Source organism: Thunnus thynnus, chromosome 15, assembly GCF_963924715.1.
Source record: "Thunnus thynnus chromosome 15, fThuThy2.1, whole genome shotgun sequence".
NCBI lineage: Eukaryota > Metazoa > Chordata > Actinopteri > Scombriformes > Scombridae > Thunnus > Thunnus thynnus.
Genome location: NC_089531.1, coordinates 23158268 through 23219215, shown reverse-complemented (window position 1 = coordinate 23219215; position 60948 = coordinate 23158268). Strand labels below are relative to the sequence as shown.

At 41.4% G+C, this 60948-nt stretch overlaps 2 protein-coding genes across 6 annotated transcripts; both read left to right on the top strand.

Annotated features, from left to right (window-relative positions):
• The first annotated feature begins 293 nt into the window (after nucleotides 1-293).
• On the top strand, nucleotides 294-13840 carry topaz1 (testis and ovary specific TOPAZ 1). 5 transcript variants are annotated; one of them, XM_067611420.1, is made up of 21 exons: nucleotides 295-829; nucleotides 3130-3264; nucleotides 3736-6016; nucleotides 6114-6163; nucleotides 6579-6679; nucleotides 6917-6963; nucleotides 7061-7128; nucleotides 7253-7311; nucleotides 7887-7973; nucleotides 8333-8390; nucleotides 8618-8769; nucleotides 8977-9069; nucleotides 9161-9276; nucleotides 9391-9460; nucleotides 9575-9746; nucleotides 9879-9979; nucleotides 10409-10574; nucleotides 11732-11884; nucleotides 12283-12486; nucleotides 12706-12892; nucleotides 12992-13840. In XM_067611420.1, the coding sequence occupies exons 1-21, from the start codon at nucleotides 478-480 to the stop codon at nucleotides 13188-13190; spliced, it is 4851 nt and encodes a 1616-aa protein (XP_067467521.1). In that variant the 5' UTR covers nucleotides 295-477; the 3' UTR covers nucleotides 13191-13840. The 5 variants fall into 5 exon arrangements, with proteins under 5 accessions (XP_067467519.1, XP_067467521.1, XP_067467520.1 ...); XM_067611422.1 differs by lacking the exon at nucleotides 295-829 and adding an exon at nucleotides 1298-1409; XM_067611421.1 differs by lacking the exon at nucleotides 295-829 and adding an exon at nucleotides 1416-1513.
• A 4571-nt stretch (nucleotides 13841-18411) lies between these two features.
• trim71 (tripartite motif containing 71, E3 ubiquitin protein ligase) lies at nucleotides 18412-52750 on the top strand. Its single transcript, XM_067611417.1, has 7 exons — nucleotides 18412-20279; nucleotides 35525-35692; nucleotides 40354-40488; nucleotides 44697-44939; nucleotides 45146-45643; nucleotides 46459-46599; nucleotides 46849-52750. Exons 1-7 carry the CDS (start codon nucleotides 19542-19544, stop codon nucleotides 47419-47421), a joined length of 2496 nt encoding a protein of 831 aa, XP_067467518.1. The 5' UTR covers nucleotides 18412-19541; the 3' UTR covers nucleotides 47422-52750.
• Nucleotides 52751-60948: the final 8198 nt, after the last annotated feature.

Here is a 60948-nt window from a genome sequence, read left to right as displayed (position 1 = left end):
TTCATTCTTTCATACACGTTTTTGTTTTCATTTCACCCACTTTCTGAAGAGATAAGTGGTATGAGAATGTGTTGTCTGTATTGCAATAATCTACAGTATAGACGGTGTATCATAGCATATAACCATAAATACCACAAACACCATTAACAAACAGTGAAACAATTGACATCCTATTCCCTTAATTAGCATGGTCAATCTGTGTTGGCTGGTTTAGATAGTAGGCTTATTATGCCATATTTTAAAATAAAGAATCAAATCAAATCAAATGCTTAATTGCGCTGGTAACACATTGCGCACGCGCGGTGAGGTCAACACGGTGCCAATGTCGACCTGTAGCTAATTAATCAGCTCCAGGGAAAGTTGAGTTAGGGTCGTCGTTTCGCATTGTAGTTTACGCTTCACCTGGTTTTTCAACAGCAGAAAGTTTAAGAGTGTATTGTTCTGTAACTGTCGGTAATCATTTTAAAAATTGTCAGCATGTTTCCATCTTCTCACAGAGTGAAACTCAACAGAGTCGCATTAAAAGACGTCGTTGGGCTAAAACTGGCGCCGCGACGGAGACGAGTCTCAAAGCCGTTGAATAACGTTACAGCTGACTCCAACAAACAAGAAGAAAAACATGTCGTTTCTGAAATAGTGTCAGTGAAGGACAATAGCAGCAATGAACCCGTCCAAACTTTTTTAACAGAACAAATGGCCCCAGAAAATGACCCAGACACGGCTAGTAGAGATGCTGGAGAGAAGAAGTGTGAGCCAAAGAGGAGAAATGATTTCCAGTCATGCAAAAGGAAAGATACGGAGTTAAAACAAGAGGGGCCGATCACTAGAGGCAAGTATCACCAGAGCAAACCAAACACCAGGAGCAAGACAAGGTTGGAGAGACTCAGACCCAGGTTTACTCGGTGCTTTTGCGATGATTCAGAAAGTGCATCAGTGAAACCGTCAGTGGTGCACCGCCGGGTAAAACCGAAGGGCAAAATCCCCAAAACGTCTGGTAAAATGTCCAGCGAGGCACCTTTGGCTGTGAACAACGCCACAAATAACCAAACTAAACCAAAATATGGTGCGGGAAAACCGTCTAGTAGGAGATGCAAACTGAGACGAGAGGATACTAATTGTAAAACTCGAGTGACCTTGGTTTCTAAAAGCCGCCGCGACAGAGGCAGAGAGGGACAGAGACAGATAGAGGGACAGAGTCAGAGCAGGGTGGAGGCCCAGTCAGCTGGCTGTGATCCTCAGCTTGCGGGACAAGTGCGGACCGGAACACGGTCAACACCCACCGGACTCTCAAGTAAGGCGCACTTTGCTGTATCATTTGCTTAAGGTTGGGTTAGTATTACCATCAGTACGCGTATGAAGTTGGTGACAGTGGGCCTCTGCAAACTTTTTTTTTAATTGAGGATTTTCAGGTACTTAAAAGCTTTTAGCTAACTTGCGTTTTTTGTGCCTAAGTTTGATGAAACGTGTGAGATGCTAAGCTAACAGCGCGGCTAAACTGTCTTTACTAACTACCGTAAGTACCTTTTTCAGTTAATAACGTGCAGTGCGATCTTAAAATTTATTTACAAGCACCATGTAAAATTGGCATTTACGACCCATTGATATATTTTGATGCAGAATTAAATATGTGGTAGCTAATGGCATTGGGTGCATCCCTTTTAGATCAGCTCACATGTGCCCTGCAGATCACCCCAGCCTGCTCAGGGCCCTTTGGAGGTTCCTACTTACTGTGTGCTTTTGAGGAGCTGCAGTGCTAGACATGAGGTTTGCAGGGACTCAGATAGACTGAGCTGGGTTTACTAATAGGATGAATTTGGTTGCTTAGTTAAAAAAAAAGCACAAAATGTGTGTGTGTGTGGGGGGGGGGGGGGGGGGGGGGGGGGGGGGAAGTTTACATATTTCCACTGGGATAGTGTAATCTTCTCTGCTTTCCAATTTTCCATTAGGATTCTGAAGTTGGCCTCTGATTCGGGGTTGAGGGGAAAGTTAAGGCAAACTTAAATATTTAGCGGCTGATTCTCAGGTTCCGCACGACTTACACTTGTGAAAAGTGTTAGACATCATAGCAAAAGCCACTGTTTAAACCCACTTTCAAATTTGTGAAACGTTTTATTTTGCTTATGTAAACAGAAAAAAGGCAATTTCACTGCTTTCACTGCCTAAACAGCGTTAAGGCTTTTGTTGTGATTTCTAACACATTTTCACAAGTATAAGTGGTGCAAAAATGGAGAATCAGCCGCTAAATATTTATGTCTCCCTTAACCCCAAATGTGAAGCTGCAAATTGGAAGCTAACTTCAGCATTGTTTCTTCATTAAACCCCTGCAGTGGGATATGGCACTGTTAAAAAATGGATTTAAAATGCTGTTTAATGGTATTGGGTAGACATTAGTGTTGCCCAGTTTGGGACTGTCACTGTATGGGAGATTGTCATGGATACTTCCATAGGAAAGTGGCTGTGCGCTGCTTTTTATCGAGATATGGAAGTTAAACAAAAGTGCATCTGCCAAACTAATCCTCATTAGTGAAACCTTCTCTCTGATAATACATAACGTGCTGTCTGAAAACACTTGAAATTAAGTATAAATCTCATCTTTGAGTGGCTTATAAATGCTCATTGTTGTTCCTTGTGGCTGATGGGGATAAAAACAACCACTAAGGCTGTGGTTCTCATCAACCATTGCAGTGGCTGTTTTCCAACTGCCAGGCTCAGGGGACAGTAATGAGCTGATTACAGCTTGGTGCATCAGAATGCCCCTGCCTGGACAAGCTACACAAAGGTGAAATTTATGCTTTATCAGAGTCTTTTTCAAATAATAGCCTATTTTTAGATTTTACAAGGGAAACGATTCCAGTGATGAAGATTTACTGGTTGGTTTGGCAAATGCATGTGTGGTTAACTTACCCACTCCCAATGAAGAGCAGTGCACAGCCCCTTTTCAAAACAAGTGCCTGGGACTGTCTCCCATGCAGTGAATGGGACAATCCATTACTGATGAACCAAAAAGTAAAACAAAACAACACATTACCATGGTAATAAGGTGTGTCCTTTTAGTGTTTAACAATTCCAAATGGCAAATTCTTACTGGAACTTTTGCACTATTTGACACGTTTTTGTTTCCATTTGCAGACATTGATCGAAAGGTGCATCCACGCCTCACTGGACTGGCTGGTTCAGATGAGGCTTTGAGAAGAGCTGTCAGAGCCTCTGGCTGTAGTCTCTGTGGTGACTGTAAATACATTTCCCCCCAGCAGAAGACATTGGGTAAGCAAGGGCAGAAAAGCAGTAGCCCAGGGGCAGAGCGGCCTATGTTCACTGTGACCCCTAAGAAGATTATTGTATGGATAGACCGGTATCCCAAGGTGACGCTTTGTGATGTAGCCCAAAACTATGATGCATCCAATCACGATTCAGGCATTGTGTTACCAGACGTGCTGAAGAACAAGGTTGTGCGTTGCTTCAAACGGGACATGAGAGCTGGATTTCAGTTTAGGCCCAGTTGTTTAGGGCACAGCAAACATGGAAATGATGAAAGTGCTCTGGCTAAAAATAGTGGGTTGTGTCCCAGGGTTAAGTCTGAGACGAGCATCTGTCAGCCTCAGAGTCTGACTGAAAACCAGTATCACCTGAAGGAACACACATATGCAGAGACATTATCCACTCATACCTCATGTCATTTCCTGAAGGGTTGGGCAAGTGAAGCCTCTGCAACTTGTTCTGCTTCTTCCTCGCTAGGTAAGCATACAAACAAGGGGGAGTGCAGGACTGGCATGTGGGACAGAGATGTTGAGGAGGACCCTGGGCCAGGATATGACCTCATGAGAGAAGAGATGCATAGAGACAAAAGAGTAAAACTTGGGAACAGCATTGAAGATGGCAGTTTACCCTTCACTTCAGACTTAGAAAGCGTTAGTTGTAATGACCCAGCAAAAACTAGAGACAAAGAGAAAACATGCTCTGGGATGTCTGCTGACAGCCAGTCATGTTTAGAACTTGCCATCAGGAGCTGCAGAGCCTTTGACTCAGCTGTGAAAGATTACTGTGTCCTCAAGAAACCTTGTGGTGAGATAGGCGACCTCAGAAAAACTGACGCAGCACATATGTCATCGGAGCGGTTCTGTCAAAAGACTGAATTGGACACAGATGAACTTGAGTCATTAACCTGCCAGAGAGTGAGGGTCTATTTCAGAAAACCAAATTTTTCTTGTGCACGCACATACATGTCCTGGCCCTTCTCTAACAGTGGTCAGACCCTTGCAGCACATGCTGGTACCACAGCCTGTCCAGCAGAGCCTATTGATCCATCCACTAGAGATAACACCCACTTTCCAATAAGTCAAAATCAGCCAGTTTCAACCAGCAACCGAACCAATGTCATGCTCCCAAATGCAGCTACAGTAAGCTCAACCAACCAGGTCTCTCATGGAAATGAAGAGAAAGGAGAAGATGGTGCAAGACATGGAAGAGAAGAAGATGGCGAAAGGGGGGAAGGACATGGTAATATGTCTTCACAGTCTTTGGCCGGCAAAAACATGGAGTTTGTACCTCTCTTTAGGAAAGAATCACTGGCCAGTCCTCTGACAGACATTGCTACACTTTCCACCCCTAGTCACCAATGGGAGCTTGGTACTGAAACAGTGTCAGCCCCATCTTTGCCTGCTAATGGACCTGAAACTGACAGCTCCATGTCTACCCCTTCCCCCTCAGAGCTTGGCCTGAGTGACTGGGAAACTGCCACTTTGTCCCCTATGTCATCTCGATTCCCACATGGTGGTTTGAGCAGCCTCTCGGTCACGCCATCCTCCCTCCCACCTTCATCTTTTCTGCTGAACAAAGTCAAAGGTGTTGAGTTGCCTGATGCACATTCTACATGCGCATCACCAACACCATCTTCCTCCTCACCCAAATATATTGTTAAAACGATAAAAGACCCATTGTTCTGCTGCGAAGACACCCGAATGACTTCATGCAGTTCTTCATCTAGCGCTCCTCCACACAACTCCGACTCCCTTCATTCATGTGATTCCTTCCTCCTCCTCCCTCAAGAGGAGCAAGAGAGTGATGGAGGCATTCTCACAAGCAGGAGCCCACCAAAACTTGAGCCTTATTATTATACGAGCCCCTGTAACCATGGTGTAGTTGGAAAAGAGAGATCACTGCACAATGTCTCCACTGAACAGTGCAGAGAAACTGACTTAAACATGTTGTTGCTTCCACCACTGCTCTCTCCTGTTACTTCACCACAGTGGCACTCACGGACAAGCTTCCTGTCGCAAAGACCATGCAGCTCCGACGAGGAGGAGGAGGAGGAGGAGGAGATGAGCAAAGACACCAACAGACAAAAAATGTTCCAAGGACATCACATGCCACAAATTGTGAATGGCAACAGTGAAAGCTGCAAGAATGATCTTGAACACGGTGTTGAATTCAAGGGAGTATCGTCACATTTCAAAACTCTTACTGATGATACTCAAAGGGTACTTCAGTCTTCTCCCAGCAGTGATGAAGATGTAGATGATGGTAATGAAGAGGAGAATCAGAATGAAACTGATCACGAAGATGATGAGGCACAGGGTAGCAGTAAATCAGAGCAAGTTCCCTCAGATCCTAAAATAAAGGAAAAGATTACCTCAGGTGTTCTGACAGAATCCCGCTCTTCTCCCAGCAGTGAAGAAGATGATGGCGGAGCCTTCAATGGTGAGGGACAGCCACGTTCTGCTAGAGAAGAGGGATCAAGTGTATCTGAAATAGCAGGCGGTGAAAGGCATAAAACTAAAGCAGAGGCAGCTGGTGACACTCAGTCCTACATTTTGGATGAGTTCACAGCTTATGAACAAGATATCCTACTTGTGAATGTGATCCAGGATGACCCAGAGCTGTTTGACAAGCTGCCCCAGAAAAGTGTGCTGAAACTGGGTCCCACAAGGGTTAGTGAGGTCCCTAAAATCAGACCTACTGGAGTGGTGAAAATGCTGTTGCCAAGGACGAATGAAGCATCAGTGAAGTCTGAACAAAGGTAAGGGTTCATATTTGATAGCATCTCTCCTTACAGTCAAAGAAATTATGTGTAATCTTTTGTAAATGAAAGTTCTGTTATGTTATTTGTGTTTCAGATTGACGGCAATAAATATAGATTTTCACCGCATCAGTCCTGACATCAAAGGTATGCCCAGTGTACCAGTCAGAATTTTTAAAGTGATGTTTGAGATTAGTTGATGCTTCAAATCCTGTGAGCCAGTGGCTGACCAGACAAAAATGAACAGCCAAGAGCCATAATGCGAATTAGTATAAGCGACAACACAACATGCAAAAAGTTATAATCATCTACAATAGAAGCAGACATCTTTTGTATATTTTTGATGCTGAATTGTACTCTGACCTCATCTTTGATTGACAGAACTCAGAAAATATCCATGCATCAATACCACAACAAATATTAAACTCATATGTAAAAAAAAAAAAAAAAGTGTCCTTTGAACAATGAAATATATCTTGCTTTGAATTTGCTTCATGCAACATATTTTATCCAAAGATCGTCATGTAATTTTATTGTATGTATTTTTATGTGTCTTTTACAGAGGAGAGTGAAAGCCGGCCCTGGAGACCTCAGTGTAGCAGCACCCCTTTCAAAATGCAAAGCAACTCGTGGCCCGCCACAGAGAAGCAAACCAAAACCATGGTAATGTAGTAACACTGCGTTGTGATATATAGTGGTTCACACTTCCCAGAACTATCTTTCAGCACTTTACTGCAAGGCACCAGGCTTGGAAACAGCATAACTTCTCTGCATTTGTAGAGAAACAAAGCATTTACAGGGTCTCTCTTGCATCAAAGCTCTCTTGACAAAAACAGTTTCAGTTACTATATCAAGAGGTACGCTGTATAATGTTAAATCTGTCTTGTTTTTTTTGAACAGGGTCAATGTGATGCCAACAACAATCATGTAAATGGAGGGCCACAAAGGTACCTGTTTTTACACATTTCACGATGAAAACATTCTTGTACCCAATCAGATCTTCCAGTGTTGTGATAATTACTCTGTTTACGTCCTTCTTAATAGGAACCAGCCCATCCAGACAGTGAACTCCACACTTAATCACATCCCTCCATTCATGACTGTAAGAAATGGTGAGAAAATGAAAACAGCATAGATAATGACTTAAGTTTTAACTGGTGTCACTTGGTTTTCTAAAGTGGAGTAAACATCTTGAACAGTTGCTTATAAGTGCTCTGTTGGATGCTCTTCACACAGGGCCATGGACCACAACCCCAACAAACATGACAGAATTTAGGCGCCAGAAATCCAACACTGTAAGTATTCAATTAAATGAAGAACAGTCACTGTCTTCCCTCAAAGCAAATGCCTCATTTATTAACATGTTTACGGGCTTTAGCTAAGATTTTCCACTACTTATCCTAAAGAATCTGACCAAACCTAATAAGATATAGACAAAATATATATGTACAATTCATGCTAGTACAGAATTATTGTTGAAAAGGTTTGTGCATTAAAAAAAAAAAATTTAACTTTAAACAAGAAAGCAATATAATTGAATGTCCTTTATTCCTGATGTGATTGATTGCACTACTTTTCCAATGTGAGACTTGGATTTTCCCAATTAAAAACAACAACAAAAAATATAATTAGGACAAGAAAGTATGCAAGTCTGCTTTAGGATATATGTAACAATTAAAATGAATATAAATGACATTAATCACCTTCTATTTCTCAGTCATATAGTTTAACCTAATCAGTGTCCATAGACTAAAATTACCGATACTAGTTGTAACTTTGGATAGATTCAAACAACAGTAACAGTAACAGTAACATGATGTTGACTGTAAGGTAAATGAGTAATGCAGCATCTCCTCCTCTCAACCTTCAGTATTGCAGGCAGTACTTCAGTGAATCACTGTCCTGCGGGTTCAAGATGTGTCGATTCCAGCATGTACCTGTAGAGGGAGATGAGAAGGTACGCTCACAGGGAAATTATGCTGTTTTCTTGACTTGGCAAGCAGTACGCTAAACTATGAATATGCTGGTGCACTGCACGGACCTGTACCTTTTCTTTCATCAAGTAAAGAAGATTAAGTAGACAATTAACATTTGAATATAAAAGTTAATGTAAGTTTATTTAATTTAGCAATTCACCTCAGGTCAGTCAGAAGTCATATTGAAAGCTGGTGCCTGTAAAGTTGAGTAATGCTTCATGCTAAAGCTCTCTGATTGGTGTTGATCACAGAGGCAACATCACCCTCTGCTGTGCCCGATCTGTAACTCCACACTTTATTTCAGAACTGTGGAGTCATTTCATTTTTTTTTCTCTTTCAGTTCTGTGTTGACACTGTGACACGGTTCTCGAAAAATCCAATGTGCCTCCAGAAAGCAGGTACGATTTCAATGTCTACAATTATTTAACCTCAAACAGACACAGTCCATACAGTGTGAATGTGTTTCTTCTAAGTGACACGTCTGTGTGAATGTCTTTATCTCTCTCAACTGATTGTCATTCTTAATCTTTTTACCTTTTTGCTACATCATCTGTCTGCTCTACGTCTCTCTCTCTCTCTCTCTCTCTCTACTTGGCTCTCCTGCCTGTTTCATTTTTATCTCCAGGAGCTGTGTTTACAGGCTACTACCAGAGCAACCCACCAGGAGTGTATTTCTCCATGCCAGTGCTTCTGTCACTCCTCTGGGCTCTACTCAAAGCTGGCATGGTGTCTGATGTCTTCTCAGTCCTCAGCGTCAGCTTGGCCCACAAGATAGTGGTCAGTCGGGTTTTCATCCATCTGTCAACAACAAAGTCATGGTGCAGTTACAGTACACCTTGTAGTCCAGTAGAAAGCAGGGCTTATTCTATTTTGCATGGCCAGAGAAGGACTGTAATGGTAAAACATTGGTTTGTATGAACAGCATGTTAACTTTTGGGCCTGAAAATAAATTCTGAACATTTATCCCTTTTCCTCTCTTGGTAGCCTGGCCATGAGTTCCTGCTAGCTCTTTTCAACTATGTAAGAGAAAAGGGTCTGGTGGGCTGTGTACCTGAACTCATGCAGCTCACATTCAAGGTATCTGGATTCCTACTCACTTAACTTACTGTATTGTAGCAGAATCTGAATGTTGTTTTGTGTATATAAATGTCTCCTCATGTATTGACAGATGGCCACTGCTGGACTAGTGCTGAGTTTGGATTGCTTTGACTGTGTAAAAAACACTCCTGAGTTCCAGCAGACAGTCCATCCAAACTCACCTGTTTCATTGTCTGGCAACCACAAGTGAGTGGAACATCACTTTTATACAAGTGGTTATTTACCCTCTCTTCTCTGTGTTTTTTTTTTTTTTTTGCCGTCAGTAGAAGCAGCTGCCTGACTCTATCTTTGTTATCAAAGGTTATCAGTGTCCACCAGTGCACCCTTTCCAGAGTACCTGAATTTGGCCCACGCCATTGTGGAGATAGAGGTTAGTTCTTTTCTTCGGTAGATTACTTTTGTCAGTTGATCCACAAGAATGAAATGGTTTTGTGTTTAATCTGTCGTTGCACTCAGGCCTGCTTTTATGCTTTGTGTCGGTCAGCTTTGTACGAAGCAAGAGGACTGGAGGCGGATGGGGGAGGTTTTCAAGTCCATTTGTCAATCCTGCCAACATCCCAACCAAGTGGAGCACATCAGCGGTCGAGTTGCAATAGCGCTCCTGTCTGAGAGTAAAGACAAGCTGTCACTGCCCTTTGCTGCCTTGGCTGAGACAGGTCCAAACTCCTTACTTCAGATAAAAATGATTTAACTGCATTGTTTCTAAATCATGGTTCTCTGTTAATATTATTTTGTGATTTTAAAAATTCATAATGATGCTTGAAGGTTTGATTACTCTCATTTTTTAGTGTGTCAGAGTGAAGGTGAGGACAGCCTGATCAGGAGTTTCTTAGGCAGAATTGGAGTCTCGCTTATGTTAAGATACCACAAAACACACCAGTGGGCCAGGGTAAATACAGTGTGTGTGTGTGTGTGTGTGTGTATGTGTGTGTGTTTCACATGCCTGTCTTCTGTCTAGATGTGTCTGTCTTCACTTAAGGAAACTAATGTAGCCAGCTATAATCTGTTACTCTGTGAATGAAAGTAGCCTCTGGAAACAGTTTCCTTGTGTTTTATCAACTTGACTTAAACAATTCAGACATTTCTCACGTTGTACAAAAACAAACAATTGAATTGTTACAATAATTGGACTTTTTGTGAGAAATGTAGAACCTTTGTGATATGATGGTAACACGTAAACACAGCAGCCACTCCCATCTTTGTTATCACTAAAAAGTTGTACAATTTAAGATATAATATTTTAAGCAATGTATCTGGTATTTAGGTGTGTGTGTGTGTGTGTGTGTGTGTGTGTGTGTGTGTGTGTGTGTAAATGTAGGGTCGGAAGGTGGTGGAGGTGCTGTCCTTGTCAAAGGTCAACTACTCGATGCTGAAGGGTTTGTTTGGGAATGAGGACGGCGCATCACGCTGCTACCTGGTTACTGTGGCTACTGAGCTCTTCCTCCTGAGTGGCAGCGTGGAGGGAGCTCTGAACACACTCCGAGGTAACCGCTGTTATCACTCATTTTAAGATATGTAACACTTATGTTTGATGATCAGAAACATCAAATGGCTGTCATATAAACCAGAGAAATTACATTTTAAACATAATTTAGAGTAACTAGTATGCTTGATGCTCTATGGGAAAAGAAAAAGGAGTGAAGCAATTTGTTTTTCATAAGATATTGTTATGGCATACTTGAAATACAGGCGAGTAGGCACATTTTTACTTCTGTGGACAGTAAACACCTCATTAAAAAAGGACTCTGGAGTTGGACACTGATGTGGCTCAATCACAGCTAGAAACATTGCTACAAATAAAGCTCTACTGATTTGAATGCCAATCAACAACCCCATATTATAGCCCCCATAGTTCTTTTTATTTATAGGACACCCTATAAATCATACATACTCAAGAGGGGGACTCCGGTCCAAGTCTGGACCAAATAACAATTTAATCTGGACTGGGAACAATATTTCACTGCAGCCTGACCTGGACTGCTTTTGAATGACACATCGCTATCACGTCAACCCACCTGTCTTTAATCAGCTGCTCGCTAGACGCTGACAGTTAGCAAGGTTGTAGTCGATGTTGGCGCTCTGGCTTGCTCAAAACTAGCCAATACTACTAAATAAAGGTTGACCATGAAAACTGTGCATTCAAGCATTAGTGGACTGGTCTTGTTCTTCATTCTGCCTGAAGCCATGCGTGATTTGCAATGAAACAGTGGCCATATTGAAGAGTGGTAACGTAAAACACCACTGCAACACCATACATGCCCATTTTGAACAAAACTATCCTGGAAACACAGAGGTAAGAACCACAAAATTGAACCAGTTGAAGTTGTCATATCACCTACATCAGCATAATTGTAAAATCAATTGATGAATACAGTAAAGAACTCATACCGCAGCAGACTTACTAATGAACACACCAGTGTGCTATTGATTGGACATGGAGACACAACAGAGGTGTCACTTCTCTCATTAATACAGAAATGCTGTTCATGTACAGAGTTTTGTACTGAAATATCATGTAATGCACCCTTAGTGGACATTTGATGCTGTGGAGATTTGGTTAGTGAACCTCTACTGCTAATAAATAATGCTTTAGGAATCTGTTCAATAAATTGTGTGTTTATTTATGCATCTGTTAATCCAGAAAACAAATGGTTCCTGAGTTCGTGCTTGTGGCCATGTGAGCCTGCTGATCTGGAGAGTAGAAGTCGTGTGCTGATGCGTCTGGCTGAGAAAACCTCTCACAGAGACACGCTGGAGGTCCTCCGTAATCTCCCTGGAATCAAAGAGCCAAATGGTGAGAAAACACAACCAGTTCTGTTCCCAGTTTTGTCACCTTTAGCCACTTAACTTCAGAACCAGAACTTAATTTTGTGAACAGCTGATACCCTGCATATTTCAGGGCATGGCTCTAGGGCTGGCAGTGTTGGTCTGTTGGTTGGTCAGTCTGTCCACCATTTTGGAAGAATAAATCAACAACTGTTTCATGGGTTTCCATGAAATTTTGTACAGACATTCACGATCCTATTGATAATGACCCCCCCCCCTTCCTCTAGTGCCACTATGAAATCGACATTTTTGTTTTTTAGTCAAATACCTCAGATATATTCATGCTGCTCAGATTCCCTGACTTTTCATCCTGTGCCACCAGTAGGTCAATTGTGTGTAATTGTGTGTATGTTTTGTTTTCCTCAGACCTGGTGGATATCTCCAGGTACAGTCCCCTGTTTAACTCTCACCTACAAGTGTGTATGGACAGACAGATACTTCCTGTAGCCTCAGACACAGTGGACTTCATGCTCTTGAAAAACCTGGCAGTTGACCAGGTGGTGCTGCAGATACTTTTACATAAACTGGGGAAACAAAACTTGTGGCTCCGCGCAAGAGAAGTCTTCAGACGTAAGTATCACCTTCTAATTTATCGGCTGCTCATCTTGGATCGTAAACACAATGCAGGAAAAAGCATCCGCACGTCGGGTGATAGATCCCTGACTTTATTGGACTTAAACAGCAACTTCATAAACACATTATCCAATAAAAATAAATGTCAAGTTATTCTAACACTGTAGTTGTTCCATCTATTGATTCAACGGCTTAATTAATGTGTACGTTCACCAGACTCTCTGAGTGTGGGGTACTACGCAGGTGTATCAGCTCCCCCTGGTTTCATGGCACTGATCGTCCCCTGTCGACTGGGGGAGGTTGAGCTGGCTCTCACCTTTGAAATGTTCATCACTGTCAATGCAACAGTCATTGTGCACCTTACAGAGACCACGACTTCCTGCCTCAGCATCACTCTGAAAAGGTAACGCGTGTGTGTGTGATGGGTATTTGTGTGTGAGAAAGCCCTCATTCCATTATGTGATCTGTATGTACATGATGGTCCTGCTTCCTCCTCTTCCAGGACTCAAAGCTGTGAGAGCGAGTACCTCTCTGCTGGTAGCCGCCTGCTCTCCGCAGCATGTATCCCTCAGCCCAAACTAATTGTTCACTACACAGCAGTTAACTCCTCACAGGAGCAAGTGTTCACACTTGACATTCCCTCTGCTCGACGCTGGCTCCGCCACAATCATTTGTGGGCCAATGAGGTGTGGACGCACTAGACCAAAGCGTTACTCCCCCCTATAGTCACCCTGAAACTGTTCATGTTCCAGAGACATCAGTTGACTCTGGGAAAACAACCAATGAAATCAGGAAAACGAACGCATGTGCATTTCTGTTGGCTTGTACGTTTGTAACACTCAATGGTGCTATTTCAATTTAGCTTTTGACTAAGAAGCAGAAAATCAGAAGATCACCACCAAAGACTGACGCCAGAACTTTACCCTGTTTGTTTTTTTTACAAATCTAATAATTTATCTTTGTTCAGATTTCTTTTAAAATATGTTAAAGGAGTTATTTTGTTAATTCCCTGTCGTTTCCAGAGGAGTTCTTTTAGCTAATTTGTCTTTCATTTATGTCACTCAGTGTTTATGTGATTTACTATTTTGAAAAAATAAAGTCTGTGGGGGAAGTCCAGCATATATTTGTAGGGTTGTTGTTGTTACAAATATTATAGATTTTGTTTACTTAATTGTAAATAACATCTGAGTGTAAATAGGTATATATTTATAATGGTGTTAAGTCTTTGACAGTATTATGTTACTGAATTATATTAGTGATTGTCAAAACCTCAACTGTTGCCAGTTCAAGAGCTGTGAATTTACATTTCCTTTGTATGACGTTTTTATAAAACCGCTGTTCTGCTCCAAAAGGTTTGGCTCTGTGTTGTTTCTTCATAGAAGGATGGTATGCATGTAATGCCGCCAGTTACTCCCCTGTAGTCTTAACCTTATTTCCCTGGTGTCCATGAGCATATACACACGTTTCAGGAAACTCAATATCACATTATAGTGTTCCCAGACAACTGACCATCTGGTAAGCGGTACAAATCATGAATCAGTTCCAGTGGCTTTTACCTTTTCCAGATATGTTTCTCTTAATATTGCAACCCTCTCCAGTCATATCCACCTGTCTGTTGGTTTTGGGGGATGTCATCATGAAAAAGTAACATCACTGCATATTTACTGCAGTTATCAGTGCCTGGAACTGATTTGAGAAGCTTGATTACTGGCTTATTAATCAAGGTTGAAGGGGTGAAGCATTTTGTCCTGCTGGATTTTAAGTATGACACCAATTGACCTGCTGGCCTGATGATGCATGACACTGAAAGGCCTGATAATTAAGACTGATATGGAAGTTACACACATCGCAGTTCCTGTTTGTTGGACAAAGGATGGACTTCTTAATGGTAAGTTTCTCTTGTTTTATGTTCAGCTGACCTGAAAGATCCCCTCTCTAGACTCTTAATGCAAATTACAATAGCTGCATGCACACAGACATTTTTTTCCCCCCTATTCCATAGAGCAAATCAGAAACAGCCTAAAAAATGTAATAACATCTACAGATACGGCTGCCATGACAGCTAAGAAACCACACGTCACTGGCCAGTGTTATCTGGTTTAAGGTCTATGCTCCCCAGTGCCTTTAAAGCTGGGAGAAAATGTGTTTGAAATAACTATATCCAAACACATCTTCACATAAAATCTGTCCTTTTTATTGGCACAAATGCATTTTCTCATTTCATCTATATTAAAGGTAAAGAGCTACATATGGCTGACATCATGCCCCTCACATATGTGTTTCAGTGCCTTGTGTATGTATTTTACAAGCCCAATATAAAGGTGTTACAGAGCAACCAAACCACCAGGGGGGAGTACTGGACTGTGCTGAGATGAATCAGCAGGCATGGTTCGTTGATATAGATGTCAGGCAAATTAATGAAATGTGGATAAAATTTAAAAGATGCTGGTGGAAGTAGAAGAAAATAGACCTCTGTCAAGACAGCTGTAATAGTGGACAGCTCCTGTTTAGCACTTTCTCACAATTTTATTCCAACAGCTGGAGCAGAGGATGATCTTTATCTAAGTCAAGCCATTTAACTTACTGTAGTGTCTATCCCATCATCTCACTTCTCAATTTCTTAACGTCATGATACTTTTCAACTTGAGGTCTATTTATATGGATCAGAAAGAGCTCCTTTGTCATTTATAAAATGGCGCAGCTGCTGCATTTGGGTTTCTCTGGCAGCAGTTAGGCCTAAAAGTTTGAGATGACCCAAGAAAAATGAGAGACAACTGTTTGAGACGTAGGGACTGTGGGATGATAGGGAGACAGATGGACTGAGGGATTGAATGATTGCACAGTTCATCACTTTCTACTGTTACCACCCTCCCCCACCCTCATTCAGCATTGCAATTAGTTGGAGCCTCCTGCAGCATACATTTAGCAAAACACTGCAGATCATCTGTTTTTCCTTCTATCGTCACAATCTGTGAGATGGTCCTGAGAGGCGAGCTGGGGGGCAAGTAAGAGTAAAAATAGGCCTGGTCGACCTTCACGTGGTCTAGATACATGAATGTCTGTTGAGATGTTATTTCATGTTAACATTGTCAAGGGGCCTGCACCATTCAGTCAGATGATATGCTGTAAATAATGGAAAATGACCATATTGGGCAAACCGGCGCCAAAGTGTGTGTCGTCCAGGGATAGAGATAATCCTAACACAGAACCATTTGTGTGATTTTTTTTTTTCTTCTCCTCAAAGCAGTGCTCTCTAAATCATATTCACCCCTGCCTGAAGGCTCAATAACCTTCACTACCCTCCAGACTTTAGCCTGTGTCATCTCAGAGCTGACATGTCATCTGACAATGACTTCTTCAGACTTGAAGAATAGTAATTAACACACTGATTTATCCGCTTGTGTGCGCAGTCTGCAGTGGCTTTATGAAAGGCCTTTGTGAAACAGAAGGCACCACAGGCTATTCCATCCGGAGGAGTGTTTTCTCACTTTGACGTATCAACATAACCTCTAGTGTGTTTGCAAGTCATCCATCCTTTTATCCGCCCCTTGCTTACTTTGATCACCTTGCGAGGTCACTGTAAATCAACCACCATCTCCCTCTCTGCCTGAGTCTCTGTTGTTCTTTCCTTTAACCGTGAGATAAATGGGGTAACACTTGTGACCTTATGTCAAATTAAGTTTGATAAGTGTCTCATATGATCTCACTTAGATAATTACCAAACCCCACAGCTTTGACCCTTCTTCTAATTCCTCTGCTGCACTAGTTGCTTTCTTGCAAACGCTTGTGTAACTTGTGTTTTTGTAGTTGACCTCGGCTTCGTCCTCATTAGTGTTTATGAGTTACAGCCCAAAGGTTATTCAAATTCCTTCAGCCCAGTATTTCAACTAAAGTTAGTGGACAGTCTTTAAAGCATGGGTGTTGAATAAATTAAAAAAACAAATTGATTGATTGAGAAAACAATCTGAACACAATGTTCATTTAGTAATTGTTCGGGACCTTTCAATCATACCACATGATTTTCATCAGGAGTTAGAGTTTGCCTAGTTGTCAAGAAGTTCAAATGTTTTCTTTGCACTTCAAAGACTTTTTGTCCATGTTGGCTTGGAAGCTGAAGTTCAGAGTTTATTCTTGACTTTAGAAATAGAAAGTGATTTAAAAAATCTCAGCATGAGATCCATTTAATAGCCGTTTTTCCTGATGAGATCTGTGTGTAAGAAGGAAAAGCCAAACTCTCCACAGCTGGAAAGAATGGATGAGTCTAAAAAAATGTATGTAAGATGGATGTATGTAACAGAGTCTGACTATATTATTTCCCTTAAGGAGAGCCTTTCATTTTAGTCACATAGGCATTAACAGGATGGATGTCAGATCGCTTTTGCATTGGTAAACAAGTCCAAAGGAAATTTCTGCCAAAGGCTGTAGTGATTCACAGCTCTTTCATTACTGCAACAGATATTATGAAAAAGACTACTGACAGGATATAGAGCACTTACTGTGGATGTGAGTACATATGACACACCACAATTAGGTGATTAGTCAGCCCTGTAAAATATGTTTCTAAATAAATGCTCTCTGCAAAGTGAGTCACCCATTTATTCATTTTCCTATTGTCAGCCAGCCAATGCAGACATGATGCTTCCCCAGATGTAAATAACACGAAGCGTGACACGTGCTAATGGTGTGGCCTAATCATATGCTTTCAAGATGTGAGACGATAAATACAGAGACAGATGCAACTTGTGGAGTGACATGGTGGAAAGATGTGTTGATGCAAAATTCATCCCTGCTTCATAACTTATTCATTCAAATGCTTGTTTTATAGGCCTCTGCTGGTGAATAATAACTTAAGAGCTTTTTGAGATGAGCAACAGATCGATACTCTTTCATATCCCAGGACTCTAACATGTCCATGAATACTTTACAACTCTCTGTTTCAGAAACCGCTATTTAAAACTCCACCATGATGCAAGTTGAGCATCAAATATGAGAAAAACATGGATGTTCATTATGTGTATTTCTACTTGCTGCTATTTTTGGTTTTCAGAGTTCAAGAAATCAGATGCATGCACAATGAATTTTGGTTTCCAAAACAAGTTTTAAAATGGCAAAAAAAAACCAAACTATTTTACAACAAACAAACAAAAAAAGAGCCAAGTATAATATCTGACTGACTGGATAGTTTATTGTGATCTTAATGCTTTAAATATATGTACATCTTGTTTGATGTTTGTATGTTGTATATTCCTACAGAGATTTATAGTTATTTATGCTGTAATATTCATATAGAGTCTGTCTGAAATGTCTCTCTTTTCACTGTTGAAAATTATTTTGCTGATGTCCAACAAGAAAGTTTAATTTCAGTGTGATTCAAGTTTGACAGTCAAGTTTCACTTTTTCCATGGCTATCCTGTCACCTCCAATGCAGATGAAAAAATATGGAACATTCCTGGAACAATATCTTTATCATTTTATCCGTTACTTAACACCACAGCTTACAAATTAAGAAAACAGGCCTACTCTGAGTCTCCAGTAAGACTCTTCAGTAATATTTAGCCAACCTTAATGCACCAGCTGGAGGGTCAGGATTCAGTATTCCCCGTGTACAGTATGAACATCAATCATAATTAGCTTTGTGTGCTGTAGGGGTGATATCCTTAGGGAACGCTAAATCAAATACAATTAATGACTCCTGGTTTTATCCCATTTCATGTTATTTAATTTCCTTTTACGTTACGCAGAAGAACTTTATTTAATTTCCTTTAACGTTACGCAGAAGAACTTTATTTAATTTCCTTTAACTTTACGCTTGAGAACTTTTCGCATGCACGCGCATCCCCCCATCCCTCACTATCGGGAACGAGCGCCCCTCTCCTCCCCCTCCCTCCCTCCCTCCCTCCCTGGGGCGGAAGTGGGTCCATTTTTTCTCAGTCGGATAAGAGCGGCTCGAGGAGCTGCAGCCCGAGCAACACGCGCCCACGAGAGCGCACACCTTCATGTTTATGTGAATGTTTAATTCTCCGAGAGTAAACAGCTACAACAACAGCGGAGTAAGGGACGTGGAAAAGAGACCCATACGGTCGTTGGACCGAGTTTTTTACCGGTTATAGGGCGCCGTTGTTCCGCGCTGTCGGAGGAAAAAACCCCGTGCGCATTCCTCCACGCAGAGAGCCAGAGAGTGGACGGGGAAGGAGAGCTGGAAGCGGCCTCTTCACACGGTGGACCCCTCAATTCACCCGCAGCAGCTTGTTACAGACGTGCTGTCTGGTAGTTTTGGCTCTATCTGAGACTCTCTGTGTTTGTTTTTGACGCCCTAATGACCCACAGCACATTATGAGGTCGTTGCTTTGATGAATAATTTACGGTCTCTCGGTCCGAGGCTCTCGCTGCGACTGCCAAGCGTCCGCTGGCTGCGCCTGACGCCGCCTGAACGGGCCCCGATGGTGGACTAGAGTGAAAAGCCACAACCTCAACACGGACTTAAATTTGGAGAGCAGTTTTTTTTTTTTTAAAAAAAGAATAATTCTTCAGTACTCGTCTGGGTGCTGCTTTGAAGCGCGGAGCTCCGTAGTCATGTTGCCGAGCCGGTGGGGGAGGAGAGACGGAGCCCCCAGTACTTCGACGCCGATCCAGTGTCACTCCAGTTGCGGGTTTATTTTATGAGCCTCAACAAAACACCATCCGACACTTTTTCCCCCTCAGAAGCGCCAACATCACCCATTGTCATCTTGTTGGTCATGTAAGAATGACGCGGATGCTTCTTGCTACAACGCCTTTATATGATCTCAGCAGCCTAAGTATCTTCTTTATACCTCAATCTTTAAATAACTGTTTTGGAGAACTGGCTACCTCCTTGTTTTACATCAGATCTGAGTTATATAATACAGAGAAATATCTGTAAGTCGATGAACTCCGTTTTCACTGAACTGACTTAAATACCTCATGAATCTACCTCAAATACCAGATTGTTTTCCACATAACACAACGGGCCGATGTGTCCCCAAATGAATACCTCAACTGTAAACTGAGCCTGTGTTTCAGTCACACTGCAGATGGCTTCGTTTCCAGACTCGGACCTGCAGACGTGCCCGCTCTGCAAGGAGCTGTGCGGCTCCTCTGCTCCCATCTCCTCCAGCTCTTCTACCTCTTCATCGTCCTCACATACCTCGTCCTCCTCCAGCCAGACCACCAGGAGGCTTCACGTCCTGCCCTGCCTCCATGCCTTCTGTAGGCAGTGCCTAGAGGGCCAGCGCAGTCCCGGGGACCCGCTGAAGCTGCGGTGCCCCACTTGCGACCAGAAGGTGTCCATCTCAGAGGCCGGGGTGGACTCCCTGCCTTCCTCCAACTTCCTCTTCAGCAACCTGCTAGATGTGGTGGTGAGCTCCGAGGAGCAGATCCAGAACAAGAACGGCCACCATCACCACCGGGGAGGCTTAGGTGGTGGCTCCTCCGGCTTCCATCACCCCCATGGAGGCCTGCTGCACCAGCACCACCTGGGAGAGCCTCAGTGCAGCTCCTGCGATGAGGAGAACCAGGCCACCTCCCACTGCCTCGACTGCCAGGAGTACCTGTGTGACAACTGTGTGCGGGCACACCAGCGGGTGCGGCTGACCAAGGACCACTTCATTGAGCGCCTGGGAGAGAACCTCCACTTGGGCCGGGTCAACGCCAACAGCAACCCGGGCCAGCCTGGGGTGTCGGTGTCCCTCGCCCAGTCCCTGCAGAACAACTTCGCCCTGTTGTCTCTGTTCCAGGATCGCATGAGCTTCTGCCAACACCATGACAATGAGGTGAGTGGAGCACAAGAATAACACTGAAACCACATAACCTGAGAGGATAGAAACACAGCTGCATGTGCTCATTCATATGATTAACCAATAGTTGAAATAAAGGCACATCACACACAAGTACTTAATCTATTTTGACACATTTAGTGGTGCCTTGGCATCTAAACCTACCCCACTGGTCCTCTGGTGTTTGTAGTCTAATAACACCATATTTATTGTGCAAAACACACACGCACACATTCACACACACACACTATAGTGTAATAGTATTATGTGTGTAGTATAGAACCATACTGGGGGCCATATGGCCTTAGGTTCAAAGGGAGCTGAGTGGCTCTTCACCTAGTTCCCTGGAGACGAACAGGCACGTGTGCTTAGCTGGATGTACACACACACACACACACACACTGCATGCACGCACACACTTATATGCATAGACACATGCAGAGTCTGGTTAATCTGTACCACACCATCCATTCAGGGCAGAGAGAGGCCCCTGTAGTAACTGCACACATGTTTCTATGACTGTTAGAAGTCCTATGCATGGACGTATTATAGAGATCTAGCTTTTCTCTGATAATGGGAAAGACAAGTTGGAACTCGGGGCCCAAAGTTCTTTTTTTTTTTTTGGACCATGTGATCTGGGAAAAGGAAACTACAAAGGCCCATAAAACAGGAAACCAGCTTTTTCTTGGTTTAGTCATATGGTCAGGAAGAATAACAAATAGCATTAGTAGGGGGTCTTGGAATGTAATTTTTCTTCTGGTTTCTGTTGAGGAGCTCAAGGAAGTTTTCCCTGCCACTGGATAATACACTACTAGGCCCCTAGAGCGTGAATAAAATATCAATCAGTGTCCTATCAAAAAGCTCTGGTGTTGTTATATCTGCAAATGTGGCCAGTAAAGTTAGTAAATGTTCAGCAGATTGACAGTTTCACACAGAACGTTTGCTTAAACACTTAAGAATTCATATATAATGAAATAGTGCAACGCTACTGCAAAAGTTAGTCATATTAACTTCCTCGCATGACCAATTAACAGACTTGAGTTACACAGCAGTCCTTTAGGTTACAGTGGCACATGTACACTTGACACCCTGTTAATAAACATGGAGTCAAACACTGGAGACTTGACAGGACGCCATTTGTTGTGAACTGAATCTTGAAAAACTTGCTGGCGCCGGCCACTGCCATTCAAGTTTTGTGTGTTGTGACATGTGTGACATGTGAATGATGAGAAACATTCACCTTTATGCAAATACACCCTGACTCGCTCGCACAAAAACCCTCAGTCCGGCTGGTTTTTAAAGAAAAGCCGATCGTCGTCGTCAACGGCTTCCTAGTTCTCTACGATATAACTTTAACGTGCTGCGATGCATGAAAACACTTTGCTGAGTAATAATCAGTCATCAAGAAGTGAGTAATTCAGCACTAAGCACCCAATCACCAAAGCCCAGTTCAGATTTCCAATTTAGTTTTTTAGTGGATCCCCCCCACCGCCACCACCACCACCGCCACCAACCATTCCTTTTCCCTCATGCACACCCCCCATCCAATGCCAGTAAATGGGTGGGTGGGTTCACTTTTCCAGTAAGAGCTTCATTTCCCAGTAATGCCTCACTCACTCACTCACTCACTCCAGCCCTGGGGGAGGGAATGACACAGGAGAAGGCTAGTCTTTCTTTACCTGTGAGCACTGAGCAAGCAGAGTCATTGTCCGTCAACCAGCTCCACATCCATCATATGTTAAAATGGGTCCTCCCAGTCACTCTGTCAGAAAGACCAGACTGTTTGCAGTTCAGTCGTTTCATATTTGGTAATGATGTGTCATGGATTCATGCAAATTTCCTAAATACACAAGTTACAGTTTCTTAGTTTGTCTTTCTCACAAGCCTGCTGGTTTATTCAGAAACGTGTCATTCCCTTGGGTTTGAGTGTGCCTCGGGTGTCGGCACTGTATTGTTTTAGCCCACATTGTCTCAAACAGTCGTGCGAATAGTTAGAGAAAAGACCTTGTTACTATTTTGAATGCTATTGTCCAGCAGAGCTCCAACCAGATATTTCTGCCTGCTAGTTTTATGGCTTGTGGGAGCAGGTTATTGGAGAAAGCCACAGAGAGTTTTGTTGCGAGAGCTGGTTAATTGCACACAGTAAGCGGTCTGAGCACAACTGTTTTCTGTCTCAGTGTTGCTGCAGTGCGATGTGTAATTCCTAATTTTAATTATATGTCATGCTATTTAATCAGGTTTGCAGTTGTGTAGAAATGGTTGGCTGGTTTGCGTTCTGGATTCGGAACATATAAACTACTGACCAGGTATTTCCTCTCGTGCAGGCACGGAGCTTGCACGCATGTCGGCGGTCAGCTGGCCGTCAGCTGTAGCCTCGCTGTTTATTCAAGTGCAACTCTTAACAGAAGACACAAGGTGCTGCATTTGTTTTTGTCTGGGCTAGTTCTTTGAGGTCGGCTCGGTGTGTCGGGGCCCTCATACCAATATGAGAAGACATTCTTGTGTGAGTTAGGGAGCAGAGGTTTTTTTTTTTTTTTTTCCAGGAGCTGGGGTCTGTCCCCTCTGCAGTGTTATGTAAGCCTGCCGAGGAATTTTCTCCTCTCCCAGGAGATGGTGGTGATGATGGTTGCTGCTCACTGTGCTCACCTAGACAGCCGAACAATCTTTTTTGTTGGGTTAATGTGAAAATGAAGAGTACAGTCCCTTGTGTCCAAATGGAATACCAGAATCCGAATAAAGCCAGTAAAAGGCCCAATAAAAAGGCTAATTGTGTCCCTCTTTATTGAGGATGTTTGACCCACAAACATGGAGTCTGAGGCGATGGTCATGGATTGTAAAGGGGTGCAACAACAAATAAAGGAAAGCCTGATTACCATTAGCGTAGTAAATATAACCTGCAGAAGTTATGTAAAATATTCTTTTGAACATACGTAAAAGGACTTTGCATTTAAAACCCAGTTGCTTAATTATTTAAACAATGTACAAAAAAAAGTGAGCCGTTGTGTGTTTGTTTTAACTAATATTAGCTACACCTGCGCCGATCCTGCTATGAAAAAAATGTTTGCTATGAAAAGAGTCTATAATGACATACAGTAAGTCATCTCTGACAGTGTAAAATGTCACTGTAATAATATGTGACTGACGAGCTGATGGTATTGATAGCTGTGGGCTGCAGCTTCTGGTAATGCTGACAAATAACTTTTAGATCTTGTCTGATGATGTTAAAGCTAATTATGTCAGACCGGTGACCCCTGAATGATTTTTGATGAAGCTCTACACTGTAGCTGTCTGAGCCAGCGTTCACAACTGTGAATCCTAAAAGCCCCAGTTAATATTAAAATATTGATGTAATAGAGGGCTGCTAATTTACATGATCGATTTATCTGCTGATCATTGTCTTGATTGATTATTTGGTCTATAAACTAAAAAAGGTCATAAATAGGTATAAAAAATGTCCTGAGGCAATGTCTTCAGTTGCTTGTTTTATTCTTTTTATTACACTATGGAAAATAAAGTGCAAGCTTATATGAGAAATTGAGCCAGTTGATGTCTGTCAGCTATGTTGTACATCGTCCATCTGAACTGCAAAGACACTTTCATTTTAGTAACAAAACTATGGAGAAAACAGTTTCTTTCTCTAAGTTATCTGTGATGGAGCCTGCAAAGATCATGCTAGCCAGACAACAGCTGAGAGTTTCATTTTGTCCTCTGGCCAATGTACAGTATCATGTTAATTGACTACAGCTGATAAGATTTGCCAACGACAACTGCTGACATTGGCAGTTGCTGGCTAAAAATAGGAGTCCTGTTTAATAAGTACATATGTATTGCATGATTCAGTTTTTGGAAATTGATAGCACTGTTAAAGTTAGGAGTTCTGGTAAGACTGATATTTTTAAAAGTAATTTCTAAATCCCTCAGTTGATTTTTAATGAATGGAGAGAGCAGTTATTGTTTTTATCCCTCTAAAACTTTGGGTTTTCTTCCATTTCTGTTCACACAAATAATCTATAATTTTGAGATAACTAATTATTAATGTACACACTTCAATTTAAGACAATTTGGGAATCAAAAGTATCAACCTCATTGATTCACAAATGATGGACACAGAAGCAAAGTGGCCAGATTGCTGGTAAAGCTGAAGGTTTCAGTTAGAAGATAAGCCTCCTTGGCCTACAAAGGGAGTAGGCTGCACACTGACAAGAATTTACAGGGTGTGCACACACACATACACACACACACACACACACGAGCGAATACGCTGGCCTACTTCAACAGCATAAATGTCAGTTGTTACTCATCTGTAGCACTGGCAGTCAGAGTGTGTCCCACGCTGTGTGTGAAGTGGAAAGGGAAAATTGGATTACATCAAAAGAGTGCCCTCTGCTCGCTGTGATGTCACCCTCCAACATACGAATACATACGCAGTTCCTTCTGAAAGACAGCTAATGATATGATAATCCTACAAAATGTCACTCTGTGCTTTAGATTAAATTGTCGTCACCGTGACTACGCGTCCGGCTGTGCACGTGCGTTGCTTCTCAACAACAAACACACACACTCGCACACTAAATAGTCTTTGGGGTGGGGGTCACTGGAGCAGGCTGAGAGCGGATAGAAAGTGGTTGCCGGGTGCTGAGAGACTAAAATGCATCATAGTATAAGGATGAGGTGAAGTTGAACTAATCAGTTTAATGCTCTTCTGTCTCCTCGGGGATCATTTTTGTCTAGCGTAAGGAAGACAGCGGGATGTTCAGCTGCAGTAGAAGGTCCAGTTTTTGTGTAGATTATCACATATTTCCACATTTCCACTTTCTGTGGAACTTTACTGCTCCATTATCTAGTTCTTTAGAGGCAGACTATCACTTAAAACATATGCTGGGCTGGCTTTGTGATCACCAGTTTTACTCCCCCTCTCTGGAGCTCGCTAGCAGAGAATGTTTGTAAGGAAACCTAAGCCAACACTGACGCTGATACAAGGCCAGAGGAATTCCTGTAACTTGAGTTTATACCTCCTGGGTTCTCTTTTCCCCTTCTCCCTCTCTCTCTCTCCCTCACTCACTCACACACACACACACACATACACACACTGGGTATTTCCTCTGCTGGCTCCTGCCTTTCTCATCAGCGCTCTCTGTCTGCTCTGTGTCAGAGACAATGGACATTATGGATGCAGAAAGTCTCCTCAACATGATTTAGCAGCTGTTGCTGTTGAGGGGCAAGTGATTACTTTTCATCACTCCTGGAAGTATCGGTGCGAGTGTGTGGCAGCAGCGTTTTCTTTTCCAATAGCATCTCCCATCTGTAGGTAGTTATCCTCTGAAGAGGATTTTAGTGTGTGTGTGTGTTTCTACACAGCCAGCAGAGTTGGATTATATGAAGTTGGACTTCCAGGGTTTTAATGCGCACCATGTGCCCAGTAATTAGAGAGCATTCCCTGTTTCCTGTGTGTTGTGAATGTGTTTCATGTAGGCTAAGGGGGAGTGTGTATGTGTGTGTGTCCTAGCTTTGATGTCCATTTGAGCACTTTGAGCCATATAAATTTAATGGACAGAAAGGAAGGCATTTATCACATTTTCTTTGGCAACAGGATTTAAAACCCATTCAAAGCTGGAACCTGCCGCTTCCTACTCCGTGGCCGTGCACAAATGGGCTTTTAATTGGCCATTATTTGACCCCACTCAACGTGATTGTGCTGTTAACACATTTGACATAAAAACTCTCAACCCTGTTTGGGGGGACACTCCACAGCTTCTAGCCACAATCCATCCATCCTAAGTGTTTTTAATATTAGACCAAGACTATGCTGGTCGGGAGCAGTTGCACATTTGCTGTAGTTTAGCCATGCTGTGCACTCAAGCTTCAGACAGATTGCTACACTCAAGATGCTGTTAAAGGAGTAGCTCTACATTTTTGCTGGCCATTTTTGGATGCAGTTTTAGATTTTTATATGCATTTTTCTTACTGTTTTAGGCAGCCAGAGAAGTTTAATACATCAAAGTAAGGGAAACTGGCTCAATTTTTGTGTCATATTTCTGTTGTTTACCTGCCAATTGTATTTCAAATTCATGGGTCTATTACTCAAACCTGCCCTCCTAGATGACATTTAACTGTCTCACCTGTACCTGAAACAGTACAGCTCCACCAATGCATTGTTTTGGTTACTCCTTTATTTTGTCTGTCAGACAGTGTCCCTTTTTTGTTAGAGAACTTTGTTTTCTTTGTGTTATGGGCGATGCTACATGTGACAGGCATTTGCTTTTGTTGATGTCTGCGTTGGCTTGTATAACCAGACCATTTCCTGTAAAGGTCACGCTCTTTAGGCCGTCAAGTTGGTATGCCTGCCATGTACATGTGTGTGTATATGCACGACAAACAGACCATGAATATATGAGGGCCTCAGGACAGAGCAGCATACAAAACAATGGATGTTTGTAATCTGTCCTGCGAATGTACTGTATTTGTGGTCACCCAGCGCTTGATGTGGGAGTGTGAATTAAGTAAGTGGGGAGTTTATTATGCTCGCTAATGTCACAGTAACTAAGAATAGCTGGTTTGTGACTGTACACAAATCCGCATTTGTTACATTTCAGCTGCTCCACATTTCATTCACATCGCTTCTTCATTTCATCCCTTGTTTGCTCGAAGCTGCGACTCCCTCTCATGTTTCCCCCTCTTTCTCTTCTTCACCTTCTCATTGTTGTCAACCTCCTTCTTCTTCTCTTGCCCCTGATTTTTATCTGCCCCCATCTCCCTCCCTTTCACTTCCTTTTTTCTTTTCTTTTTTTTTTTTTTACAGCTCAAGTATTAAGCACAGACAGTCAGTCACATGCTCGCTGGGTAAGGAGGCCAGCTGACTGTGGTTTGTTTTCCTTCTCCGCTCTAAGGCCGTCCAATCAGATCGTCGGCTTACAGCCACCGCCCCCCATGTCGTATCTGGCAGTGTTTCAAAACATCTACAGGCATGTCCGTGTGCATGTTGTGTCCGTGGCAACAAGCCAACAGGGGTTGCCACGAGAGGGCGGGGCAGCGGCGGAGGAGGAAGGAAAACTGCAATGAGAGAGGAGAAAGAGAGTGATGGATGGAACAGAGAGGGAAGGGAAAAACTATGTGAGCAAGATATGGAGGGTGATTGGAAAAGATGAGAGTAGGGCTGCTCCCTACTTACTATATAGTGCACTATGTTTAACGTGTGAATTCTGACTGTCTGAATATATATATACACTATATTGTGTCCTCAAAAAACTCCACAGTTGAATGAAAAAGTAGGCACATAACACTTCTTTCTGTTGTGTCTGTTTATATACAGAGCAGTGAAGGAGTGAAGGAGGGAGTGATTTCAGGCTCAGCTTAGGTGTCTCTGGCTTCCATAAAAGGAGCTTTGGCTGGCAGATGGTCTTACTGGGATTGCTGGGAATGTTGGGATTGGGTATTCCACAGATTATCCGGCCTGGACATACCAGACTGGTTTAGGGCTGGTGCTGTATGTTTGGCCTTTTTAGAAGTGGGGTTAAATTGCCAATCTATCTTCTTCTCCATTGCACTCAACCCTTCATCCCAACAATAACACACGCACGTCGAAGCAAGTTTCCTCTCAAACATAGAGGAACGCTGGTTATTTGCACATTATTAATCTTCCTAATCCATTTTGCTGTGCTGGGAATGCTCCGCTGCAGTTGGTAAAGCTTTTTCTAAGTCCAGAATATGATCACTGTAGTAATTTTTTCATAGCGGAAGAACATTTTTTTTCAGCCTCTTGACACCTGCCTCTGCCTGATGTGTTGGAATGAGGCGTGTCGGTGTTATGCGTCTGTCATCACATCTCTCAAATGCTCAGCAGTCTTACCTGATGTGGCTTTTACTTATAATGAGGATCATAACATTGACTAAAATGAGCCTGAAAAGTGCAACACATTGTGATACATGTGGACATGTGATATGTGTGGACTCTTTGACGTGAAATCTCACTGAGGACTAAGATGTGATATGTGGTTCAAATTGGCTGCAGTTATTATTGTATATTCAGTATTATATTAAAATAATTGTATAGCCCCAGTAAAGTGTAAAAAAGAAAGCTCACACTTTTGGCTCATCATGACTCAGTAAAGTGAAGATAAGATAAGATTATAATAATCCAACACTTTTCAGTCGGTGTAAAATTATAATCTGTAAACTGATAATTAGACATTTTATCCTAATGTCAGTTATAAAGATTGTACAGTAGCTCCTTAAATAAATTGGAGGGCCATGTATTTGTTTTTGACTATCATTCTGGGCTGGAAGGGTTTATATAACAAGAGTAGTACTTGCTCCTCCCTCATTACTGACCGTTGATCTGCCCTTTAGCAAGGTACTCAACCGCCAACTGCCCAACCGTCTTTTCAGTCTCACCGGTGAGATTGTGTGTAATAAAATGAGTGGAAGCAGCCTACTGAAAATTTATGATCAATAAACCTACACTGGATAGAAAAAGTTGCTTTAAAAGAGCCATAGGCAGACACGAAGTCTATAAGTTTACTACATTTAATGTTGACTCTATTAAGCAAGATGTGTTTATTGCTTAAACAGGAACTTTGTTTGTCTCAAGCTGCAAACACACCTACATCTAACATCAGCTACTTGTCTGTTGACTCAGAGTGTTTGTGGCTTATAAATTTCTGACCTTTCTTGTTTCTGTCTGTTGACAGGTCGGTAAAGAGCTGCTAGGCCAGAGGCACTTACTTTGATTATGAAAAACAGTCTATTGAGTATCCCCATTCTTACAAAAAACAAAAACCATACTTATAAAATGGTGAATATCAGGGATGTCAGCGGTTAACCATAAATTATTAACCACTGAGAATATTTTTGACCAGCTACACCTGTCGGTCTATAGGGTAATTTGCATACACACTCTGCTAATAGCTAGACAATTACGTGTTCACAACAACTGATATTCCTTTTGAATGGATAAAGTAGCGGTGTAAAACTGACCCCTACACAGAGTGTAACATTATGGGTTGTTTGTAGCATTAATGTTGTCAGGCTAGCGAGTGTCTTTAAGTCTGTTTATAGTGAGTGTGTTGGAGTCAGTCAGCACTAAAAGTCTTTCGTTAGTCCAGTTTAATCTTGCAGGAGATTCTGGAGGTGAGTGTAACGTGTTTTTTTTGCCACGGACGAAATAAATTCATGACGAATGAAAACGAGTTTAAAGCGTCTTCTGACGTCTCTAATGTGGAAACGAAATATGTCAAGCTGCCAAATACCACTGTCACTGATGATAAGGAGCTCAAAAAGAAAAGGGAGGTGGTCTTATAATCAGGGTCGCCTTATATTCACAGTATTATTTATATTTGTACCTCGAGCCCAAGTATGTTATGCCGTCGAGAGCTACTGTGACTAAACGCTTTGAAAAACAGGATGAGATAAAAGTCAAGCTAGCTCTGACCACCTACTGCTTGACAGCTCTCACAAATGAAAGCTACGTCACAGCTTTTCCTAAAAATAAACAGGTTAGTTACCGGTTAATGGGTGTCGGTCTGTCGCAAACAAATTTAACCAAAACGGACGTCCTTAGTGGGATTTAAGACCACATTTTCAAATTGTGCAACCCTTAATAGAAACTATTTTTTGTATTTTTTCTTGGGTTTACATCTAGTAGTTTTTTGATCCCTCCAACCATAACATCTGCACACTGCTGCTAGAAAAATACAATCCCAGAAACACACAGTCTGATCTCATCTCTAAAAATAAGCTTGCATCTTTCCTACTGTCTTCAGATTGGGTTACTTAAAGTACTTTCGCTCTAAAGGGATGTAATTGATTTATTTCAGTTCTTTTAAAAATAATATTATAAATAAATATTAAATTGCTGTTATAGAATTTTAAAAATAAACAGTAACTGTGTAACCTACATACAGTATACAATGGCTAAATAACTGTTTGGCAGTCGTGTCTTCTCAATTTGATAAATAAGATTTACTTTAAATAGTGCATTTGCATGTAAATCCAACATCAACAACATTTTTGTTTTCTGAAAGTCTGTTTTTAATCACATGTGCGGTTTATTTATTTCCTGTCCTAGATCAAGTTTCAAGCAACGAAAGCCATGATTCTGAAATGCATTGCAGAACATATTCTGAGTACATGTGAAATACATTTTTCTTGCATGTGACACTGCAATGTATAGAGTAATATGGAAAGAGTTGAAAAATAGCATTTGGACATGACCTCTGCAGATGTTAAAGCGTCTCACTGTCAGTGAAAAGTGGTTTAGTTCTTTGAGAGAACGTGCTTTCACAGTTCCCAGAGCAGCCCTGGTTTTTCTGGCACCACAGTGTGACATTACATGGCCCTTGTCCCTTCCCCCCACTCTGGTGTGCACGCAGGCAGCGAATGCTGCATGGAGCGATTTTACTGGCTAGTTGGGCTCGTGCCCTCTCCCCCAGTTCCCAGTGCCTACAAGGGGAGGGAGGAGAGGGGGCTGATCCTACTGCTGTGTGAGCACAAGGCCAGGCAGCTCAGAGTCATCATGCATTTTCTCTAATGTTGTTTTCCTCAGGATATCAGTATTTTGCTCTTGTCAAGCTGTTTGTGTGATGCTGTCATACACATTATAGATGCAACTAGCAGATTAAAAAAATATGAGTAATTCCCACACTTTTTATGTAATGTTCCTGTCATCTGTAGTTTATAATTATCCATGAAATGATTGTACTCCTCTTTATTTAACAATTTTACTTTTGTTATTTGGTGGTCTTAAGACAAGAAAAATTACTGGAATTACTGAAACGTTTCAGAATTCAGTCTTCTGCTGAAACGCACGTTGCTCGTGCAGTTTTAGCCTAAAACATAAGGCTGCAACTAACAATTATTTCATTATTGATGAATCTCTTATTTGTATTTATGATAAACAGGTTATTTGTGTAGTTTATGATTTCCCAGAGCTGAAGCGATGTCTTGTAGTACGTTGTTTTGTCCGACCAACAGACCAAAACCCAAAGGGTGTTAAATCTGCAATGATATAAAACAGAAAGAACATAAAGAATCAAGTAATCATCAATAAATGACTTAAACTGAAAAAATTATGTTAAGAAACAAATTAATTTCTTGACTAATTCTCTTTTTTAGACATTTTTAGGGGATCAAAGGTGGTACCATAAACAAAAATAGTCCTTAAGAAGTAACCGTTCGGTTTATGACATTGTCAAACCCACACTCCAACATATCTGTGGGTGTGTCTGGGTGTAAATTGATAATGGAGGAGTGTAATGGGCAGAGAGGGAGAGGGAGCAACATCCGGTGCACTAATGAAATACAATAACTCACTTCCCCCAATGTAGCCGAAGCCTGCTGCACAGAGCTTTATAGCTGGTGGTGGCATGTTGGTTACAACCCCTCTCAAAAAAAAAAACAAACACCCAGCATGCATTTAGTTAGCTTTTCAGTTTGTGTGCTTTTGTTTGAGCGTGCTGCATGTTAATGTTTAATAAAATAAATTCTGTGGGAGAGTCACCTCTGCTTACAGGCCTCCCCTCCGGGGTGTTGTCTGTGGAATTTACAACTTTAGCGTGACACCACGCCTATTTCACATCTTTTAAGTTGTTTTTCACATTTCTGCGTCACGTGTGCGCTGGAAGTGTCTGGTGTGTTCCTGCATGTGTGAGGGTATCCGGCGTGTCCAGCGTATGGCATGGCTGTGAAATGCCTGGTCTGTTCTAAATGAACATGTGTAACAGAGCAGCTGTATTTCTGGCTCGCAAAGAATTTGTTTTGTATGTGTTGTGTGTTTTTTGGGGGGGTTTTTTGGGTCTTGTATGCTGAATTTAAAATTTTTGTCAAACGACTTAAAGCTTGTTAATGATGGGTTTGAGAGACGGATAAAGACAGAGGCAGGCAGAGAGGGAACATCCTCCTTCCACGAAGACCTCTGGGAAGAGCCAGTATCCTGTGTAAGTCAATAATATTGACCAGCTTTCCAAGAGGCAGGTGTGTTATGTAATCTACAACCTTGTGTGTGTATGAGTGTGTGTGCTTCACCTCTAAGACCGCTGTTGACAACACATAAGCAGCAGATAGCATTAAAGATATCTGAGGCTCCTCGCAGCTATTTGTCATGAGATCTAGCTCCATGAAATTGGACTCCACTGTTTTCAATAACAGGCTGCTCGTCATCCTTTTGTGTTTCATTTTGTTTCCACATTCACAAATGGTGACTGAAAACATGAGATAAGAAGAGTAACAATTATAAGATATTATTGATTTCTGTATGGATCATATAAAATGTCATAGGTAATACGTGAGTTTTTTTTTTATTGGTCAATTGTTCAATTTAATGTTTTGTATGTCGTTTAGATTTTATTGTGTTTGGTACAGTTGTGATAATTCAGTATGCGGTGTAAGTGTAAACATTTGTTGGTTTATTATATTATATGGGCTTCATAAATAGTAGTTGTTGCCAGGGTTACAGCTAACAGATCCAAATAAATGGTGAAGGTTGTAGCTGGTCAGCTGTTTGTTTGCCACAGGAAACATTAGATGATGGAAGAGCTCAGTACTGCAGTTTGTTGCGTAGCTCACAATAAGATTCTCCTATTGTAAAAGAATAACGACACCAAGCAAATATAGCGATAATTGTGAAATTTATTGTGGAACAACTTCAACAGTACATGTCAGTTTTATGTGTGTACTTGTGAAAGAGACATTTGGGTTGCACATTAACGAGGTGATGTACAGTACTGGATAGAAAATGATGATCTCTGATTTTTAAACATGAGAGGGAATAAACATCTTTTTGTTTTCTGAACCCAATCTACTGTATTTACATTTTTAAACACTGTCTGTAGTGCACCTGCTGTCTTTCTAGGATTCTCTCTCCTCGCTATCAGCTTTTTTTCTTTCTTACACTACACCTACTTTTACTTTCACTGTTTCTGATTGAGTTTTTACAGTATTTACACTGAAGGAGGGGGATATTGTTGAGGATTTTAAGGTTTTTTTGATGATGAAATGGTCGACACTTGTCTAAATTGGTTGCTCAGCTGTTTCTGCTGAGCTTTAAGTAAATTAACAAATTTTATTAGACACAACCTGCCGCGCAGCTCTTTGTGTGGCAGATTGTGTGTAATAAAACTGATTAGCATTTTCATTTGCATTAGCCAAAGCTCCACTTCCAAAGAACAGATGCTAGGTCCACAAACGTCACAAATGGTAACCAAGCAAGTCAGCATTTTCATGTCGGGAGCCGTTTTCCTGTCACCATAAATAGTTATAGTTGAATAAACCACTGGTCATGTAATTGCCAATATTGGAACCGCTTCATTTGATGATCGTGCTGCAGATCTCAGCCCTGTAGATACCATGGTTCAATCCCTCACCAGAATCCATCCTGTCCGTGCTCCATCAATCTGCCTGGCCCTCACCCCAACTGCTCCAGCCCTTGTGTCCATCATCGTCTATCTCCACCTTCCTCCTCCACTCCAGCCCAGCTGCATTCCTTGCTTTTGTGTGTCTCGTCCCCTTGGAATTTAGGAGATGTAGATGGGGGGGTGAGATGGGACAAGAGGGGAGAGAAGAGGAGAGTATTGAGTGACAGAGCGGTGCAGAGACTGTAGTAGAGGACAGGGTTCAGCAGAAGGAGAGACGGCAAGAAAAGGGCAAGAAGAAAAGAATCCAACAGGAACTTAAAGAGAAGGCAGAAAGGAGGAGGAAATCAGAAAAAGGGGGAGGTGTGTGTGTGTCTCATTAGATTATGCTGCTCCCTGGTGGGGGTGTAGGGTGGAGGGGGGGGCATTATTGATGGATTGATTGCAGACCCCTCCCCATCCACTCAGGTCTCCTGCTGCTGGAGGCCATTGATCTGGTGTCTCTTTGGGATATGATGGCCAGTGCATATTTAATTAGCCTTTCATTACAACCAATCAGCATTCAGAAGCAAAGCTTAGGTTTTAGCAACAAAGGTTAAATGACTTTTTCCTTCTCATCCCGAGGGACAGGGACTTTTTTTTGTCAACTGAGATTAGTGCCACTTTTACTTCATCCATCAGGTGTAAATCAAGCATTTCTGCCAGAATAATAGTAATGAATGGGACACATATTAGTATATTTCAATCTAACAAAACCTAAGGAAGAATGGGTACAATTTATCCTTATATAGCAAATTGTATTTTTTAAGTAAAACCCTCAAGCAGAACAAGCCTGAGACTGTTGCCAACTTGGTTACAAGGTTAAAGGACCAGTGTGTAAGATTTAGTGGCATCATCACTTGGCGAAAATGGAATATAATTTTGATATGTTTTCATTAGTGTATAATCACCTGAAAATAAGAATGTTTTCGTTACTTTAGAATGAGCCCTTTTATATCTGCATAAGGAGCGGCTCATCATCCATGGAGCCCGACATGTTGCACCGCGATGTCTCTACAGTAGCCACGGACAGGCAAACCAAACAGGGCCTTTCATGTTTTTCGCAAGTTTCACGGCTACTGCAGGTTCTCCTACATGCTGGGAGGGGTTATCAGTTATGCAATCTGCCACCTCACTGATAGATAACACTAGATCTTACGCACTGGTCCTTTAAATGGTTTTAAAAATGAATGTAAGAAAATGTAGGAAATTAATGTAAATCTATGTAATGTCCCCGAAAGTGACCTAGAACAACGTGCGTGTGTGTACAGCCATGCAATTGCACAAAGTACAGTTTGGGTTTAAGGAGACATCTATCCTTCTTATTTCATCATCAACAGTTGGTGATTCATGAGTATAAAGAGTAAAAAAAAATGACGTGAGATAATGTCAGATATGACTGTGTATCTTGTTCATTACACTTCTACTGAAATCACATTTCCACAGGCTGATGTCATAACAGTGACTGCTATCTGTTTGCCAGTACACAATGTGTACTGTGGTTTTGTAGTTTTCACAGTTCATGTTTGGTTCAGCTAAGAAAACAAATGATTACATCTGTTGGACGATGGCTCATGGGATATTCATGCTGTAAAAATGTATACATGTAAACATTTGCATTTGGTCAGTAATGTAAAAGAAAGGCCACACAGAGGAACATTATAGTGGTGTGCTTAGCTCACATATGAAGTCCTTTTTCACAATTAGACTTGAGGTCTACACAGCTACTTAGCTTAATTTTATTATATATGGCGTATTTACATTTTGCATGACCAGCCTTGATAATCGGTTCAGATTCACTTCATACTGTTTTGAACACATAAAAAAATAATTTGTCTATCCACCTCTCTGTTTTCGCAGGTGTTCCTGTTCTTCTGTGAAACCTGCTCCGTGCCTATCTGTAGAGAGTGCAGCATGGGGCGTCATATGGGCCACACCTTCGTTTACCTGCAAGACGCTGTACAGGACTGCAGGGCAATCACCATCCAGCTGCTGGCAGATGCACAGCAGGGACGACAGGCCGTGCAGGTGAGACAGGAACCCAGAAAGACGCATTCACAGTGGATAATAAGGAAAATATCGCTCAGTCATTCGTTCATGTATGCTTTTGATTGCGTCGTTGTGAGGCAACACATTAAATCTGCATAAATTAACACTAACCGTTTTATTTTTTGTTGCACAATATGTAGAATCAGAAAACAATTAATCTCAGCGAGAACAAGGGCAGATGTTCTTATTGTATCAAAAGAAAATTGTCTTGTCACTCCACAGGACTTAAATAGGTCAAACTGATATAAGTCTTAACTAAACAAAGCCAAGCGCTCTCCTGCACAATTCTTAGGTCTGACAAAAAGACTATCTTTACAAAGGTCAAACCACACAAATCCACACTCATCCATCTCCTGGTAAGACGGAGAAGAAGCTGAAGAGAGCAGCTGTGTCTTTCCATCGTCCCTCTGCGTAATGCAACCGGCTGTTAGAGAGAGAGAGATCAGCTTGAATATGTTTGAGAGTGACCAGTCCTGTGCTGCTGTGAAGCCTGGGGTTAAGAGGTGTCCAGCTGGCCCTGAAAAGGGGGAGGGTCGCATAGGGTGAGGTCTGGCGGGGGCAGGGCTGAAGGTCAAAGGGGAGGAGGAGTGGAAAGGAGGATGGGGGAGGGTAGATGAGGTATTTAAAGGATTTCAGAAAAAAGAAAACTCCCCTCCTCTTGTAAAGAAGTGGAAGACTTTGCCCTCCCCCTATTCACTCATTCACTCATTCATTCCCCCCACCTCTTACTCTCACTCTCACACAAACACTCACACTCTTCATGTCTCTTCATTTACGTAATGATAGTTTGGGTAAAAGCCTCCTAAACCCCTCTTAGATTAATCTTATCCAGTGTAACATGCACAAGTAAAGAGAGAATGACTCAGCAGCCATGTGTAACAGCACCAGATATGTTGCATCTGCTGTCACGTCCTGAAGGGAACGCTTTTAGATGAGCTGAAACAATTAGTAGATTGAGACAAAAGTAATTGCCAACTATTTTGATAAGCAATTATATGAATTCATGTAGTTATTTATTAAGAAAAAACTGCCAAACAGTAGCTGGTTTTAAGCCTTACATTCAGCAGTTGATGAAAAAACTGAAGTTGAAATTGGGCTTTTATTCTAAAAATAAGTCTATAAGCTTTTCATTGGAGGCCAAAAGAAGACTTGCTGCCACCGTTATGTCTGTGCTGGACTATGACGATGTTCTATACATGGATGCTTGTTAGCAGTGCCTACATGCGTTGGATAGTATCTACCATTAGATAGAGCTCTGAGATTTATTACAAATTTTACTTTACTCACCATTGCTCTTTGTATACTCTTGTTGGATGATCCGTCTTATCCACCTGAAGACTCAACCATTGACATGTTCCTATTTATAAGGCTATTCTTGATGTGCTTCACTCCCAGGACTTATTCCTACCATCTGTCCCTAAAGCCCGTACTGAACTGGGAAAAAGGGCGTTTAAGTATGCAGCTCCCTCTGCTTGGAATCAGTTGCAAAATTACCTGAATAATCTGGAGCCTGATTCATATCGCCCCTGTTTGATCCCTGACGGTGATGACTTGGGATGAATATTGATGAATATTTTATGATTCTGAAATGTATTCTTTATTTTCAGGATTGACTTGTAAAAGAGATTTTTAATCTCAATGAGACTTTTCCTGGTTAAATAAAAGTTAAATAAAAATGAATTAAAAAAACAGTGCCTTCTAGGAAAGACTGTCTGAAAACATGTGACGTTATCCGCCTATTTCAACGATTATCGAGCATATTCTTTTTGAGCATAACACAGCTGTTACAATAAAGTTAGCATGTCAGTCAAGTTAGGCAGAAGAGGCGCCAACCCACGTAAACTAGTTAGTCCTAATTCCTTCCAACTTTTTTAGACAGGATAGACAAAACAAGCAATGTAAAGACATTGGACTCTGAAATTGTGAAACATTTTTTTTATAGTCAATTTTATGATCGAACAAAAAAAAAAAAAATCAGAAATGAAATACTCCTTCAACTGCAGCATTACTTTTAAAACTGAGAAAAGTGTAGATTGGCTAAGAGTTTTTAGTCTAACAACTGCAGCTAACATGGATAGGTCACACACACTAGTGTTGTCTAATTTGCCTGGAAGGTTGGGAGGTGTTACGACCTTGGTAAAGACTCGCCCAAAACATGAAACACTAGCTCCACTAAGGTCATGTGATGTGCTGGCAAGTACTATCTCCTCAAGAGAAGCTTGTGCCTCACCTATTCCTTTCTCTGCTGACCTTTGTGTGACTGGGTCACACTTTGTACCTCAATGGATAGGTGCTTATGTCACTCTGGGTGTTCTTGAAATTCCAACCCCTAATATCACAACACAGACTGACTCAGTTAAATGACAAACTCTCAGCCATGTGCAACAAATCATATCGACAAAGTCCGATTTTATTTAATGAATGCAGCTGGGTCAAAAGAAACACCACCTACCATCTGGCAATATGTTGCTGTGCTGTTGTTTGTGTGTGTTTGTCCCAGGTCACCACAGGAGTAAATGCTGACGCCAGATAATATGTAAACACACACACACACACACATACACATATACCACACGCACTCCTGTCCCCTGAGGTAGGAAATTTCCGCCCACTCCACACCCATTATCTTCCCTGACCCCTGACCCTGAGCTTGTGACCTCCTGGTTGGCCAGAGCTCTTTCCCTCTGCAGCTTGATTGGTCAGTTTGACCCTCTTTGTGTTCCAAGCTGTGCTGTTCTGGGAATGCGGAAAGAAAGATGGAAAGAGAGAATCTGGAGACACAGAGACAGAGATGGAGACCATATGACCAAGAAGCAGACAGAAGTGTGTTGAAAAGAAAGAGTGAGAGAAAGGGGAGAGAATCAAAGGAGAAAGGGAAAAAAATAAAATAATCGGAGAACAATAAATTAATATGATCTTAAGAAATGGAACATGTGTATCTTATAAAATACGCAGAAACAACTGGAGAAAACTGGCGGCTATGAAATCTCACCCTGCCTCCTTCCTCATTACGCACTGATAACAGCCCTCCCCCAAATTTCTTGATTCCCTCCCTGCTGTTCCCTCTCCGGAGGCCTGATTTAGTTGACCCTTGAGTCTTTAGACCCACCCCAATGGCCAGGCGAAAGAGAAAAGGACCCTGCTGCCAGGCTTTGTTCTTGCAGGGGTGCAGTGGGGGTGGGCGGTATGTGTCTTAAGACAGGGGTTGCAGATCACGACCTATAAGGTTTGGGTGACCTTTGATCCCTACGGCCAATATCACAAAGGAAGCCTTATCCCACCTCCCCTTCGTCCTTGTGAGGTCCGGTTCACCCTGTGACCTCCCAGAAATGCCAGAGGAAAAGCCAGATAACACACACGGGGGCAGGGAGAGAGACAAAGAGAAAAATGCATTTAGCCCAAATTGTGGGCTGTAAAAACTAAAACCCTTCTAAGATGGGATTTTCAAGTTTATGTCATACAGTTGCTGTTTATGGATTGAATTTACAAAGGTACAAAAAGGATGATTTCTTTTTATTGCACATGAATTGTAGAGTGATTCCTGCAAAAAGAAAACACGTCACACATCTTGCCTTCATCAGGGTGGTGTCTGATGCTGCTTCTGTTTCCTTTATATACAGTTAATTGATCCCCCATGTGACTGACAAATCACAATAAATACCATATATGCAAAACATCATGATCAACCCTTTCTTCAAAGTGATTAGATACAAAATATCATTACTCTTAATTGTTACAATAATTACAAGAGAAATATTTATGACAATAAGTTTAGAACATATGAACTTATATTCATTTTTTCACAATATTCTTTAGAAATATATCACTTAAGAAAAAGTGATTCCTGTACAATACAAAGACAGTCTTTTCTGTAAATTATGCCAAGAGTAATATCTTTGCACATTATATATACTGTTCTATAGGGCTGGGTGATTAAAAAAAAAAAAAAAAAAAAGTATATGTGATATGAATATGTTACCACCGCTGTGTTAAAATAAACAGCTTTGCCTGAATAGAGTACAGTCTCAAGTTAGAACAGTTTCCTGATTAACTGAAAAAGTATTGAGGTTTGACACTGAGCCTTACTGCATGCTGAGGGGAAAAACACTTTCAAATTTAACGCTTTGATATGCTCGAAATTTTTATGATGCCTAGTTTGAAAAGATGACTGAGTAGAGGTTCTGCCTGGCAGGAAGTTACATCATTTTGTCCAGTGTGAAGTGACTTCCTATTCCTGACCCGTGTTTCCTTTTCCCCTCCAAAAGAAGCCGCTAAATGTGAGAGAAGCATAGATCACAACAACCCAGCAGGTGTTTGTTCACTTGCCAGGAAGATGTCACATAGAGTGTCCTTTCTTTTAATGCTTCCTGATCCTCTGCATCCTGTCTCTGGAGGTGATCTGTATCCCATCTGAGTAATAAAACAGGCCAGGCAGTGGTGGTGTGTTAGACATCCCTTTTATTATTATGTCTTTACTCATCTCCACATCTAGTGTCTCTGTGTTTCTGTCTCACTGTTTGGTCCTTTTTTTATTGGTACCGGTCAATTTTTAAATTACAGCCTTTTCTGTTTTTCTTCAGCTCATCCTGGCTATAATAAGCAGACAAGATCATATCAGTGTGTTTGTTTTGTGTCCCCAGCTAAGCATGGAGAAGGTCCAGGCCATGGCGGAGCAGGTGGAGATCAAGGCTAAGGTGGTGCAGACTGAAGTGAAGGCCCTTGTCCTCAGACACAAGAAAGCGCTGGAGGAGAGGGAGTGTGAACTACTGTGGAAGGTGAGCTGCTATCTTCATCTTCATCCACTTTTAGTCACTGTTTGTTATGTTTGGCAGTATTAGTTTTCACTACAAATGTAACGTTGTGTTAGTCTGAGGCCTCTAGCCCAAACGTGGCCAATTTTGGCACAATTGCTCAATAACTATGAGGAACAGTGTTTTCTCTACTTTTCACCGAAGTGTTTTTGGCACCTTGACTCTCAAGAACAACACGGCTTCTTCTCACGTTGGATATGTTATTAATAGTTTATCGCATTACCATCTGTGACAGTTACACTCACAGAACAAAGGAAGACTGTCCCCTTTATTTGGAGACTCTCTGTATAGGAGGTTCATATTCAGCTGGTAAAATGAAATTCAAGAAGACGCACTTGAGCACAAATGTAACACTCTCTTTGTGAATATACGTATTATGAACCATTATTGTACATCCTCCTCCTCAACCCCTTACCCAGCCACCTACAGTACATCCATACCTAAACTCACTTTTGAGTAGCCTGCAAAAGAGGCTTTTTTACACTAGGTTTAATGTACTGTATAATGAGAGATGGATAACATTGACATCGTCACACCACAAACTACAGCCTCCAAAACAGCTGTAAAGCTCAAATGAAACAGAACAGTATTAACAAAAACTGGACAATATAACCTTCATGAAGATAGGATTTATTGCAGGGCTGTTGTATCACACTACATTAGTTTTATCTATATGTACCTAATAAAGTGGCAGCTGCTTCCTAACCCAGAGAGACTGTACCTTGACAGAAAGGAGAGGGATGTGTGCTTTCAGCAGAGCACATAGTACACTTGTCAGCATTGGTTATTTAAACTTGGTTAAACCAACTAAAAACAAAGATCTGTTTGGCCTGAAGCCTGCACTTAGGGAACAATCTGCGAGGGCCTCCCAGGTTTAAGGTTACCCAGAGAATAAGAAGGTTTCTGGGCAAAAGAAAGAGCCCTCATCCCTGAGGCCCCTCAGCCTTGGCTTAACAGTGTTTCCAACCCTCTGGTCATATACTGAGTACAGATATAAAATGGCATAAAATGAAGGCTGTATTATTGCATGCATCGTACCAGTCAAGTGTGTCTAATGTTCATGAATTCACATTCACAACAACAAAGCAAACAAACAAAGCAAATGTGAATCCAGTAAAATGTTTGTACATGTACATATTAGTTTCTTTTGAGAGGGCATAACAATTAATTTAGCTTAACACCCACCACTTTTATTTCTCCCCTTCCCCTCAGAGCAGGCTCAGTGACATTGTAAAAACTGACCTGTGTCGTACTCCCTCACATTTTACTGCTTGCGTGTGTATGTGTGTGTGCTGGTCAAAGTGTCACAAAGAAGGTTTTCACTTACCCATGTTCCCGCTTTAATCCCCCCCCAACACGACTACAGAACTCAGTCTTCATCCCTGACCCGATAAAGTCATTACAGGCAACCATAACCCTCAAACACACACACACACATACACACACACACACACACACACACACACACACACACACACACACACACACACAGTTTCTGTCTTTTTTTTTTCCGATCGACTTACTGACTTTTACACGTGTAATGAATGATTTAGATTCTTTGCCTCTCGTACGCGAGTATGCAACTATGTGATGAGTTTTGCGTTTTGCAGTGCTTGATTTCTTTCTTCAACTAAGCTTACTGTACTTGGAGGAATGATGTTGAGAATTTCAGGAATACCAGTGGGGGCAGATGAAAGCCACAGTACATGTAAAGTAGGGTGGTGCTGATGGATTATATACGATTATCAGTTAGTACTTACAAAGTTGGTAGGAGGCTTACTTGATATTGTTTCACCACCACTTGTATTGAAGTAATTTTGTTTGTTATAGGAGGGCATACCTGTTAATAGGGCTGAAAAAATTAGTCAGAAAATTAATCGTCAACAATTGATTGCTGACAGTTGACTCATAAAGCAAAATTTCAATTATTAGCTAGTTATATCCTCTGAAATGTAGGAATTTGTGCTTTTCTGTTATATTATTGTAGAATTAACATTTTGGGGTTTTGGACTGTTGTCTGGAAAATAATTTAAAAATGGCACCTTGCGCTCTGGAAAACTGGGATCTGCATTTTTCATTACTTATTTAATGAAAAAATTAAATCAACAGACTAATGAGGAATTGTAGCTTAATGGTCAACCTAGTAAATAGTGAGTCCACTCTTCCGGTTTAAAGGGATTTGGTCATTTCAGCCTAATAGAAGTGTTGCAGTGATGGAAAGCTGTATCAATGCTCTGATGCACTTTCTTTACCTGCTTCTACATGCCGCTCTGCTCCACTGCTGTGACAGCACAGGTGCAAAAGGCTTGCAAGGTGAGATGTACATCTCCTGAATCACCCAAGTTATTGGAAATTACTCTGCTGGCGCTTCCTGCACTGCTAGCCAGTGTGACGGTCACCCGTGCTGACGTTGCTGTCAGGAAAACAGAAACTGGATCTAGAATTGCGCTACAGTGACTCAGCATTGTGTCACTAAATTATAGAGATTCAAGGCATTACTGTGACTCTCAGGTCAAACATGAGACACTTGACAGCTATGAGTCCGGTGTGTCTTGTATATGTTGTTGTATGAATGTGTTGGGCAGAAGGTGTGCTGGCATGTGAGGTTGTAACTTTTGAACATCAAGGTCTCCCTTCATTTCTGTGTCTCAGGGATTTTTGCCCTGTAACTCTGTGAAATACACACCAACTCTGCCATTCTCCTGTTTTCCACCAAGGAACTAAAGCGAGTTGTCTGTCCATCAGAAAGCCTAACTTGAATCTTTGTCCTCAGTGACTATAAAGTGTAACTCTAGTCTCACAGATGCAAATTTCAGTTCCACTTTTTGTTTAGGATTAACAAAAGACCCCTCTCTTTTGGACTTTTTGTTTCTTTCAGAGTCCCTCCCTACTATCAAAAGTCCTTCTAACCATAGAGGCAGTCAGGCTATTGTGTTATATTCTTTTTGTTAGGTGACGGTAAGTAACAGCCCAATCCCTGCTTCTCAGGTTCTGCCACCCTCTTTAATGCTTTATTCTCACTGACTGTACTGTAACTTTATCTGTCTTCACACGGTATCACAAATGTGTGGCGGTTAAGTGATGGTCTGACTTTTCTTTTTTCTTTTTTTTTTTAACGATTAGCTGATGATTTGACTTATTACTCTTTTTTTATTTATTGTAGTTTTAAAAGTTTAGTTTAGTCAATTTGTACTGTGTGCGACACTGTTTCCTTATTGTCTGCTGTTTTATTGTTTTGGCAAGAAGCCAAAACAATAGCTTACGGCAGGTAACCCTGTGATGAAAAGTGGACTAACAGCAACCCTCATAGCTCTCATAAAATCTCCATAAATAATGTCTCCCATTCTATGAAATATTACATCACAATGAAAAATGCAAATATGTAAGATGTCCAGTAGTAGTTATAGTAGTCATTTAATATTGTAGGGTTGCCACATGTGAAGTATGTAATGTAATCATGGAAACATAATAATCTGGAAGGGAAACTCCCCAGTAAAGATAATATCTATCTTTCTTTCTTTATGACATTCATGATTATTACACAGAAATATGTGTTATTTTAAGTAATAGAAAAACTTTTATATTGAAAACAATCTATTACTGAATCAATTAACATTTTGTCAATAGTCTACAGTTGGAGTTAGACTCACTATGGTACTGTTTCCCCTCTATGCCCATCAAGTTAAACAACTCAACTTAAAATAAATCTAATGCTCTCAGACAGTTAAAGTCTTCTCCTACCTGTTTTCCCTTCACTTAACCTAAATTCTACTGGATTGGTTAATATTGACACACTGACACTCTTATTTAAATAGATGCACAGGCAACTAGCTGCATGTCAACCAGTTTTCTTCTTCTTCCACCTGAATGCATGGCAGACTTGGCATGGTCAGCACATTGCTGCCATCTTGTGGGCAGACTTGCTGTGACCAATCAGTAGTAATACCTTAGGACACCAAATGAAATACTAAAGTGTATTGCAACCATGTTTGTGTTTTGGCTGCCAGCTGTACCTTTGCTGCGAAAACATCATCATTTCAACAGAGGATCAAAAAGTGTCTTTGTCACCCGTTTAATCTGCTATTTGTTTAACACACTTCCCGTGAATGATAGTAAGCATACGCTCTGGTTGTTTTCTTCCTTAAGCATTTCTACTCTCTCTCCCCTTTCAGGTGGAGAAAATCCGTCAGGTGAAGGCCAAGTCTCTGTACCTGCAGGTGGAGAAACTGCACCAGAGTCTGACCAAGTTGGACAGCACCATCGCTGCTGTCAGCCAGGTGCTGGATGAGGGCCGCCACCTAGACGTGCTGCTGGCCAGGGAGCGAATGCTTACCCAGATCCATGAACTAAAGGCCCTCAGAGGCCTGCTGCAGCCGCAGGAGGACGACCGCTTCATGTTCACTCCTCCAGACCAGGTAGGCACTGTGGAAATGGCCAGGGCATAAAGTTTAAAGGGTTTTTCACATTATAGAAGTATCCCTATGTTTTTAAGTCTCATTTAATGTTATTAGTTAGGAGTATAAATGTAACTGGTTCCCCTTGATGATAAATCTATTCTCAGTTTACATGTAAACTTTTTAAGAAATACAAAGCAACTGAACATATTTCATGGTTCTCACAGGCTCTGTACATAGCCATCCAGTCCATGGGCCTGATCAGCAGCGGAGCCTTTGCCCCGGTCACCAAAGCCCACGGTGAGGGTCTGAAAAGTGCGCTTCGTGGCAAGCCTGCCTCCTTTACTGTGATTGGATACGACCATGACGGCGAGCCACGTCTTTCTGGCGGGGACACGGTGTCTGCAATAGTCATGTCCGTTGCCGAAGGCGACCTGTCCGCAGCGGAGGTAACGGATCACCAGAATGGCTCGTACACCGTCAGCTACCTGCCCAAATGTGAGGGGGAGCACCTTGTGTCAGTGTTGGTGTGTAACCAGCACATCCAAGGCAGCCCCTTCAAGGTAATCGTGAAGTCAGGAAGGAGCTACGGGTCCCTGGGCTCCCAGGTGTCATCCTTTGGGTGCGAAGGCGAGGGAGATGGTCAGCTGTGTCGTCCCTGGGGAATCAGCGTGGACAAGGAGGGATATGTGGTGGTGGCTGATCGCAGCAACAACCGCATACAGGTAGAGCATGTCCTTCATTCCCTGTTACCACAGTGCTGTCATCGAATCAGTGGTTACAAGCCTTACTTCTCTGTACCTTGCCAGTGTCAAACATCATTTTTATTTACAAAACTTTAAAAGATGATGGAAGTAAATGAATTTATTATGTGGATAAAGCAAATGTCAAAAAAGCTTTTATTTTCTGGATTAGAGGCCCTTCAGTCGACACTTTCTTCTTTCTGTCTGTAGAGTCTCTACTCAGTCTGACATATGAGCACCAAAGAAATCTGCACTTAAATTAGATGTAGAGAGATTATATTTAACTTCTGAGTCACTCATCAGTTAATGCCAACTTCACACTGTTGATTTTGGGCAGAAATATTTATGTAGCAGTAAGTCTGTTTGTGTTGAAGAGTGAGTGAAGCGTACTTCCTCCTCTTTTCCTCTCACCCTTACACACACACACATTTGTATACGTCATAGTCACAGTGATGTTTTGTCCCGGAAAGGGCTTTTTGTGTGTGTGTAAATGGATAAACTAAAAAAAGCACTTATTTAAAGGAACAAACATCCTCAAAAGTTTACAATACAAGGAAGGTCCTAACTACTTACATATTTACTTAAGCAATACTCACATGTGTATTGCTTTGACTAGTGAAAATGTTAGCTGTGTGTCCGTTGGAGGCAAGCAGAGAGTCTTCATTGTGGAGCATTCTGTTAAAACTGAACAATATAACAGGTTGATCATTATTGTGTGAGCATCACTGTAGAGCAGGTACATCTTGTAATACTAAAGAAGACGCCTTACATGAAGTTTTTGCTCTTTCCCTCTCCAGATATTCAAGCCCTGTGGTGCCTTCCACCATAAGTTTGGCTCTCTGGGTTCTCGGCCTGGTCAGTTTGATCGTCCAGCTGGGGTTGCATGTGACAGTCAGAGACGAATCATCGTGGCTGATAAGGACAATCACCGTGTGCAGGTATGAAAACCTATTTGAACAACCTTTTTATTTTGCACAATAGCTGGAATTCCATTACATTTGTACATGTATCAGAAAGTCCAAAACCACAGGAAAGTTTTACCAAAGGCTATAAAAAGCATGAAGAAGTCTTGACTTTTGTAAACATGTAAGCTCATATACACGTGTAAACACATAGCTCCTCATGCTTACTCTCTCTACTCCAAATGTAAACATGTTGGGCCTTAAGACATTTGTTTTGTCTGGCAGGTGTTCACTTTTGAGGGCCAGTTCCTGCTGAAGTTTGGGGAAAAGGGTACCAAGAATGGGCAGTTCAACTATCCCTGGGATGTGGCTGTCAACTCTGAGGGTAAGATCCTGGTCTCTGACACCAGGAACCACCGCGTCCAGCTCTTCGCCTCTGACGGCTCTTTCCTCAACAAGTACGGCTTTGAAGGGGCTCTGTGGAAACACTTTGATTCTCCCAGAGGAGTGGCCTTTAACCACGAAGACCACCTGGTGGTGACTGACTTCAACAACCACCGGCTCCTGGTCATTCGGCCGGACTGCCAGTCAGCTCGCTTTCTGGGCTCTGAGGGCACTGGGAACGGGCAGTTTCTGAGGCCCCAGGGCGTCGCTGTGGACCAGGAGAACCGCATCATTGTGGCCGACTCCCGCAACCACCGAGTCCAAGTATTCGAGCCCAACGGAAACTTCTTATGCAAATTTGGAACACAGGGGAGTGGCTTCGGACAGATGGATCGCCCCTCCGGTGTGGCTGTGACGCCTGACGGAGTCATTGTGGTTGTTGACTTTGGAAATAATCGCATCCTCAAGTTCTAAAAATGTATTTTTGCATTCTCTCCCTCCGTTTGCCCTTTTGCAGTTTTTTCAATGAAGGAAACGGAGGAGAGAGAATGAATCAGAAAACAGACACAACGGGAGGAGAGCTCTTAGAGGATTGAGAGCATGTTGATGTGAAGGGAAATTAAAACTAAATATTATTTTTCTTCATTACATTAATATTCTCCAAATCTGATATCTGTGGTATGTATGACAAAGGGGACCTCTACAAATTGATAATCAGTAGAAAAAGAGCCATTTTTCCCTTCCCCAGTCTCAGCTGCTCTTAATCCTTTCTGGAAGCTTTCCTCAAGTATCCTTCTCAGGGAATTTCTCACTTTTCTTGAAATCTTGTACCCTCTGCTCCATACCTACCTCATTTAGCTCTTTATGAATGTACTCATAGTCAATGAGCAGAGGTTTAGTCCGTGAAGTTTTACAAAGAAGAAAAGTCTACCTCTATACTTTGTTATTTAAGAGAGACAAAAAGAATAGACTCTTCAGTTGATATTTGCACAGGATTAATGGAATTCTTGCTGTGCATTTTGAAATATGAGTTAAGTGAACCTCCTGAATGTTGTTGCTGGGACAATACTCAGACCGCTGTAGAGGCTGCATGATTTATTCTCATTAGAAGGCTTTGCTCAGAGAGGAAACGTGGGTAAAGTAGTGTCCTTTCATGTTTTTAGGCTAGTTAGTTTTTTGCTTCTGCATTGACCCTCTCTCTTTGTGGCTCTGCAGAGTTTGTAGTATCATGATAGCCTAAGAAGAAAGCGCAAAGCCATGCCAAACTTGATAGAATCAACATTAGCTCAGGTCATGGTAGGACTGATTAAAATGATCAGTACTTTTCAGAATCTCCCTCTAGCTTTACTGGCTAATTGATTAATAGTGGATGCTGATTTGATAAATTCACTGATGAGCAAAAATGTTAAGTTTAGGAAATAATCTCCAAAATAATCCCTAAAATGATCCCCAATGTAAACCCTGTAATGAATTTATCCAAAGTGTTTGATCATCCATACACCCCGGCCCCAAAATCGTGTCTCGTAAGACTGGAAAAACTAATGTTTTTGATAAAATAAGACAGCCTGTGGCATAACTATCCAGTCAGTTGCATGAACAACTAAGATGCAAAGATTAGTATGCAAGAACAGCTGTGTCTCCTCCAAAAGGGAGGACCCACCAAAGGATATTGGAGATGAATTTTCCAAGATCTGGATCTATTAGTGATCTTAACGTAGAGATTTAATCATAGAATTGAATGACACCTTTTTCGATGAGGCATGTGTGACAAAAGCCTCAGAAGTTGACACCTAATTTGGCCGTCCAGAGGACATTAATGACATCAAATTAAAGGCCTAACTCAACAATCCTTTGGATGTAGATTGTGGTTGAAAGCCACATCTTTTGGCTCTTGGGGCCTAGGATTTAGTCCAGTCCAATGAGAGGGCGCGATCACAAAGCCCTGCCCTATTATATTGATGCTTGGAGTTGAGGAGACCTCTCCAGATTGAGCGCTAGTAGACCAGTACTCTAAAGATGAAGGTCTCTAGACCAACTACTAGAGTCAACCAAAGTTAGAATTTCTGCACAATGGCCAACAGTAGATTTGGCAATTAAAGAAACAAAAAAAAAAAACCCTTTAAAGACATTTTTAAAAATAATCATTGTTGTTGGGAAGTCTAAAGTTCACAAAACTCCAGAGGTCATAGCACTGTCCATGTCAGGCTTAAAACTAGTGTGCTTGGGTCACAGTTTTATTGTGCATGAGTACTTTCACATCCTGCTAAGATGAGGCCCTCGCTATGAGAGGCAGGTTTTGAAAGAAGATCCTTTCATCTGTCTGCGGAGATGTTTGTGTGGAGAACAGAAGATACCCGCACCAAAGAGAACCCCTTTCTACCCCTCGCATTTTTTTTGCCTCATCCTATCAAACAATGCCCCAGATCAATACCCCATGTTTATTAATATTAGGCGGCCTGTAGACTCAAAGTAGCATCTCAAATTATCCTTTGTATCCCAAACTAATTACTATAGAAGCAAATTGATGCTAATTCTTTGTGGTGAAAGCATTGTGGGAGCATTGTGGGGTTTTGAATCCCCTTGCCCTTCGTTCAATCTGTGTCCCACTGGCAGCACTAGACCATGAAGGTTCTGTTAGCCACTTCCTTAGCCTAGCAAAGAATCTTGGGACCTATGAAAAGATTCACCGACAGGCTCTCACCTCTGAGGAGAGGGCCCGTCTGCACATGATCAGGATCTACATCCTCATATCTCAGATATCCTTTACCTCAATGGTCGTTTTACCTCTTTTTTTTTTTTTTTTCTCGTATACCTCAACTGCAAAATACCTCAAGTATGTCACTCATAGCTACTGTGCATTTAAACATTCAAATACCTCAACTTGTTACTCTCATTCTGAATACCTCATTTTTACTCTTGTATTTAAGCATACCTCATCAGATATTTATACATCACAAATATACCTCATTCTTTGACTCTTGTGTTACAGTACAGTACATGTCCCATAACTCTAGGACCAAAGATCATGGTACTGTTTCAAGCCGAAATAAAATTTGTGTTATGGTCATCTTCCATCTTGCAGCCCTGAACAGCTTTCGGTTTGTTGAATCTACTGTAAATTGCCTGGTAAACTTTGCCTTTTATCACCAAGAAACCAAATATTCAGATGAAAGCATTGTGCCAAAATGATCTCTGAGAGTTCTGTGCCAAACAGGGTTGGCATCTGGACCACGCTGTTGTAGACGACAAACGTCACTGGACCATTATATCAGAGATACAAATGTTAAATCAGAGCGCCTCAGGATAAATCCTCGCGCTCTGATTGGATGCACTTAAGAGGGCTGGGCCCCAATTATCTTTACCTCATGATGATGAACATGCAGATTCCACTTGTACTTTGTTACTGTGCGCAAGGGGTGAGGGGAAGAGGAAACAGCCTCTTTTAAAGAATTAAGAACTTTACAAGTCCGCCTTTTAAACGCACAAGAATGACCTCTAATTTCAGCACAAATTACCAATATTTCAGTGTGGATTTTAGGATGCTTGATGTTGGTTGTGGAGGACCTCGAAACAAGTCTACACTCAACCACTCTGACTGTGGTTTAGACAAACATCAAAGGTTTATTATTTAAGTGGAGCTATTAGCACATTGATGGCAAGCCAGTTTGAGTCCACAGACCCTGCTGCTTTGAACCCAACACCTAGTTTCACCTGTAAGATTGTTTTTTGCTTTTCAGTATTACTCTGTGAAATGTTCATTCATGTCTGCATCAGTTTTTTTTTTTAATTAAGATTGCAAAATTCTATCTTTAAGATCCTTAGGTCTTCACTCTTAAAGAGGAAAAATGTATTTTAAACCTTTATTTGTTTTTCATTTTGTTGCATGCTTTAAAAAGTCCTTGTATTATACTGACGTCTCTCAGATAGGTGTTGAAAAACTCAGATGGGGTGGGTAGCTGGCTATTGGGATGGTTTTTACCAAAATATATACCCAAAGATGTGTATGTGTGTGTTAGGATTGCGTTGGATGGAATTAACCTTTGACCTTTGCGATTGTATTTCCTGTTCTCTAGAGGCTCTGCAGAGCACAACCTGTTCAGCCGGCCGTGCCTCAATTCCTGAGAAACAATAGAGGCAGAGTTTTCAAATAAATGCAGAAGGCTGGTGTGCCCCTTGACCATTAGTGCTTAATTTTCTTTAGCTCCTGCTAATATTAATAATATGGGTAGACATATTAACATATTGTCCTTTCCACGCTCAAACCCTGTGACTTAGGAAGTTGTAAAAGCTTCCTACTCGGCATAGATTTACCTTTCCAACAATGATGAATCCATAAGGCGGCCATTTTGTGTTGGACCTAGTAACGGGAACTCTCTTCTCTCACTGTCATGTGAGAAGCAGCTAGGTTTCTTCAGCACAAAACTAGCAATCAGCTTCCCTCCTCATCTTTACAAGAATCCAGGAAGTGTGGTGATGGCTGCTGAGCACGTGATCGGTTGACTGCACTCCTGTTCGGCTGGGTTTTTTTTGTTTGTTTTTTATTTTATTGGGCCCCTGTGGTTTCTGTCCACCATTTTATTTCTGGCCTCTCACGGCTTAAAGAGAGAGAAAAAGCAAAGCCGCACCAGGTGACGTGTGCAAGGTCATAGACCTCCTTTTAATGATTGTATATTCATAAAGAAAGGAAAAAAAAAGGTTGGAAAATTTAGAAAGGAAAAAAAATAAAACTCAGGTAGTTCTCAGCAGCCCTGCCCTGCAGGTGTCTCATTGAAACGTGTCCCGTAGTGATGATGTAGTGACCCCCCCCCCCCCCCACCCCCCGTTATGACCTCTCAGTACTAGTCTGATTCTTTTGTGTGTCCATTTACATATTATAAAACAAATTATTTCTCAATCTGAAAAAAGTAATGCTTTTGATTAGTTTCCCCTGATTAATTATTGTTTTTGCTTTTTTTTTTTTCTTGCTTTTACAAAAAAAAAGTACAAATACTTCACACCACTTGATGCTCATCGTCCCTTTTAGAATGTATTTTGTGAAGAAAAGGGTTGAATGGGATCATGTTGATGCTCACTCGCTAGAGCCAGCTGCTGGTTGCAACACAAGACAGAACAGAGACCACAGAAAATACATTTTTCTCCATCTCTTGGTGCTAAATGTTCCACACCAGCAATACCTTATTAGACTATTAGGTGGAATCATGTGGTTGTAGTGGAACATGCAGCACTGTGTCCATAAAGCAGCTTTTAACATCCTCCAAGGTTGGGAGGCGTTTGGCTTGAGGGGGTAACAGTCAGTTTCTGTCATGTCCTGTTTGTTCAGCAGCCGGTTTTGTGCGCAGTGGACGCTGTGTTTGTGCACTGCATCTGTGTTGTCTGAGCAGAAATCCACTGAATGTATCCTCCTCACAGTCCAAGAGGCAGGGCGAGCCAGCGTGGCCAGCTGAGTTTAGATGGGTGCTGCTGGCGCTTCCTCATCCAGGCCGCTGTATGTGTGTGTGTGTGTGTGTGTGTGTGTGTGTGTGTGTGTGTGTGTATGTATGTATGTATGTATGTGTTTATCAGTCTAACCTTGTGTATGTGTGTTTGCCAGCACACCTTCCCTCCCTCTTAACACACACACTCATACATTGTGCTGAGTGGAAGTGCAGATGTCAGGTCTTAAGTTTAAATAAGGCAGAGGAGACTATAATATATTGGCCACCTGCTGCTCTCTCTGTACTCTGTGGACTTTAAACATTTCCTATGCAGTTTTTTTGTTGTTTTTTTGTTTACACTTCAATAAAGTTGTATTTCTTGACTTCAATTCATGACTCCTTTTTGCCCACAGCATGCACAATGTTAAATATTATTGTAAGTGTGTCAATGCTGAATTCAGTCCCTCTCAGCCTTTTGAATGTGATGTATTTGCACCTAGCAGACAATTTAGCCGTAAAATCACAGATCTTAAAGCTTTACTGGAACTCTAGGGTAATAAGTCACATGTGATCCACAACATCTTCACAGTACATGAGTGATGCCTTTCTCTCAGTCTGGTTAATTGTTTCCCAGCAAAGGGGACATGAGGTAATGAGCCCACAGTGTGAGTCCACCTAAATGACACAATAAACAGATAAATTTGCTCAAGTTAGAAAAACAAAGGCATCCTGTGTTTCCTCATAGTGAGTCTGAAACTAGTTGGGACAGTCACTGTGTGGTTTTACTGGGGGATGAGAAGCAAGCAGCAGTTGTACCATAAAGTAACACAGCTTATGCTTTGTTGCTGCTTTTAGAACTAAAAATTTTAGAGAAGAATTCAGACAGCAAAGTATCTCCTTTTTGTTAATCCTGAGTTTGTGTGAGGAGCAGCCTCTTGGTCAGTGCAACAATACAGAAAACCTACATTCAAACAATAATACCCAAGACCGTTTAGGGATTTCTTTTTTTTCTTTTTTTTTCTTTTATGGATTTGATGACTTTCACAGGAAGGGAAGAACCAGTTTAAAAACCTTTGAGGATCTTTAATTGACCTGAATTCAGGCCAGTTTCAGTCTCCAGACAGCAGACCTCAAACCCTTCTAACATCTGATCTGTTAAAATGGCAAAAGATAAACCATGAATACAAGCTGTAATTAGAAACAATCAAGACCTGAAAATCTTTCAGTAAAATGCTAATAAACCATTCTTGACATATAGACCTAGTAATATCAGAAATATAATATGATTAAAATGCGTGTTAACTCTGACAAAAGCTTTTAGTGGTGGACTTCTAGACCTCAGGAAATGGTTCCCCTGTTTCAAGTTGATATATATAGGACTTTTTCAAAACATTTAACAAAAACAAAAAGGTTCACCCCCATGTATATATTGTACACATGGATAAGTACACAGTGGGCTATCATCCCCACCTAGTGGAGACGACAGGAAAGAAAGCAAAAAAATGTCAAGTATATCCAGCTGCAGCATGAACGTGCAGTATCTATACAACACACCCACTTTACCACATGACACACCCAGTTGGTTAGGTTTAGGCATGAGGAGGGAGATGGTTAGGGGTCAGATGGGGTGTGTCATGTAACATGCCGTTAGGGTGACAACATCAGGGGATGTGTCATAAAGGGTTAGGGTGAGTCTGCAAGGCTGCAACTAAACCTTTCTCAAAAATGTGGTTGAGTCTCTTGGATGCCATTAGAGAGGTCAGAGGTCAGCCACACAAACTTCAGCTTCTTGCTCAACTTCACTTTAGCCGGGTACATAAGAATAATATGCTCCTGCGCAGAACCCTCTGATGCACAACATGGGTCAAAAGTGACCCGAGTGAATGACTTTGTTTAATATCTTTGCATTTTTTGCATTTTATTAGTCAATATTCAATGAATTCCTCAACTCAGTAATTTTTTAACATCACAATTACTTATTTTGATGTTATTTTATTTTATTTTTGCCTAAAAAACATTTTTTATCACTATCCCATAAATGCACAACATGGGTAAAAAATGCCCCGCATTAATATTCAAATTTATTTGATACATAGCTGAATGTTTCACTGTAATATCTTTGATGCAAAATCATGTCAGCACCAGGATTCTGAGAAATGATTATTTTGTTTTTATTAGTCATTATATAATTTTTTCTGTCTTGCTATGTAGAGAAAAAAACATTGTTTACACATCTAACTTATATTTGCAGACATTGGTCAAAAATGACCCGCCGGGTCATTTAGTGTTTCTAAGTGTTATTTAACTGTTTTGTCTCATTTTACTGTTGTAAGACATTGTTAAAGGTATATATCACGGGCACATAATGGTGGTTATGTCTATGATTACTTATGTTTATTCAAACTAAGAATAACTGTCATAGCACCAAGATCCAAAGTGCTGTCAATGTAAGACTTAATGCCTCAAAGCAGAGGTGGTGTGACTCAAAGCAGTATTCCTTTGAAGCTCCAGTTTTTTAAAGTTGAACTTTGCAGTATTTTCTTTTAACCTGCAATACTGAGTCTGAGACAAAATGACCTGCCACTTAGGCAAATATGGGTCATGGGTCAAAGTAAATGCCCCACTGTCCAATCAAACTGAGTCATAGGTCAGAATTTATGACCTCCCTCACATGTCAGTATCATTGACCTGTCAGATCAAACTGTCACAAGCCAGTGACATGACAGTTGACATGGCTGGTTGCAATCATAACAGGTTTTTGTGCGACATTGTTATGGATGTGCTTCTTGCAGGACAAGTACAAGTGTTAGTGGCATCTAGCGGTGACGTTGCAGATTGCAACCAACTGAATACCCCTCCCCCTCCCCTTCCAAGTGCAGGAGAATCTGGCCACTAAACTTGCGAAAACACAAAAGGCCCTCTCTAGAGCCAGTGTTTGGTTTGTCTTTTCTGGGCATCTGTAGAAACATGGCGGACCTGCTCCCTCTGTAGAACACAACAATTCTTATTTTCAGGTGATTGTACACTAATTAAAACATACTTATGGATGTTATATTCCTTTTATGCCAAGTCCATTCAGCTAGATGCCGTTGAATTCTACACACTGCTTTGCAACCTTTAATGGTTATTAAAATTGCTGTTCAGATCAATCACACTGTAATCAATTATGTGATGTGATATAGTGATGTGTATTGTAAAGGGAAAGTCACAAATGAATACATTTCAAGCACTAATTGTTTTGGATAATCAGAATTATTGTAAAAACAATAAATTTGAAACAAGTATGATTATGTTTTTTGACGCTCTTTGAAAAAAAAACCCAAAACAATACTGTCGTCTTCCATCCTGACGGGTCATTTTTTACCCATGTGTGAAAATTTAACATATTAACATTTCTCTACATAGCCAGACAGTTTAAAAATGAATATAAAGATGATTTCTTAAAATCCTGGGTGATGACATGATTTTGCTTCAAAGATATTACAATGAAACATTTAGCTATGTATCAAAAAATATTAAAAATGAATGCGGGTCATTTTTGACCCATGTTATGCATTAAAAGGTTTTGAATATGTTGTGCATCAGAGGTTACTTCAGAGTTATTTTGTAATCAGTTGTTTACTGTTTGGCTGTGCCCATTTCACCTCAGTCTGCTTTGCAAACTACTGCAGTGACTGATTTCCTACATTTCACAGGAAGCCTTTTCAACAACCCCCAGCATTTTGTGGCCTGTGTGGGAATTTGTGAAAGAGTTTTTTCAACTCAAAGACAATGTTGAGACAGAAACATGCTATACATACTGTGTCTGGTTGTTCAAGTCTAAAACAAAACACAGAGGAGATGTATTTCACTTGGAACTGATGAGAGACTGATGTAATTGTTCACAAGTGTAACAAAAAGGTCTGTCCATTTACGTGTCCCAGTAAACCACATGAGTGATAAGGGCCAATTTCACATGTTATTAATTACACTTGTGCTTTTCCTTCTGTCTATGACATATCAAAATGCAATTTATTTTGAGAGCAATTATCTGCTTATATACAGCATGCCTTTCTCACAGTGGGCATTTTAACTTGTCATAGTAGCAAAGGTGTTAATAATATTAACAGTGGCTCCGTTGTATTCTGAGTGTCCAAGTGAGGCATGACAGTGTGACAATGAGCCAACAAGCACAATACCAGGACGGTGAAACTGAATCAGCTAAATGGAATTCAGCCATCATTAATTTTATAATTTACACCTGTGCTTTTCCTTCTGTGACATGTCAAGATGTCTTCTGTGAAATCGGCCTATTGAGCATCCCTTATGATTCACATTCTTAGTGAGCTGGAGTTTGATTAATATTGACCAGACAAGTTTCCCCACATGGGCAGTTAAGTGTATCAGGAGCAGGCTCAGTTGTAGTTCCCTGCCTCCACAACTTGATGTCAGCAGCGCTACATTTCACATTCGCCCCGTGAGCTACATCGTGGGCTAATTATTTTACAATAGATCTGTGGCACATTTATGCATTATCTTAATCAGATCAAGAGGAGGGTGGGATGAAAATGTGAGCTGTTTGAAATGACACAGTGCTCACATTTTGATGGACATCTTTTGCTGTGCAATGCATTCATTCAGCACTCAGGCAGAGAGAAGTTGGAGGCAGTGAGAGAAGTGTCGTGAAATGCAGGTTTGCACAATTACAATGACAAGACACAACACACCGCTGCTGATCAAACACAACAGCAGGCTGGTGGGACCTCAAACATCTCATGAGCACTGGGTTGAGAAAGCAGGAGCAGAGGAGCACCTGTATGTGAAAGCCTTCCCCCCCCCCCAACAGATGGCTGGGAGGTCCTCAGTTGTGTATTTGCATGGATGTCTGCATCTCCTTGTGTGTGTATGAGGCTCTCAGAGGAGCCAATTAACTGTAGCAGACTGAGAAGGCACCACAGAGCTCAGAGATCCAGATTGTTTCATTTTGGTGGTGGCACAAACCCCGGCTGCTCTGCCAGAATTAGCCGAGAGCATCAGTCACCTTTAGTCACCAAAGAGCTGGATTACGTGTTTGTAATTCATTTGTTCGTGCTGAACATTGAGAAGGGGCCACAAAAGCATCTCAGAATCTTTTTTTTCTAAATAAAAAGTGAACAAGTCATGTGAAATATGTGACACCAGTATGCTCCAGCAGGTCTTAATGAGGCATTGTATGTTTTTTGACCTGTAGACAACTTGGAGTAAATTCTACAGGTATGTTTTAACTGCACTGAGAGGATTATATATTTTTTTGGACTGAAAAGTAGAACAGAAGACCTCGCTGGCTGTCTTAGCGTTCACCTGAGATACCGAGGCGTAGGCGGATTTGACTGGCCTGACGTAAAGAGCTGAGCGGGCTGCTGACGTCGTCTCGATGTTGGGGTGACGGAGGCACGACGTAGTCGAGACTCTAGCAAAGAACGTGATTCCCCGAGGGTGCCTTCACATCCGATTCAACTCTGGTCGTGAGGAGAGTCATTCCTCAGAGTTGAGGAGGTGTCAGTAGGGCGGGAAGAAAAGGTTCAGATGTGTGGCAGCAGCAGAAGGGAGGGAAACAGGAGGAGAGAGACATTGATTTTGTCTTGTATCTCACACTCTTCAAAGACTTTTCAAGCATATTGACTCCAACTCAGAGCTAAGAGATGTTTACGCTCCGTCTCATCACTGAGACAACCAGAAAACAACCCAGCACTTCAGATAATGAGGCTCTTCACCCAAAGTGAAAACAACTTTTTGTTCTTGAACATCGTGCCAGCCATTTTTGTTATTTCACTTCACATAACATTTTTCTTCTCAATTTTTCTTATATCAGCTTGACTTCACTCACTGCCATATTGTTATTGAGTCCCCCTCTATGGTTTGGTATGTGTAGAGTCATGTGATGTGTGTAGTGTCAGTTTTTTTGGTTACCTCCTTCATGACTGTTGTCACACCAAGAACAGAACTGTGGACAGACACGTACAGACAGATTCAGCTCTGCAGGGAGCTAAAGATAAGGTGTTAGTATCATCCTTATGTCTTGCAGTGACTGTTGTTTATTCTCTTTTGCTACTGCTGGGCTGATTTGTTGCAAGCCAAGGAATGACCTAATCTACTGTACATCTCCCCTCCTATTATCCATACTTTTCACATGTATTCTGATCTTTTTTCTTTTTCTTTTTACCCATGATTATACTGTTATCGGCATGGGAAAGCCTTTAGAAACACCTGCAATATTTTTCTATTGGTGGTAAATATCAGAAAAGAGTACCCACTTTTAAGCCAATCCATTAGTCTCAATCACATGCGCAGACATTCACACTCATACACAACCACTTCAACAAACATCCTGAATGCACCTACATATGCATGCACCCACTTTCCTCCACGGACGACAATGATACTCAATGGAGGCAATTGATTCAACTCGAAAGATGATGCCCACTTTTCTGCTGAGGCAGATCAAGGTGACATGCTGAGTCATACTTCCAGGAGACAGGAGCCCTGCATGATAGTTTTTTGGTGAACCCCTTTGAAGACGAGGAGGGGACGGATGAGTTTGGATGACATTGTATTGATGTAGCAGCAGCAGTGGTGGGACATGTGGTTACTTATAGCCATCACATTACCTGATGTCCTCTGATTAATTTCTTCCAAAGACGAATTGGATCATGACATCTTTGTCTTCCTCCCTTCCTGTTAGGGAGTCATGGCAACCCCACTATAGCAGCGTTGTCAGGCAGAATGTGATTGAATGTGAATAATGTGAGGGGGTGGGGGTGGTGGGACATAAACCAATGACAGGATTACAGACTCACTGTGGCCTTGTAACCTCAAGTTTTATCTAGGCTGACCAGTACTCTACCTAGTCATAATGCATCAGAGAAGTTTATTAGACACACACACACACACACACACACACCTGAGCAGGCCATTATAGCGAGCAGTGGCCTGATAACCATACAAAGCGACAGATGCAAGATGGAGCCATGTAAGAGCTCATTGACCTCTGCTCTGTTCTAGGCGCTGTGTTCGCTAGCGCAAATTACCTGCCCATCCATCCCATGCATCCTCCCAGCAAAATGAGACCGACTGTGGATCATCTCCTGCATAGATATAGCCCTCTCCTGTTCACAAATTTGAGTCCTTTCATGCATGCGTGACAAAGAGAGAAAAGTAACCACAGAAGAAGTATGAGAGAGAGGATAAGAAGAGTGAATTCTAATAAAAGACAGCAAAGCGAGGACATATCTTAATCGTCTTTGGAGTTTTTGCTGCTCCGATGTGTCCTTTCTAGGAACTTTGTTTTTTAAGTGAATCATGTGTGTGTGGGGGGGGGTTGTCTTGTGGTGATGTGTGTATATTTCCCATTGCACTGTGTTGCTCTGTCTTATCTGTCCGTGCGCTGTCAGTGTCCTCTTTTTGGCATTTCAGCAACAGTACAATCCTGCTTTTAGCTGATTTAAAGTTTGGCTGATGTCATTGGGCCAAGCAGGTTCATTCAACATATGCTATCCTATCTTTTCCCACATTCTGTTTTTCAGTCAATGATCGTAGTTAAGCTAAATGGCATGTTTCTCACCTTTGTAAACAGTTAGACTCCTGTGTGGTTTGACAGACTGTGGTTGACAGCCAAAGCATACTGTGGCAAACTATCAACGACGGGTTCAACTCAAAGGGTGGTCCAAAAATGTGTTATTTTTTATTACTCGTTTTCATCAGTTGCTGAAAATAATAAAATGATCATTTCTGTAGGCTGCTTAAATATAATCACCTGATTGTGGAGACTGTATGATGATACATTTATTTTTTCAGACAAAACCATAACTTTGTTCCCCCACTTGAATAATGGGTATGCATTCGCTCCGTTTGCTCCATTGCTCAGGCGCCTATCATCATCAATAATACTTTTAATTTAATGTAAAAATTGATATAAAGCTTTGTAATTCTCCTTTAAACTCCACATAGCTTGTAAAATAATTTGTAAAACTTAACTTTTATTTTTCAAGTAAAGGGTTACTACATTTGTCAGTTTTGACATTTGAAGTTGTAACAAGATGAGAAAAAACTTAATTATTCCAACAGCTTGTTCATACCTATGTGTTTTCATTTTAAGTATAAATATTCATATATTGATTTGTTCTTTTTTTTTTTTTTTTTTTGGCTTCCTTCAAGAAAATCTCCCAGACTCTCCAGAGAGTGGTTTAATTTCCCCACATTTCTTTGTTTTTGACTGTTTAACCAGCCAATTTGTCAGTCACAAAACTCCTCATGTTTGTAACATCAACCTCCCAGAAGTCAGTCAAGCATAACAGGTGTGCTGCTGTCAATGTGATGATCTTATTATTTATTCATTGTGCATGTCTGTTTGTCTATCTTTCTCACAAGTGTGTCACAAACTGAAACAATGAGGGGGAGTTGAACTTCTCTTAACATATGACAAACAGATTTCCCATGTCGCCATGGTGTGAAAAGGTCGGCGCACACGCACACACATACACACACATGCAGGTCATTACAGGAACATATTTTAAACACAGGCAACGTACTATATGTCACCCACAATCTTTCCTCTCTTTCCTCCTTGTGT

What these genes read in the sequence shown, in the direction of transcription:
- topaz1 (XM_067611418.1), top strand. Translation starts at nt 478, where the DNA reads ATGTTTCCATCTTCTCACAGAGTGAAACTCAACAGAGTCGCATTAAAA. An exon ending in CATCAGTCCTGACATCAAAG is followed by an intron (nt 6,164 to 6,578) that starts GTATGCCCAGTG and finishes TGTCTTTTACAG; the next exon opens with AGGAGAGTGAAAGCCGGCCC. An exon ending in TGGAATCAAAGAGCCAAATG is followed by an intron (nt 11,885 to 12,282) that starts GTGAGAAAACAC and finishes TGTTTTCCTCAG; the next exon opens with ACCTGGTGGATATCTCCAGG.
- trim71 (XM_067611417.1), top strand. Translation starts at nt 19,542, where the DNA reads ATGGCTTCGTTTCCAGACTCGGACCTGCAGACGTGCCCGCTCTGCAAG. An exon ending in GCCAACACCATGACAATGAG is followed by an intron (nt 20,280 to 35,524) that starts GTGAGTGGAGCA and finishes CTGTTTTCGCAG; the next exon opens with GTGTTCCTGTTCTTCTGTGA. An exon ending in AGTGTGAACTACTGTGGAAG is followed by an intron (nt 40,489 to 44,696) that starts GTGAGCTGCTAT and finishes CTCCCCTTTCAG; the next exon opens with GTGGAGAAAATCCGTCAGGT.